The sequence below is a fragment of the Macrotis lagotis genome, chromosome 1 (assembly GCF_037893015.1).
Source record: "Macrotis lagotis isolate mMagLag1 chromosome 1, bilby.v1.9.chrom.fasta, whole genome shotgun sequence".
NCBI classification, from domain to species: domain Eukaryota; kingdom Metazoa; phylum Chordata; class Mammalia; order Peramelemorphia; family Peramelidae; genus Macrotis; species Macrotis lagotis.
The window spans coordinates 45,521,838-45,582,785 of record NC_133658.1 but is presented as its reverse complement, the minus strand read 5'-3'; the positions used below and the strand labels follow the sequence as shown (position 1 = coordinate 45,582,785).

Here is a 60,948-nt window from a genome sequence, read left to right as displayed (position 1 = left end):
CTCTCTCACACACACACACATAAACACCGGATATCATTTTAAAAACAAAGGACAGATAAGAAGCAACAAGGAGGGCAGCTGATATGTCAAATTAACATATTTATCATATGGCAAATTAACATCTTTATATCTTAGAAATTTAGAGATTATCAAGTCTAACTCTGTTCAACCAATGATTTTCTTTTTTTTTTTATATCCCCAAGCAGTAGTCATCCTATGCATTGATTTTGTTGGAAAAGTAAGCCACTATGGGTTTGGAATGTTTTACACACTGTTTTGTTGGTCAAAGTACTGGATGGTTTTACATAATCTTTATTTTCCCTTTGTTATAAAGGAAGAATCAGGAGGAGGAGAGGAGCACATTCAGAAAAAACTGATGTTAAAACAAAAAGCAACACTAAAACTTTATTTTTTTTTTTCATGGAGTCAGCTGAAGCAGGTGCTATGGAGCACTTAGAGCTTGGTTAGACATGGAAGATGCCAAGATCATCCACTGCATCTAGAGCCATCACCGGTTGTCTTAACTGTCTTGCTTTCCTGGATCATGATGGCTTTGGAAGAAAGAGTGAGATGGTTGATTTCGAACAGGTCTACTTCATTTACACATGCAACAAAAAACATCAAAAGACATTTTGCAAGCTTCTGAGTTTTTATTTTTCTCCTTCCCTTCCCTCCCTCCAACAGAAAGCAATCTAATAAAATAATAATCTAATATATAACTGCTAAACATAGATCCATAGCAATCATATTGTGAAAGAAGAATCAAATCCACATAGAGAAAAAAGATATTAGAAAAAAGATATAATATGTGACAACTTTTAAAAATTGAAGATAGTAAGCTTTGGTCTGCATTTAAACTCTCCAGTTCCTTCTCTGGATATCAATGGCATTTTCCATTACAAGCTTTTAGAGTAGTCTTTTTTTGTTTGTTTTTTGCAAAGGTTAAGTGACTTGCCCAAGTTCACACAGCTAGGTAATTACTAAGTGTCTGAAGTCACATTTGAACTCAGATCCTCCTGATTCCAGGGCTAGGACTTTATCCACTGGCCACCTAGCTATCTCTAGATTATAATCTGATTATTGGACTGTTGAAATAAACAAGTCCAACTTAATTGATCATCACCCAATGTTGCTGATAGTATATACAATGTTCTTCTGGTTCTGCTCACATTACTCTGCATCAGTTTATGCAGCCTTTCCAGGCTATTCTGAAGTCCTGTCCATGTTCCATCACATTCATATATCATGTTCATATACCAGTTGGTTCAGTCTTTCCCCAAATGACAGGCATCCCTTCAATTTCCAACTCCTTGCCACTACCAAAGGAGCTGCTAAAAACATTTTTGTACATGTGGTTTTTTTTACCCTTTTGGGGATCTCTTTGGGATACAGACCTGGTAGTGCTTAATAATAAAACTTTTAAAACAGATATACACCAAAGAAGTATAGATTGCAGGATTACTTAAAAATGAAACCTCATTTTTCAAAGGGATGGCACAAAGTTAAAAGAAGCCCCATGGAGATCTTAAATCCATATTGGGTCTCATCTTCTAATTAGCTGAATGACCCATGGCCAGTTTCTGGGCCTCAGTTTCTCCATTTAAAGGTGGGAGAGAATAGTTCACTTCCAGCTACAACAAGCCATAATTCTATTACAAGTCAAAAGATACTTCACACCAGGGGACCCAAATAATAGGTATTTTCCAGTGACTATAAAGTGACCTTTGACCCCCTCATTCCCTCTAATTCAGAGCCATCTGCCCAAATTTAAACAAAACAAAATCCCTTTCCTGTCTCCTGCTCCCTACATTCTCTCAACACCATCCAGATCAGGCCTTTCCACCTTCTGAGCCTAAGTTTCTATATCCCTCAAATCCTTTTAATGTGCCTATAAAAACTTCCCTTTAGATGACGCTTCATTCTAGTCTATGTTGCCCTGTCCACCTAACCTAGAGTTAAACAAATCACTGAACAGTTATTTGTTCTCCACCCTAGGATCCCTTCTTCTTGTCCACAAAATTAGGGGGTGACTATGGTAGTAAAGGCATTGTCTTAGGTGCTGAGGATTGGGGCTTAAAGGATGAAATCGTTCCATATAAAAATAGGCAAATATATGCAGACTGACTGTAAAGTTAATAAATACATACGTATTTATAAATACACACACAAGGTATTTAAATACAAAGTATATTTGGGAGGGATGCCTGTAGCCTATGCTGCCAATTCTCTGCTCTGATCATTCCCTTTCTCTGCCTCGGATCCAAAGCCCTTGAACACAGATGAAGGAAGAGTCAGGACCCCGGAACCTGGAGCCACTGTTTATTAATGTTCCCTTAGCTCCGCGGGGCCTCATCGCTGCACAGATCTTTCCTGATGAACTCTCCACCAAGCTTCCTTCTCTCAGCAGATGTTCCAAAGCTCTTCTCGTCTCAAAAGCCCTAACATCTCACTCTTGTCAGCTGAGGGCTGACCTCTATCATGAAGGCAACATAAGCCATCTGTCATCAACTTCTCTGTTCTCCACCTCAAAACCCCTCCTTGAATCCTGGCGGAATATAACAAAAAGAGTTATTAGGGCTGAAGTTAACCCGCTCTTTCCGTCCTCCTCTGAGCCTCGAAGCCATCCCGTGAGGTAGGCGATGTGATCCCCACTTTACAGAAAGCGGAGGCTCGCGCCCTGTTTTCATTTGTTTTACTGCCTTCCCAGCCCGGGAGAAAGCGGGGAGGCGTCGGTGGGAGCCGCTTAGGATTTTGGATACATTGTTACCATGCTGAGGCGCCGCGTCTTGTGGAAGCCGACTTGTCACTAAGTAGCCATCGGCCCGTTACAGAGCGGGGAACTTGGGGTGCAGCGCAGGAGGCCGGGGCTGCGTCTCCTTTTCTGCCCCCCGCGGCCAGGCTGTGAGGAGCCACTTGTGGGAGAGGGCACGGACTCGGGAGGCGGGAGGAAAGCGCGGCCTGGCGGACGCGGGCCAGGCGGGATCTGTTCTGCTCCGCAGAGTATTCATAACCGGGGACCCCCCCCCCCGTCGGTGAAGGAGGGAAGGATGGCGGAAAAGAAAGGGAGAGCGGCGCGGAGGGGGCAGGAGGGAACGGGGGGCGGTGGAAGTCAGGGCTTGAGCTTGTGGCCGCTAAGAAGGGGCGCAGCCCCGGGCAGCCCCGGCCGGCCCTGGCCACAAGGAAGCGCCGAGGCTCCCGGGCCCCGCTCTCACGGGCGGCTACGCGCGGGCCTCGGGGCTCTGTCCGTCCCGAGGGGCCGCCGGGGCTCAGGCCTAGGCCGCCGGGGGGGACGCGAGCCAAACCCCCAAGTGCAGAGTGCTCGGCAGCCCCCGCGGGCCCGGGCCGGGGGGGCCCTGGGAGGAGGCCGGGCGCGAGAGGGCTGCGGGGCGGGGGGCAGCGCGGCGGGAGCCCCGGGGGGCGGGCTCCGGGGAGGGGGAGGGGAGGGGAGGGGAGGGGGGAGGGAGGAGCCGGCTCCTGTGCGCGCCCCCGGCCGGCGGGTGCACGAGCGGCGCGCTCCCGCCGCTCGCGTCGCCATCTTTCCCCCCTCCGTCCGTCTGTCTGCCGCTGGCTTTGTCCGTCCGCGGCGCCGCCCGCGGGATCCCCGCGCACGGCCCGGCCACAGCCCGCTCGGGCCCGGCCCCGGCCCGGAGAGGCCCCGGCCCGGCTGGGCTCGAGCCGCGAACCTGGGCTCCATTGTCCGGCGGGCCGTCTGTCTGTCTGGCCGGCCGGAGGCGGGGCCCGGCGCGGGGCCCGGAGCACTCGGTACCGGGTAAAGACCCCCTCCCCCTCCCCCGGGCCCGGGTCGGGGCGCTGCGGGGGGGCCGCCCCCGGGCCCTTCTGTCCCTTTGTCTGTCCGCGCCGGGGTGGGGGAGGGGAGGGGAGGCCTCCCGGGGCGGCGGCGCCTGAGCCCCCCGCCCGCGCGGCGGCCCGTGTGTCCGCCCGCCGGTCCGTCCGTCCGTCCGTCCGCCCCCGACGCGGCCCCGGGGCCCTCTCGGCGCCCCCCTCCCCGCGGGGCGCCGGCCGGCCGGCTGACAAAGGGGCGGCCGCCCCGGCCCGGCCCAGCCCCCGGCCCCCCCCGGTGCCCCCGGCCCCCCCGGCCCGGCCCAGCCCCCGGCCCCCCCGGCCCCGACACCCCCAGCCCGGCTCCCGCGCCCCCGGCGCCCCCGGCCCGCGGCCACTTCCAGACTGCATTTCTGAGGGGCTTTGTCGCCCGGAGGTGGGGGCCGGGGGCGCGGGGGCCTGGGGTATCGGGGCCGGGGGCGCGGGGTATCGGGGCCTGGGGTACCGGGGCCGGGGGCGCGGGGCCCGGGGTATCGGGGCCTGGGGTACCGGGGCCGGGGCCCGGGGTATCGGGGCCTGGGGGTACCGGGGCCGGGGCCCGGGGTATCGGGGCCTGGGGGTACCGGGGCCGGGGGCGCGGGGCCTGGGGTATCGGGGCCGGGGCCCGGGGTATCGGGGCCTGGGGGTACCGGGGCCGGGGCCCGGGGTATCGGGGCCTGGGGGTACCGGGGCCGGGGGCGCGGGGCCTGGGGTACCGGGGCCGGGGCCCGGGCCCGTCCACAACCGGCCCCTCTCCCCCTCGCACAGGCCAGCCGCATCCCGAGTGACGGACGAGGCCCGGAGCCCAGGGGCGGCCGCCCGGGCCGGGGGCGCCGCGGGCCACAGCCCGGAGGCCTCGGGCCGGAGCAGGACGGCCGCCCCGGCCCAGCCGCCGCGCAGGTAAGGGGGCTGCCCGGCCCCACCTCGGCGCCCCCCCGCATCGCGGCGCTGACGGCCCCCGCCCCGGAGCGCCTCCGTGCCCCAGCAGGGATTCTGGTTGCTGGCGGAGGCGGGGGCGAGGCGAGGCCCCCCGAATGCCAGCCCGTGCGAAGGGCCGCGCCCGGGGCCGGCTGCGGACCTGGTCACCACGGTGCACGGCCGCTCCCGGTGCTGCCTTGGAGGGCCCGGGGCGACAAGGGGCTGCGCTGCTCGTCCTTCCGGGAGCCCCACAGGTTGCTGCACCCAAGCGATTTGGCCACTAGGGGGAATTGTGAGACAGTAGGGCCAATGTGCAGGGGCTCTGAATCTCCCTTTTTAACCAGCCCCAGTTCTGTAGCTGTATCATTAGATCTTTGCCTGACAAAGAGGAGCTCCAGAGAGGCCATTCCACCAGAACAGGCCTTTCCTCAAAATAAGTTCTTGAAAACGATATAATAATCATCGCTATTTTTGATTGATTAAAAAACTTCAGAGATGATCAAATTCAAACTTTCCATTCATTTTACAGTAAAGGGATATATCTCACTTTATCAACCCTGAGGTCTGAATAAAAGTGAGTAATGTTTTAAATGCTTTCGTTGGAAATCTCCAGAGAAAGTTACATCATATAATAATATTTAGAGGCCAACCTAGAGGAATTGAGTAGGAGAAAGAAAAAATTCCCAAGGGCGGCTAGGTGGCGCAGTGAACAGAGCACCAGCCTTGGGAGTCAGGAGTACCTGGGTTCAAATCCAACCTCAGACACTTGATAATTACCTAGCCGTGTGGCCTTGGGCAAGCCACTTAACCCCATTGCCTTGAAAAATCTAAAAAAAAAAAATCTCAATTCCTCCCTGTGGTAGCAGAATGTTCTAATTTTTACTATTGGAGGGGATAGGTTTTATTTTTTTTTGTTTAAGGATGCAGCAGAAGCCTGGTAAAAGCTCTACCCCTTGTCACTTCTCATGGAGACCCATCTTAGCTTTTTTGAGATTTGCTTTCTTTTTTTAATCTGATATAACAAATGATAGATGCTTCATAATTTCCAAACTGGTTACATATTTAGCTGAGTAAGTTATATTTACATATTAAAGGGATTGCCTTGTAGAGGAAGAACACTAGAAAGTCTTAGAGGGGATCAAACATGCTTCTCTGTCTTAGGTAGGATTGAGGCTTATGGTCTGTCATGCTATCTTCCTTCCAAAGTAAGACATTCTGAAGAACCTTCATGCTTCAGCTTTTTTTTTCTTCTTATAGCAGGAAAGGAGATGAGGGAAAAGGAGTTCTGCAGCCTTTGCTGGATAGGAAATGTTTCTCTTTTTAAACTTCCTTTTTTTCTAAATGAATCTTACAAATCCTGGAGGGTGGATTAAGGCTTATTGCAGAAGTCACTGGCATTGTTTACCCTATTGGTTCTGCAGGCACAGGGCCATATGGGTGCTCCCCTTTGGGGAATTAGCACCTTTGGTATCCATCCATCCATGCATCATTACACCTGGATCACTAGACAGAAGCAGTGTTTTCCCATACCATTTTCATTTACAGATGTCCAGGATTTGGGGACCTTTCCTAACTCACAGGGACTGATGCCTTTGTCACCTCTGGGTGAGATAACTACAATGTGGGCTTGACAACCACCGGGAAGCTCCAGTTTGTTGCAGTATGCAGTGCTTGACTTCCTGTGGGCATGTGAAATGTGAGCTCTGATCCCTCTCTGGGCTTCCTGCTTCCCTAAATACCATTCATGGGGTTAATTTCTTTGGGCCCCAAATCATCCTGGACTGGGGACCTGTATATCTTTCTTTCACTCTGTCCTGTGACTGCAGTTGAGGTCACCTCCCAAGATCCCACTCATCCTCTCAATGTAGTTACAGAGGACCTTTGATGTGGCCCCATCTTCCACTGAATACTCTGAGGACCTTGACCCTAGGCTGAAAAATGTGTTCATTTCTATTTTTTATGGGTCATTTCATTTCCTGATACATAGGCTCCTTTACAGTTGGGATATTTCATATATTTTCATGGGACTATTTTTAAGAATTTGTGTGATACCAGAGAAGAATGCCTAACAGTTATCCCTTTCTCTAGGTCAGTGGTGAAGCTGGACAAGACCAGAACTACGGGGCCAGGGAAACATGTCCCGCCGGAAACAGACCAATCCAAATAAAGTTCACTGTGAGTATGAGAAAAATAAAGAGATCTAGAGTAGATAAATTCTAACACCCTTTCTAGTTCTAAGGAGCATATTCTAGAATCTCTGAACCCTTGGGTCCTAAGGAGCAAAAGCAAACTGATTTGTTAGTAGGATAATTGTTAGTAGAATAGTGATTAGCATCAGATTGAATTAGTGGAGTGGGGGAAAACAGAGCTTGAATATTATAGAATGCTGAGCATTTATTACAAGGGGGCGCGGGGGCTGGGGCCTGGGGTATCAGGGCTGGGGGCGCGGGCTGGGGACTAGAGATACAAGAAGCAGATAAGTCGTCATCCTACCCTCAGGCAGCTTATGGTTTATTTGTAAAAGTAGGATACATCTCAACTTGGGCCTCAACTAACTGTTCAGAGGGAGTGTACAGACAGTAAGAACTGCAGGACTTCAGGGGATATGGGGCCAAAAGGAGATGCCACTAACATCTGTGGATAGCCTACTAGAGACCAAAGTGCTAAAGAATGAGGTGTGATTAGGTAAATGGATTTGAGTTCCTTGGGGGACAATGATGAGGCACTTAGCCTAGTGAAGGCCTGGAAGTCCTGGTTTGGGAGGGGGATGGCTCTGCTCACGGAGAGCTCCAGGGGCCATAGACAGAGAGCTGGTCCTACAGGCAATGAGCATTGTTTTAGGAAGGTGACTCTGTCCACAGAGAGAATACCTGTGGGTGCATTGATGGAAGGAGCTTTTGGGGAGGAAACTGCTTCAACCATGTATCTTAGATGGGGAGGATGGGGAAGGGAAGGCAGGAAGCCCAGGCACTGTGCTTTACCGGTTCCCTCACAAGTACCCCGAGAGGTAGGGTCTGTTATCCTCATTTTACAGTTGAGGAAACAGGCAGATAGCTCCAGGCCCAGGCTTCTTCCCCCAGTCCCTCCTACCTCAGGGGTGGGGTGGGGTGGGTCAGTGTCGGTGATTTTGTGTGTGTGTGTGTGTGTGTGTGTGTGTGTGTGTGCGCGTGTTTGTGTGCGCACACGCACGTGTGTGTGCACGCGCTTGTGCTCGATGACTTCTGGACTGACTCTCTTCTCTGTCCTGCTGCATTTCCCCCTTGGAGGTAGGTCTAGGCAACAAATGACAACTTTCTGTGGCTACTTCCCTGCTCTATATGTAGGGCATGGTCTGTTGATCATATTTGGCTGCAGAGCAAAGATTTTTAAAAGCAATTTTCTGGTGACTAACCCAGGGTTGTATGTACGTGGTAAATGCTCACTAGACACTGATTGAAAGAAAGGGAAGGTACAAGTACTGATTGGAGATCCTCACTCCAAAGATGTTATCATTTGAAATAGACTCTTTGAGAGGAGGAGGATGAGCAGAGCCCTGATATATGAGGACAGAGGATCCATGGGGTGAAGGTTGTTTAGGGATGAGGCTTTGGATGGAAACAGGTGAAAGAATGGGATTGGAGCATCCTTAGGAAGAGAGAACACTGATGGAGTCATTGAGGAGACAGCTTCTGGGGAAGAGATTGTGCAGTGATTGTAAATTTTGTATTGAGAAAGAGGAATTGTTGGCAAGGTTAGAAGAGTTGGAAATTCTCTGGAGCTGGATTTTTCTTGGGCATGGGTGGGTGTGACTGGCTGAATAAATGAAAAAGAAGAGGCAGATTCTAACAGAAGAAGGGAAAGCAATCGTGAAAGAATGAGAAGTGGGAGATGCAGCTACTTCTTGGAATATGACAAAGGAACTTTGACTGATGTGACCTGGCACAGACTATGAGGCAGAATCTGGCTAAGAGAAGGTTGCTGCTAAAGGATGCAGACAAGGCCTGGCAGAGTCAGACATGGTAGAGCATGGCCTCTTTGGGTAGATTAGTGGCCAGATCCTGAGTGCCTTGGGATTGGAGGCCAGATGCACAGACAGGACAAGGGGAGGGCATCAAAGTACTGAGTGCTCCAAAGAGCTGCTGTATCCATTGTGGGCCTCAAAGTCATGGAGATGGCCAGGGTGGGGTGGGGAGACAGCAAAACCCTTTCAGAGGGTGGAGTTTACTTGAGTTGATGAAAAGACCAGAGTTCCTGGAGATTGGCTTCCTCAGGCTGGTTCTTTAACATTAGTGGAATGGAGCTGGCCCTGGTCCCAATGCTGACAGATTGCAGGTGGTTCTGGTACTTCTTTTGGAGCCTGCTGAAAGGAATGGAAGGATGAGTAGTGGTCAAGATGGCTGTATTGAATTGGATCCTCGGTGTTTGCCTCAATCCTCTGACCAAGTGATTGGAGTAGACTCAGAATCCAAGAGATAGGAGAAGGTTGCGGAATTCATCAGCAGAGGAAAGCAGCGATGACTTGGTTTCATTGGATCTGTATTCCAGGAAAATAGAGTCTTGTGCCACATGGCCCAGAGCCCCCAAGGAACACCAGCGCCCCGCTCGTGGAGCCTGGCTACATTGGTTGGTGCCGACTCCTCAGAGCATGCTGGGCATCAGGGCCTGCCTGGCTAGGCCTCTTCTCACTCCTTCCTCCTCCTCCTCCTCCTCCTCCTCCTCCTCCTCCTCCTCCGAACAGATTCTCCAGAGAGATTCCTACACTACAGCTAGTTCTCTTTTAAAAGAGATGTAGAACTTTTGGAATGAAAACATGAAGGAAATCTTAGTGGTCTAGGGCTGAGCTGTTTGTCAGATCCCCACCTCCCCGTAGTCCTCAACAGCTGCACCTAGAAAGACAGCAGCAAAGACGTCATCTCTCTTGTGGCCCTTGAGTGAGTATCATTTTAGAGAGGCCTTGCTTCCTTCGGCAAACTCAACCAACCAACATTTATTGAGCATCAGGAACAAGTAGAGTCAGAAGAGAAAAGGGTTAAAACCTTGGCTCTGGAAGCACTCATCCTGCAATTTTCCTTCCATCAGAAGAGCACAGTATGCTTCACCTTCATTCATTTGCTAGGATCCCTGGGAGCTGGGGTCCATTGTTATCCACATTGTACAACAGGAAATAGGAAGGCAGAGAGGCCAATGTATGTGAGTATGTGGGGAGGGGCTGGATGTTACAGGACCAGTCAAGGGGGAAGAAGTCAGGATGAAACCCTGAACAGACAGCTGTGAGGGCGTTAGCATTTCATGGCTCACTGCTTTGCTTGGAATGTATTTTTACTGTCTTTTACAAAAGTCTAAAATGGCATTTCTTTAGTTGCAGTGACTGGTTTTGTATTACCTGGTCACAGGAAAAAGAAGTGGAATCCTAAAGTCTTCAACTTTATAAATAAAATACCTTCTGTCCCATACTTCTCAATTATTCTTTTCCTAACTTGCCAGCCTACCTTGGCCTTACTTGCCTTGTGTATCAGCCCATCTGCTAGTCCAGGACCACAGTATCTCCATTTTATCAGCAAGGTCAGATAGGGTTATGCTAGCTTGTCATGGTATCCAAATGTCTTTTTCTCAGGTGGTCTTGTGTTGTATAAAGGAGAAGAATCCATCTGTCCTTACTGTTTAAAATGAGGAAATTATCATACACAATTCTATAATTATTTATTCGTGTGTATTACTATGATATTAAGATTTCACCTGTAGTTGGACACACCTTTACCAAGTTCACCATTTACATATAGAATATGACTCCTTCCAGTAGGACTTAGTGTTTGAATAAATTATGCTTTCTTAAAGGTATTCAAAGGTTTTATCTTCCAACTGGAGATCTTTGTTTTCTATTTTAATTTTAAATGGTGAAAATTCTAAGTAGAGTCTACTTAGGTCTAGGTCAGGAAGACTGAGAGATAAAGGAATGAAAGCTTTTCCTGACACAATTGTTAAAGAAAAATAGCAGAATTCACTTGCTGAAGTCTAGAAGCTGAGGAGAGCAGTCAAAGAGACCTGAAGGAAGAGTTGTGTCCACTCTGAGAATGCCCTTGACTCCCATCTTGTTTCTGTTTAAGATTTGGCAATGAATGGAGACTTTTAATCCCCCTTGATAACTAGCTGAACTGTAAAGCTACATCTGTTATTAAGAAGCCCTGTAGTATCCACTATCTAAAAAGATAACCATGAAATGTTTATATATATATATATTCTTTGGGTATAGTGGTGAACAGCAGTGGTGAGCAGTAGGTTGCCATATTCTAATCATACAATTTCACAAGTCCTTATTACTTCCATTTGGGAACCAGCTGTTATTGTTCAGAATGCTACCAAGATTGTCACAGGTCAAGGCCCAGAATTTGACCTTCAGGGTCATGCCAGTCTGTTGCCACTATGCTCTATAGGCATTTTCTGTGGCCTGGTGAGGAGCCGAGGATGCTGTCTTGCGGCATCATAGAAAGAGCATTTCTTTGGGGATTTTCAACCTGATTCTTCCACTTCCTAGCTTGGTGACCTTGAGTTAGGTCCTTTATTTTGCTGGACCTTTGCTTCCACAGCTCTGAGGGAAGTGACTGGACTGGATGACCTTTGGACTCTAGCAGAACCACATGCGAGTCTGGGTCTTGGTCTCCTGTGTCAGGGACTCATGTGACCATTGAATGCTTCTTTCAGGAAAGGTTTCTAGATGTCCTGAGCACAAGGCCTGTGATTTTTGTCTTTGTGTCTAGAGGGCCTGATGCCAAGTTGGCATTCATCACTGCTTGGCTGATTGTGAGACCCAAGCCCCCTTCTTAGTAAGAAGTAGGGAAAGTGGTCAGTGATGGTGTCTGCCCAGAAGAGACTCTCCCCATCTGCTTTAGGATTGCTGATCTGCATAATAAAACAACAACAACAACAACAATAATAATAACAATGTTTAAGCGTCATTTAAACTCTCAGTCTGGCATGGCGGGAGGCAGGGACTGCTGTCTGCTGTGTGCTGTTACTGTTGTACAGGTAAGCAAGCTGAGGCAGGCTGAGAGCACCCAGTGACCATCCGAGGCTGGAGGTGACTCCTGGCCATGCTGCCCTCATTGTAGCAATGAATTTAAGCCTGTTTCCCTGGGGTAGGCAAGGCCAGGAGTTCACCTATCTCCTCCTATCTCTTGAGTCATCCACCTGCCACCATCTTCTCTCTCCAGGTAACATGACTTGGAACCTGAGCTCAGACTTTTTCTTCTTTCCTCAGACAGAGGAGGCTCCACCTATTGTGAGGTGTTTTGCTGGGGCATCTCATCTCCCCCTCTCCTTGGCTAGGGAATGAATGAGGTCTGTAGTTTCCATTCTGTCTGAGATCATGGAAACCTTCCCCTCCCTGCTGGACCATGTGGGATGAGGAGAAGAACACCCGGAAGTTAACTCCTGGAGTGCTGAACCTTGGTCTGACTAATTAGAAGTCAGTCCACAAGCCTTGACTGGGTGCCAGCCACAGAGCAGAAGCGTGACCCAGCATTTTGACAGATCAGTAAGAAAGAAAAGCCCCTAGGATATGTCCTGGCCAGCCCTTAGGGCCTGGGTCTTGGGCCTGTCTGTTCTCCTTTTAGTCCATTATTGAATCAGAAATTAATTGACTTTGTTCTGTATTCTTTGCATTTACAAGAAGTAGCACCAGAGGAAAATGGCTTGGGAGGTGGAAGGTCAAAATCTGGATTTGTCACTTGAGAATTGGAGAAGTTTTGATCTGTGGCTTAGAGAGGATGTGCTCAGCCAGAGTTGATTCTATCCTGCTTTCTGCCTGCACTTTGGATATTACATAATGTTTGCATTAGGATTCATTCTTCCCAGGTGGAATGTCTTGACTCTACCTGATTACTTCCTATGCCCTTGTCTTAATTCTTCCAGTCGTAACAAAGTTTGAATGAATTGAAAGCAGTTGGTGATTTTGCATTTTATTTCCTTTGAAATAACTCAAGGTCAGTAGGATATAAAAGGATTTGGTGATGTTTTCTAGAGATGTTGTCCACAGACAGCTCAGGGGGGATTTGTTCCTGCTCAGGAAGATTAGCTGCTCCCAGAAGCCTAGTGGAGGCAGTAACCTCACTTGGAGATGGAATGGTCAGATCTGGCCTTCCTTCCAGCCACTCTGGAGATGTGCTGCCCAGCTGGTAGCTTGACTACTTTTCCTTGTAACCACCAGGGGAACAGGTATTTGCTGGGCTGGAGGAGCAAGCCCGTCAGGCGATGATGAAAACTGATTTTCCTGGAGATCTTGGCAATCAGCATCCAACTGTCCAGCAACTGAGAGATCAGGCCTCCAGTAGCAGTGAGTTCTGCACCTTCTGGTAATGACTCAGGGCAATGGGGAGAGGAATATCAGCGTGTGTGTGTGGGGGGGGGGGGAGTGTGCGTGGGGCCACAGATGGAAGGAGTCAGGAAGCTAGGTTCACCAAAGGTGATGTAGACTGTAGGGACCCAGTGCTAGACACACTCAGACATATGGTGTAGGACAGATGTGTGCAGGAGAGTAACAAGTGTCCATCCGGGCTACTGGCCTCTGGGACTTCTCTTTATATTTTGTAATTAATGAAAAGCAAAAGAAATCTTTGAGGGGCATTGTGGCACATTGGCCAGAGAGACGACCTGGGCTCACACTGGGTCTGACACATCCTCGCTGTGTGGCCCTGACAAGTCACTTAAACTGCTGGGGTCAAACAAAGTCATTGCCATAGTTTCCCCCCAATGAAATCACAGGTCTGATCTTAAAACGGAGGATCCTCGCAGAATTTGGGGTGGGGGGAAATGTGATAGGAATTTCATTGTCTAGTGTGATAGAGGAGTTATCCTTAGTGAGATCAAATTTGACCTCTCCAAACACTAAAGCAGTCCCTGTTAAAATAGTTTTTACCTAACATAATCTAGAATGAGAAAACTGAAAGGATTAATTTTAAAGATACCTAACAGTGCCCCCAAACAGTGTCAGAGAATACTGAATATCTTTATCTCTAATAACAGACCTCACTTTGCATGACAGTGCCTAGAAAAATTTAATCATTTTGGTTTGAAAAATAGATACTTCATTCATATAGATAGTGAATTGGGAGGGGAGGAGAGGGAAGTGTTTTTAAAACGAGAACTCGATCCAGAAAGAAATATAGTTTCCCTTTTGGTAGACTTTTTTTTAAAAAGATTATTACAATCAGATGTATCAAACTTTTCATCTAATCATAGATGTAACTCACCACCTTTCTTCTCCCCCCCCCATCAAAAAAAGAGCTGGTTATAAAACACATGTCTATCAAATAAGTGCCAGTTTTTCCATTATCAAAGCATGAAGCTTTGGGCTTGAGAGAGATATAACTTGTGGTACCTTCAGTTCAGCATGTTTATACATAGACACACACACACATAAACATATATTAAATTAACCCCAGGATTCAGACCCTGCCCATCAGCCAATGAAAGGAGCCAATATTAACATGTATCTTTAGGCAAATAATCTTGAATCACTCCGTAAATCTTGAAGATGATCCACAGACCAGTGGATGAAAGTTAGACGGACTCAAATTTCAGCTCACGACAAAATTTTGTAATAGTGAGTTAGTTGTCTAGAAGAGGAAGGAGGAACACCTTCAGTTCCACCAGCTTTTATCCAGCACTTGCCCAGCTGGTGCAGAGCAGAAGCTGGCTGGCCGTCCTCCTGGCTACTTGCAGACAAATGGTATTGGGTGACTTTTGCGAAGATCCTCTAAGTCATAGTAATCCTTGGCTCTCTGGTGAACCAAAGAGGATTTGATGTCTAGGGGATGGAGGTAGAAGGCAAGTGGACCCAAGCAGAAACTTTCCTCTTCTCCGGAGCTGATGGTCAGGCCTAGGAATTAGCTGGTGGCTGGAGCTGGGAAGACCTGGAGTCTTACAGATTTTTTTTTCTGCTCAGCTTCCTTGAGTTGGAGGCTGGGGACCTTTTGGCTGTTTTGGTCTCATCTTTGGTTTAATCCATCTTCCTTACATAACTAAAAGCAAATCTAAACCAACTTTAGTTATGGAAACGGGGCCTATTTTTTTCCAGTCAGTTCTTCAGGGATTCACCTCCTTAATTAGGAAAATGATGGGTAGCAACCTAAACCTCCCACTAGTCCTAACTGGCAGTTGTGCTGTCATTATTGGAGAGCAATGAGCAGCCCCCTTCCCTAAAGGGACTTCATTATCATTGAATCATCCCTTCCTCTGGCCTGCTGGTGTCTCTGGGATGCCAGAGGGAGGGAGGAGTTTGGGGTCCTGGCCTTGGGCAGAGGAGGAATAACAAATTGGCCAGATACTCAGTATGTGGAAGATAGAGTCTATAGGGGATGTCAGGGGTTGAGGTGGTGAGAGAATGTATGTAGCCCTGGAGGTATTGTTGGGGAGAGGAAATAGTGTTGGACCCATGGGGGTTGTCTGCTTTCTGTGGCAGAGCTCTGAATGGTCACCAAACTGGGCTCCCTGTCCATTTGTGTACAGCCTCCTATGCTGCAGGGTACTTCCCGTGTTGTACGGATGTCACAGCTGTGCCTCACTTGTCTGCAGATGCAGCCAGGAATTTGGGGTGCAGGCAGCTCAGGGCTGACGCTTGCTGGAGTAGGACTAAGTGGCTGGTTTGTGTCTTCCAGGCGACAGTGAGGGGGACGAAGAGGAGACCACACAAGACGAAGTCTCTTCCCACACATCCGAGGAGGATGGCGGGATGGTGAAAGTGAAAAAGGAGTTAGAGAACGCAGAGCAGAGTGTTGGAGGGAATGAGGTGATAGGGGAGCATGAGGCAAGTGACAAGGTGCCCACACCTGCCCTTCACTTGGGTCAAATGCTCCCTCCCTCTATTCTTCCTTGGCCCCTAGCAAAATAACCAAACTATCTCTTTCCCAGACGCTGCCCACCAGCAGCCTGCTACTTCCCAGCTCTCCACTTCCTTCCTCCCATCCTCCCCTCCAGAGCAGGCTCTCTGACCTCTGTTTCACTCCCTAACAAGTATTTGTTACGCAAGGAATTCTCTTGGTTACCTCTTGAGAATTCCACCCAAAAAAACAGGCAAGGGAAGAGAGTTACACCCCTACTCCTTCCCCTAAAAACATCTTGGTAGGGAAAAGAGACAAGATACTATTTATGGAATTATCCTTGTTCCTCTGTCAGGAGATAGGAGGAGAATGGAAATGGAGACTCATTGGACTATCTTCTCCTAAACTATTTCTACAGAGAGGAGGATGAGATGTAGAGTCAATTTTTGTTCTTTTCATCGATGCCCTATGAAGGGGTGGGAAAAGAGGAGCAAATTAGTAGTGAGTACTCTGGGTTCAGGATCAGGTGGACTGAGCATCTCTTTCCTTGCCTTTTATATTTTAATGAACTTTTGCTTGTTTCTAGGTCACTGAACACTTGAATTCTGACCCCATGCTCGGCCTTTGTCAGTGTCCCCTTTGTCAGTTGGACTGTGGGAGCCGAGAACAGCTCATTGCTCATGTCTATCAGGTAGAGAGTCTTGAGAGAAGCACATGCTCTTGAAGGCTTGACTTCTTTCCAGCCCTTGATGTCATCTTAACTTTTCTCCTTGCCCTCCTTGGGACTCAGTTCCCTCTTCAGTAAAATGAGGTTAATTTCTGCTTCTTGCTCAATGCAGAGCACTTTGGAGAGAATGAATGGTATATATTGGATAACATTATTTGAGCCCCTATGTGGAGTCAGGAAATTATCATTATTTTTATTAAAATCATTTAATGAATGTTTCAAACAGGAAATAAAAACCAGTTAAATGTTAATGATGACTAAAGCTTCACTTTTAAAGAAAAAAAGTAAATTAAATGTTTCTGAAGTATAGGGGGGAAATTATAGACTAGGATTAAAGGATGGGGTAAGACATAGGAGGGTTATATGACAAGATATCATTCCTTTTTGGTAGCCTAGACTCTCCAGTGAAGGCTTTGCCAGAATGGATATATCTTGAGAATAAACTACTATACTCTTTTCAGAAGGAAAGACATTTAATTAAGTTCAGATATATCCTCTTTGCATCTCTCCTTCTTGTTGTCTCCTATATAGAGCTTGATTTCTCCATTACTTTTAACTTTCACTTGAGAGCCCTCCCTTGGTATTGCCAGAAATAGAGATCCTGAAAAGTGTTGCGGTTCAGACTCCATATAGTTATGCTGGTCATCTTCAGGACTGTCCCAAGCTCCCAGGGGACAATCCTCTGGAGGGCTTTGTGGACAGAGCACAGAGAGAACAGATCAGAGTCCTTTGCCCAGGGGTGGCTTCCATGGTGATGGCGCCGGCTTGGTGTGTGAGCATCCTGGGTGGAAACAAGGGCTCTCTTTTGCAGCACACTGCAGCAGTGGTGAGCGCCAAGAGCTACGTGTGTCCTGTGTGTGGCCGGGCCCTCAGCTCCCCAGGTTCACTGGGCCGCCATCTGCTCATCCATTCTGAAGACCAGCGGTCCAACTGCGCGGTATGTGGAGCTCGTTTCACCAGCCACGCCACCTTCAACAGGTCAGCTTCATGGTCAGCTTTTTGACAGGGGGGAACATGGGGCAGACTGCAGTCAAAGGTCACTGACCCCATGTACCTTTGGAAACAGAATAGGAGGAGCATAGAAATAACGTCATTCCTCAGAGTTTGAGGAGAAATGCTGTTCCAATTTCACTCTCCCATTGAGTGTGAGCAACTAGAGGAGGTCCGAAGTTAGAGTCATTCATGACAGTAGATGGAAAAGGAGTAGCCAGGCCTTTGGAAGATTGGCCAGTGCTTAGACCCTGGTCTTGTTGCTCCAGAAAAGCTTCTGAACTCCGTATGTGTCTTGACAGCCCAGGCCATGCCAAAGGGAAGTGGGGGGGGGGGGTGTAGGGCAGCCTGGCCTTCCCTCATGGCAGGGATACTTCCCAGGACTGCGATTCAGAATTCTTTTTTTTTTTTTTTTTTTGCAAGGCAGTGGGGTTACTTGGCTTGCCCAAGGCCACACAGCTAGGTAATTATTAAGTGTCTGAGGCCGGATTTGAACTCCTGATTCCAGGTACGCCATCTAGCCACCCACGATTCAGAATTCTAAGAGTGTCAGTCGAGAAGAGCTGAGGGGCTGTAGGGTTGCGTTGGTTTGGGCGGTCCCCCAGCCTGGGATGTTTAGCCCTAAGCCTGAATCTTTTCTAGACTGTTGGGTGCGCCCTAGTTTAGGAGACCACGGTCAGAGCCACGCTGGAGACTCACTCTCCCACACTTGCTTTTCAGTGAAAAGCTTCCAGAAGTTCTGAACATGGAATCTGTACCCCCCAGCCACAGTGAAGGCCCCTCCAGTGCAGAAGGGAAGGACATTGCCTTCAGTCCCCCAGTGTACCCTGCCGGGATCCTGCTGGTATGCAACAACTGTGCTGCCTACCGCAAGCTGCTAGAAGCCCAGGCACCTGGGGTCCGCAAGTGGGCCCTGCGGCGGCAGAATGAGCCTCTCGAGGTTCGGCTGCAGAGGCTGGAACGTGAGCGCACGGCTAAGAAGAGCAGGAGGGACAATGAGACTCCCGAAGAGCGGGAAGTGAGGCGCATGCGGGACCGTGAAGCCAAGCGCCTGCAGCGCCTGCAGGAGACTGATGAGCAGCGGGCACGCCGCCTTCAGCGGGACCGAGAGGCCATGAGACTCAAACGCGCCAATGAAACTCCGGAGAAGCGGCAGGCCCGGCTTATCCGGGAGCGTGAAGCCAAGCGGCTAAAGCGGCGGCTGGAAAAAATGGACATGATGTTGCGAGCTCAATTTGGTCAGGACCCCTCTGCTGTGGCAGCCCTGGCAGCTGAGATGAGCTTTTTTCAGCTGCCAGTGGGCAGTGTGGAGCTGGAGAGTCAGCTTCTGGGCAAGGTGGCCTTCGAGGAGCAGAATAGCGGCTCCCTGCATTGACCAGACTGGAGCCACTCTGGCCAACACGGACCAGTTCTCTGCCTGCCTGCAAGCCTCTCTCCCCACAGATGGGAAGGCTCCTGGGTTTGGACCCAGCTCAGCTCATGCCGTCACCTGTGCACCGAAGCTTCCCTCGCATGCTGGAGGAGAATGGGGGAAAAAGGCACTGGTTCCGGTGGCCTGCGGGGAGCAGGCACTCCAGACGATGAGATTCCCAAGCCATGGTTGCAGGACATGACTATGCTCTGCAAGCTAGGTCAAGCCCCGACCTTGGGAGGGCAAATAAATTAATTTTATCTTTACCAAGTCCCTTCATGCTTTTATGTCAGCTTAATTCTAGACTGACGTAAGCACACTGGTGTCTTAAGAGTCCCTGAAACAGGCCTGTTTTCTAGCCCTTGGGGTAGTGAAAATAAAATAGAACTGACCAGGATCTGCTGGTTAAGAGGAGGCCCTAATAAAAGTGGATAAGCTGTCCCCCTGAACCTGGAGAGCCACTGAATCTGGCCAATGCCTCCTTTTCAGGCAAAATACAGAGAGCCTTTTCTTGAGCTAATGGAAAATGTGGGTCAGGTCTGCTGCTGTGGGGCCTGGCGCCGGCAGCTACTCCCAGCCACTACTCAGCTGGCCAGTGGCTTGATATGTTCTCCCAAGCAGCAGGCTTGTTCGGGAATGTGTTTCTCCAAACAGTTGTATTGGGGTTGAGGCTCTGATCTGTCCCCTAAATAACTTAGCAGAGCTGGGACTGGAATACTAAAACCCATCTAGGAAAAGACAGTGAAATAGTTACTGGAGCACCCAAGGTTCCCTCAGTCTCTCCCTCCCCCATGGTCAGGGCTGTGGCCAAGATGATCCTAATGGAGCTGCCCAGCCAGGGTCTGAAGTTCATCCAGCAGTACAGCCCTGGAGGGAGTCTGCCATTGAGATAATTATAGTTTCTTAAGGAAGGTCCAAAAGGAAGTGGCCTAGTTCAGTTCTAGTTAGAAAATGAATTCTGCCAGGAACTAGACCACTATCTTAGTCATAACAAGGAAAATTGTTTCTTAAGATGGTCTTATTTTCTTCCCCCCACCAGCCCTTCCTGGACAAAGCCCTTACATAGAGGAACTCTGCCCAGGGTGGGCCCTCAGACACCTCCCCAGCCCAGCCCTCCCACCCAATCCTGTTTTTTTCTAGCTTTCACTTAGAAGATGAAGGAATCAAATATTTACCCTTCTGGTTGATGTTCTCTGTACTTCACTTGAATTCTCATTTTACAGATGTGAAAAGAGTGGTCAAACCATTAAAACTTTGTAGAATGAGGCAATGATAGAACAGACAGTAAACCTGGAGATCAGGGTGGCATACACCCACCCTTCACCCTGTCCACCTAAACACCTACCCAGGAGGCTACTTGCTTCACTATTCCTGGTTAACAAGAGTCCATGTTCAAGGCAGTACTGGTGACTGACTGACTGCCCTGAAAAAATTCCCTTCTGGAGCCAAGCAGAGGTATAGAGGAAAGGAAGACCAGCAAGTACAACCCTGGGTCTGTTCTCTAGGACTAGAACAAAGTTGTGGGGTCTTTGTTGGACCCCCCTTGGCAGTCAACACAGATTCCAGAACTCTGGGAACCCACAGACAAGATGGTATCCCCACCGCCTGGGGCCAAGACAGGAAGAAGGCGCAAACACCAAAGGAAAAGCTATTAGTTTATATAGAGATATATAGATATTGATATATACTGTGTTTACATAGTCCACAAGTTAAATGCAGGTATCCATAAGAAGAGCATTAACAATAAAAATACAATCTGTGTAGCCAAGTACAGACTTAAAATGGTAAAACAGCAAAAAGGATCTCACAAAAGGTACAAATATACAGTACAAATTGATTTATTTAAAACAGTTACAAAAAAGCACAACAAAATAGATTATCCTTAGAATTATTAATGCTTTGTTAAAGATCAGGTAGGATTAGAGGGTAAGAAACAGTGTTGGGGGGGGAGCACCTGACTAGTTCTAAGGCTTTAGATACAATGCAGTTGGTTACATGTTAATTCAGCCATTACATAATGGGGATTATAGTTGAGGGATGGGTAATTTATCTACAGGGAACTCCTAGCTAAAACAGATCCACCTGGTCCTCTCCAGGTGGGGCCTTCTCTCCATCCTGGATGACATTCCTTCCTTCCCCTCTCTCCCATCTTCATCCCCCCTTTGCCCCCCCACCCCCTTAAGGTGCTGTACAAGTGGAGACGGGTGCTCCCGTTGTAGCTGAGATGGACACTGGTATGGCTACAAGGGACCCTGTGTGATTGACTGGGAAGGTGGCTGGGGACTGGCCCTGTGAGAAAACTCTCCCCAACACAACACACATTCTCCTCAATGCCACACAGTGTTGAGAAGGCCGAGGGTCCCCTCACTCACGACCCATTCCTTCCACCTCACTGCAAACTCCCTGCCCTTCAGGTAGCTCCAGAACTACCTGGTCAGCTTGCACTGAAGAAATCTCAGTCCCTACGACAGCCAGAAAGATGCAAATGCTTGTGGGTTGGATACTGAGTAAAGGCACAAGGGCCCCAGCCAGACCTTGCCGGCGGGACCGACATGAGGCCAGTCACTGCTGGGGGTTACAGCTGACACGGCTTTGGGATTCATGAACTTGGAGTTCTCTATCTACCAGGGAGAATTTGGGTTTAAAGTGAGAAAAAAATTTAAAAAAAAAAACCTTTTAGTGTGAAAAGTGCATTAAATTACAACTGCTCCTGCTAGGGAAGCTCAGCAGGGCAAACTGCACCCTTGTTCCCTCCTGCTGCAGGACCCCTGCCTAGCCTGCAAGTGAGGAGGGCCCTGGCTCCAGGCTGTGCCCGCAGACTAAGCCTCTGGGCCCCAGGCCAGTTTGAGAGGCTATTAGAAAGAGCAGCTGCCAGCTACAGACCCAAACGCTCATTTTATTATTGCATAAGGAGAGAGGCCTGCCCAACCCAGGGAAATGGAGGGGTGCAGGCCTCCCTGCAAAGTCCCAGGGGGCATCTCATCCCCATTCAATCTGAGCAGGGGTCGGCCCTCCAGGTGTAGTGTTTGTTACTACAGTTTTTCTCATCTGGAAAGTATTGCAGCTTCAGTGTGAATAGGCACTCCCCTAGGGTGGCCAGAAGTCTCCCTAAAACTTTGGCCCTGGCTCTTGCCATTTTGAACCCATCCTTCAAGGCTCTCCAAGGTCAGTTAACTTAGTAGACTCTCCTCCAACGGCCTCGGGCACTTTTGAGCCCTCCGGCAGTCTCCCAACTCTTCTCAATCTGCCTGCTGTCTAGCATGGCTGGGCCACAGCATCCTGCACTCGTGGGTCCTGAAGGGTTTCTGCTCCCCTCAAAGTCCTCATGTGGACAGAAAGGTCACCAAACTGCCTTTGCGGCCTTGGGTGCTTCGGTCTCTCCCACCACTAGGCTGGTCTAGGGGTCTGGTAGGAGAGGCCACTGAGGACAGGGTGCAGGCCTTAGCTTCTGACTCCCCTTTAATACCTTCAAAATCAGGTCACTAAAAAAATCAGAAAGGTTAAGAAGTCAATAGAAGAGAACAAATCTGCAGATGCAGCCAACTTATTCCTCCTAAAGGCAAATAGGGAAGAGAAGCTGGGGGCTCATCCTGAAATTGGTCCTACCATTCCTGTTTTAATGGGATAAATGGTCAGCTGTTAAGTGACCTTGGCAAAACATGAGCACTGTTGTTTCCTCCACAGCCTAATTTTAAACTATTTGGCTAAAGGGACAGAAAAGCCTGGGGAGAAAGCAGCACAGCAGGAAGTTAGTAATGGGCTGGGCCAGACTGGTGGGCACACCGCCACAGTGACAAAGCAACACTCAGTGGCACTGGGCCTGGTAATGACTGGCCACATCGGCCCAGCGCCTTGTGTGCTTTAAAGTGGGATGGGTGGCTCTTAGCCCTGAAGTCTCAAAAAGAACCCTGGGCTCCCAAAGCTTGGGACTGTGCGGGATCTTCCTTTAGTTGGACATCCTTCTCACAAACTGAGAATGGCATCTCTACCCAGTGGAGAGGAGCACACCACCCATCGCAGCAGCATGTGGAACTTCCCCACCCCTGCCCCCCATACTGGCTTCCGTCACCAGGATCGAGGATGACTCCTCCCCCCACAAGTTACCCCAGGGCCTCTGGTTCTCCAGTCCTTCATAGATGGCCTCCTCCTTTTAAAACTTCCTTCAATTCCTACCATGGGTTGTCTTACTCAATGCTACGGTCAGAGAGGAAGAAGAGTGGCACCACAGCCCCCAGGGCTAGCCCCAGCAGCGCAGACCCAGGGGAGATCATTCTTCTCCAAGACACCCAATCGATTCACCAAGATCAAGTAATATGCAGGGTGTACACAGCACTGTGCGAGGCCCTGTAAGGTTAATGGGGTGCAGCTGGAAAACCCAGCTTTGGCCCAGAGCAGACTGAAGAACAGCAGATGCCCAGAAAGGGACCCCTTCTTCTGAGAGGAAGCAGAAGTACCTGTTCCAAGTCAAGCCCGGATGGCCATGCGGGGCACCTGCGGCTTGGGGGGGAGGGACGGATTTTCTTTGGGCCTTCCCAAAAGTGACTTCAGCAGCACCTCCTGCCCGCCTGATGTTGTGCGCTCCCAAGGAGCTTTCCAACAGAAAGCAACTGCTGAGAAACCTGTGCAAACGTATTCGCTGGACGCCACCTGCTCCCAACAACCAGACAAGGCTATGTCTTCCCAAGAGAGTTTGTGAGATAACTCGAGGCCCTGACTGAGGAAATGAATGAGGGAAAGCAGCACTTGGGGAGACTGGGGGAGAGGAAGGGAGGGAGGGAAAGAACTCCAGTCAGTACCAAGGTTCAGCCTTCACTCAGAGCCAAGGAACAAGGGTCCAGTCTGGCCGGTGGGCTTTTCAAAGGACCAGAGCACTATAGAAAAAATGGACCCTCTGGGGCACAAGACTGGCCTCCAACATCCGAGTTTCCATCCCTCTGCTCTCTGGTGTTCTCTCAGAACATCCCCAGGAGGTAGGTAATATTCTTCCCCATTTGGCAGTTGGGGAGAAAGAGACAGAGAGAGGTTACAGAACTTGCCTAATGGCCCTAAGAGAAGAGCTGAGTCAGCCCTTGGGAGTTCCCAGACCCTTGACCCTGAGCCATGCCATCTCCACCAAAGCCATGCTACCTCCTGGTCAGAGTCGGAACCTAGAACCAGGAGAAGCTGAAGCAGTTAGGGGACACTGCCCTGAGTTACCATGACCAAACTAAACACTCCCTCCACCTTCAGGAGGCTCATGGAAGAGCCTGGCTCTCAACATTCCAGAATCCCATAGGCTTGGCTGAAGCAAAAAGTTGTGGGAATAACAACCTGGGGCTTCCAAAATGGAAGGAAGCCAAGAAGAATACCTGTATTAAAAAGAATACCATTCTGTGAGGAACTTGGGCCCAAGGACATTAGGTTTTGGGATTATGTGGATCAAGACAATCACCCCTCCACCTTTAAACCCTTCCTCATTAGTGAGAGATGACAGATGAGACTATGGGGTCCTAATGGACAGTGTCAGTGAGCCTTGGCAATTCCAGCCTCATGTCGGTACCAGCCTAGGGGATGGTATCTATCTTGAATGCTCTGCAACAGAAAGAGCACAGACACGATACCCAGGGATTCCTAGGAGACTTTGAAAATGGAGAGAAAAATGACAGTCAGAGGGAAAACCCAGAGTCCCTGGAAAATTAGTGGACTTAGTAGGAACAGATAAAAATTGTAGAGACCACCAGTGAGGTCAGCAGAGCCTTAGGAAGAGGCCCAAATGGAGGAGCCCTGCTGAAGGATAGGAGAGATGGGGAAGTGCAGGCACTTGGGCACATCAGCAGAAAAAGGAGAGGGAGTGCAGGTCTAAGGAAAGTGATAGTACACAAATTTTTCAAGGACTCTCCGTTCAGATGACTTTGGGCTAGTCGTAAGTGACCTAAGCAGGGTGGACTTAGTGAAGATACATGCATTCCTTTCAGTCCCATCTAGTTCCCTAACAGCTCTTTCCTCCCATGTCCCCCAGCTGCCAGCTCTCTGCCAGTCTGGATTCTTAGCAATCCCTTCATTCTTGACGCCGGAGGTGCTTAAATTTCTCTCCAGCCCTGAAAGTCGCCATACGCCTTGTGAAAAACAAATGGGAGGAGGAGGAAAGGCAATGAAGCCTAAATGCAAGCCTGTAGAGGAAACTATGTTCCTTGTCCACAAACCCAAAGATGACTACCTGTAACAAAATTACCCTTTAAAGTGCACATCTCTCAAGTGAAGGGCTCTGGGGTAGGAGCCCCTTATTCCAAAGGGGGGGGGGTCTCCCCTTCCCCCAGCCCGAAAGAGAAAAGAAAAAACTCCAGACAGTTTAACTGCTGCTACTCTAAGCTGTGTGTGGATCATAGTTTTTGGCTCTTACTTTGTGGCCCTCCCTCTGCCCCCTGCTCCTGATTCTTAGACCTCTCAAATGCCAGGGTTAGGCAAGGGGAGAGGAGAATGGGGGTGGGAGTGGGATGCCAGTGCTTGGGATGCTCCATGTTCCTCCCAGGCCTAGGTCGGCATCTCCATCCTCCTTCTGCCCTTGCTCCACAACCTAAGCATTATCTGGAGCCATCCCAGAAGGATGCCAAGGGCTGCTTTACAAACCCTATGGCGTGAGGCTGATGTCTCCCTCCTCCCTCCCCAAATTCCCATGGCCAAGAGAGTGGATTAACTACTCAGCGTGTGCAAATTCTCCACCTGCTCACGGTGAGACTCAGCTCTGGACTAAAACTCTGGTCCTGGAATGGGGGAAGAGTTCATTTTCCTGCATTAGAACGCCCTTCAATGGAGAGTTTCACCTCCTGTGGAATGAAAGAGGGCCGGAGCAGAGTGGCCCGTGCTTCCTCCCCCTGCACGCCGTATCTTTGGAAGCCCGAGGCTGGCCAGCAGGACTGAGCGCCAGGCTCAGGCTGAGAGGGCTCCACTGGGTGGGAGCTCTGGGCCACTACCCCCTCTCCTGAAGGCTGGCTCTTCCTGTCACTGTCGGATGGCTCTCTGGATCCCAAGACTGTCCTCTCAGGCCTCTCCTGGTCTGGGGGAGGGAAGCCAGCCTGAGAAACCGAGTGACTGTTCAAGCTCTGTAAACTGATAGAGATGCAAACATCTCCCACCTGGAGCCGGTGGCAAGGCAGAGAGAAGAGTTGTGCTGTCCGCCCAGGGCTGCAGGAGGACCAGCCCTGACCATACACAAAGAAAGGGTGTTCAGGGGGCACATCGATGCTTACTTTGCTCTGTTGCTCCCCGACCACAAAATGCAGCATGACAAAGCCGGGCCACTGGCTCTCCTGAATGTCCACCACAGTGCTGGAATCAATCTTTAGTCCCCCACTCACCTCGGCGCTGCGGACAAAGTCTTGGGTCTGTAGATCCTCCACCCGCTTCAGCTCTCCTGTGGCCAACTGGATGATGGCACCTTTCATGAAATGAGAGGGCAAGTGGGAAGAGGTGCTGGGAGGGGGGGTTGGCTCCTTGCTTGGGAAAGTAGCTCGAACCTGCATGTCCAGATTGGAAGTCACCAGGATTTCGGAGCCCATGGACAGCAGGCCCTGTTCAGTACCAATAGGCACCAAATTGCCATTGGCTATAACCATTGCTTTGGGTAAAGGTCTGTGTTTTACCAGCTCTTGAGGAGACTGGGTATAGAGGCCCTGGACCTGGCTTTTCTCTGTCATTTCTCCTGGGTTCCGAGCCAACCCTCTCATCTCCCCCTGATGATCAGAGGCATGATGGGATAGATTAAGGGGGCTGGGCTCATCTTTCCTCTGAGCTGCCACCACTCGATAGTCCTGAGACACTAAAGTTCCGACCACTCTCTGGACCTCGAGGTCAGTATCTGGAGTCCCTCGGTGTGCCGGCACCACCACCTCCATCCGTGGCGTCTGAGAACCTGAAAACAACTGTCCGTCCACCACACATTCCACCACTGCTCCTAGGCCCTGGCTATCATCCTTGTTGCTGGGGGGGTCTGTTGCTTCACTTTCTCGTCTTACCATGTTTCGTTCCATCTGTCTCTGCCCTCCATTGGGAGTCGCTACATCTGGAACAGGTTGGACCTCATGGAGCACAGGGGCAGAATCTGGGCTTGCTCCTGTGGGAGGGATTTCATGTGTGGTATAGCCGGCAGGTAGCCGAGACATCTGATAGTAAATGGGCACTCGGCCTGGAGTGAGGTCCACTGGCTGAGTGCCTGAGTGATGCTGCAGCTGACCTGGCGGGGAAATGGCGGTAGGGACTTTGTTGAAAGTGTGGGCTGGAGATGTGGTCTGGGGGGGAGGGGTAGCCCCTTCTGCCAGGAGTGAGGCATATGGCACAAAGTGAGGAACATGAGAAGCTGTGAGGCTGGCAGAAGGAGAGAGCAGAGGGCTAGGGAGAAAATTGGGTGGCATGGCATAGGGCATAGTGTAAGGAGGTCCAATAAATTGCAGAGAAGTGGGAGGCAGCTGAGCATAATGGATGGGGGGATAGGGGATTCCTGGATGCTGAATCAGTGATGATGCTACATTAAAGGCGGAGGGCAGTGGGCTCATGTTCACCACAGGATGGAGGCCAGTTGGGGAAAACGTGGCCGGCGGCATGGCAACCTTGTACAACATCCCATATTGGTCCACCGTCAGACCAGCAATGGCCTCTACTCCATCGCTTCCAACACTCTGTCTTACTCCTGCCTGGGTCTGCCCGGCCACCACTCCTCCTCGACACCACTCCGAGGCATCACTCGAGGGTGTGTGGTTGCTTGAGCAGCTGGTGGTCCTCCCCATATCCTCGCTGGTCACAGGGAGGTCTCGTTTCTTTGGTGGAAGGCATTCCTGACTCCTCTCATGAACAGGTTTCATATTGCTTTGTAGTATTCCCAGAGCCCGAAGGGGGTCGGCTCACTTCTGGGGACATCAGAACAGACTTCTCTGTGATTTCCTTGTACCCCCTTCCACTGTTGACTGGGGCACCCACATCTGCTGGGGAACAAATCAGAGGCACAGAGAAATAACCTGGGGTAGGCTCCACATGCAAACAATGGGTTGGTTCACCCAGCAGGAGAAAGTAGCAGGGCTTGTGCCCAGAGAAGTCTGTGAGAAAGGAGAGAAGTAGGTGAAGGGAACAAAGAGCAAGGTCTAAACATAGCAAGGAAAAATGACAAAAGGACAAATAAACACCAAGAGGGATTGCCCCCACTGGCCAAGCCAGGACATAGAGAAAAACCACAAAGCAGAAAAAGCTAAGAGGAAAAAAAAATTAGTTGATACATCAATAACCTGTGGGCACCCCCTCCTCCGAGGAGACCAACAGCTTCCTTATAGTCATATCTCCAACGATGACCTTGATAGTCCACAGCTCTCAGATTCCCCTTCAGTGGGGATCGACACACACATTCTTTCCTTAAATTTTGCTCCTTTCTACTAATACAGACTAATGTGTCATCTCCCTCTCTCAATCCAATGATCTCATCCTCACTTCCTTTCCCATCTCGTATTTGGTTTATGACTTCACCTATCTCCACCCCAGCCTGGCTACACACTCTGGTTTTGTGTCATCACCCACTATCACCACTCCCTAGGTCTTCTAGTCTACTTGTCTCATTGTCACCCCCCCCCCCATTTGAAAGTTCCTGAGTTAATTTTCAAGTGCCATCAACTTGGGTCTAAAAAACTGTTGTTCCCCATTATGACTCAGAGCAACTCTACCCCCCATATTTGGTAATTAGCTTCATATATAACTTTTATTTGCTTCTCTTCATCCTCAAAAGGTGGCTTAGTCTGCCCTCTTGGCTAAAAAGACTCTCTCATTCCTGTTCAGGTAAGAGTAGTTTCTCTCCATTTGACTATTGCCCAGTTCTGAGTCAGCAATACCTTACCACCTGTTTTCTTGATTCTTTTTCCTTTCCTTTTTCTTCATGATACTGTCAAGGGTTCTTTATCCTTGGACTTTCAAAAGTGTTGTAATAGGCTCGCTTTGTAAAATACTTGTCCTCCTTTAGAAACATAGGCCTATTTTCTCATTTCATTGAACAGTATAGCTCCAAAAAGAAAAAGAACTTTCTCTTTCCCCCTTTTTCTTTAACACCTTTCACAAACACTTTTGGCCATCATTAATTAGAATTTTTTTAGGCCTAGAAGCCCTTATGAAATTTGCTATTAATTTCTTCTAATTAATCTTTGGCTTTCAGGATACATGCTTGAAGGATGAGGAAAGCTATAATATTGGGCTCATTTCAGTTTTCCTACTCTTCTACCGCAGATGCTATCTGCAAGGAACCCAAAGAGATGCCCATTTTTATTACCTGAGCTTCCGGCAATGCTTCTGGGAAATTGTAATATGAAGCAGTCTCCTCCCGACTGGCTTGGTAGTCTGGAAAAAGGAAACAGGATAGCAGAAAAGAATGAATAAGATACTTTCATTTCTGACCCTTCCAAGAACCATCAGAGAACAGGTAATAAGAGAGAGGGACAAAAAGGGAATTCTGCAGGTCTTTAAAGCAGAGTAGTAAGGCGACTAGACATGCAGCTTCACAATATTAAAAAAAAAGGTTTTTTTAATCTTATGTAACTTAAGGTTCCTAAAACAAAACAGGAGTCTAATTTCATTCTCTCCAATGTGACAGTCTTCTTGATTTCTTCCGCTCAGACCTTTCACTATCAGAGTTTCAATTTATATCCAGCATAAATATTCAGATGGGCCCAGAATTAAATACAAAAGCTTCTCCAGACTCACAAGCAAGTAAAAAGACAAGAAAGATCAATTTCATGACTTCACCTTTGCCCCCGAGGTGCTGAAAGCAAAGGCATGGAGGTCATTTGAATAAGAGAAGCACCTGGGGAAAGAGCTATTAATATTTCTGGGGCAGAAAAGGAGGTCAAGAGGGTGTCAAGTCACTCAAGGGGAAGCTGTATTAAGATTTCTAACAACAGAAAAATTGGACGCCAACCAGTCAGCCAATATCATTTACTGAAAGCCAGCTTTGTACAGAACACACTATCAGGTGCTAAAGAAACAAAACACAGTGCCAATCCTCAAGGAATTTACCATCTACGAACCGGAGAAAGCCCAGAAGCACACACCCAGGAGCCCAGAAACACACCCATGGTTAATGCCAAAGGACAGAAGGGCAAGGGTCCTGACAGAAAAGCAGGGCAGGGGCTGGGGGCAGCTGCTGGCCGACGCTACTTTTCAGTACCTCCAAGTCCATCGGCAGAAGAGGTCAAAAGGACGGGTCCCCCCGGGTGGGAACCGTCCTGGAAACCGGAGCTCCTGCGCTACACGCGCGGAGAAGCGGCCATAAAGGCGGCTCCTTGAGGGAAAGGGGCGGAAAGGGCGGCTGCGGGGCGGCGACCGGCCCCTGCCCCACCGCCTCCGAGGAGACCCGCTCCAGCCCACTCCCCGCGACGCCAGGGCACCGCGAAGGACCCCCGACCGCCGCCCCCCACGGGCCCAGCCGACCCAAGCGACTGCTTTCCGAACAGCTGGCCGGCGGAGCCCGGGGGCAGGAGGGGGCTCCCGGGGGGAAGTGCCTGCCGCCCCGGGCGGCGCCGGCGGCCTCGGCCCCGGGCACCCCGAAAGGCTCCCTGCCCGGGCGCGGGCTCGGAAAGGACGGGGGGGATGGGCTCAGATTTCCGGGGCAGGAGAGCCGCAAGAGGAACCTGGGAGGGAGGCCCCCGCTTCCTCGTCTGGGGGTCACAGAGCAGAGGCGGGAGGGGCTCAGCGGGGATGGGGGAGCCGGGGTCAAGCGGGGCGCAGCCGGAACCGGGGACCCCCCCCTCCCAGCCCCGGCCTGGGCCCGAGCGGAGCCCGCGGGGCCGCGGCCGCACTCACCGGCCCATCTCACGACGCTCTCTCGGCTCCTCCCGCCGGTGTCAGGGCCGCGGCCTGAGGAGCCGCCGCCGCCGCCGCCGCCATCCCCGGCCCCGGAGCCGCCCCACACCCAGAGCCCAGCGCCCAGCGCCCCCAGCCCGGCGCCCGGAGATGGCGTCACCGCATCCTGCCCCCGGCGCCCGGAGATGGCGTCACCGCGGCGGGAGGCGGGGGAGGGGCCGCGGGGCCGCGCGCCGGCCGGCCGATCCCGGGCCCGGCGCGAGGCTCGCGTCACGTGGCCCCGCGCCCGCCCCCTTCCCCCCAGCTGACCCCGACCTCGCTCTGACCCCTCCCCTTTGCCGGGGCAGGGCGGCCCGGGCCATCCCTGAGCCTTGGTGCGGGAGACCCCGGGGCGGCCCGGGGGGGTGGGGGGGGGCGGGGAGGCGGCCCGGGGGGGGGGCGGGGACGCGGCCCGGGGGGGGGGCGGGGAGGCGGCCCCGGGGGGGGGGGGGCGGGGAGGCGGCCCGGGGGGGGGGGCGGGGAGGCGGCCCGGGGGGGGGCGGGGACGCGGCCCGGGGGGGGCGGGGACGCGGCCGGGGGTGGGGGCGGGGAGGCGGCCCGGGGCCGGGCCCGAGGCGGCCGCCCGCCCCCCTGGGAGCTCCTTCCGGAGGGGCGGGGCCTCAGCCGGAGCGCACCTGGCCGCCCCGCCCCGCCCCGGGAGGACGGGCGCCTGCGCGAACGGACCCGGCTGCCAGGCCCCGCCCCGCCCGCTTCTCCAGGGCTGGGGGCCGGGGCGGCCGCGGCGCCTTCTGCTTCCCGATGAGCCGCTGACATCTTTAGCCTAGAAAAAGGAGCGCCCGGGCCGGAAGAGCCCTGGGCCGCCCCCAGTGTGCACGGAACCCCCAGGGAGGGGGCTCAGACTGAGACAAGCGGCGGCCCCCCATTCCCAAAGCAGACCCCGGCGCCTGGAGGTGACGCCGCGACCCCCGAGGCGGTGCCCCGACGAGCCCGGGGAGTGGAGTGCAGTGAGGCCGAGGGCCCGAGGCCCGGCCTGGCTTCTCCGGTGGCCAGAGATGGCCCTGGGCCCCTGGAGCTGGCCCTGGGCGCCTGGAGATGGCCCTGGGCCCCTGGAGGTGGCCCTGGGCTCCCGGAGGTGGCCCTGGGCCCCTGGAGCTGGCCCTGGGCGCCGCACAGTCAGGGCCACCCGGCTAGGAGTACCAACCTAGAGAATGGGGCAAAGGGTCCTACTGGCTTTTTCTCCTTTTGTGAAGCCCTCTTCACAGTCCCCTTGGGTCTAGCTTTTTCCTGCGCCCCAAGAATCACAGCCTTTCTAGGTCCAAGTTAACACTTCTATCTGCCATGCTAAATCCCGTTTCCTGATGATGATGCCATCCACAGTGACTTGTCTTTCCATTTCTGTCCGCAGCCATGTCCGTGGCTGTGGATCAATAATCCAATGACAAATGCTAATGACCTTCTACTACGGTCCTCCAGGTCTCCTGATCTTATAAGATCTTACACTTTTATTTCAGAATATTCATTTGCCCAAGATCAAGAAAGAATAAAGACCAAGAAATAGAGGAGGCCATGTGCCCACAGCTGCCATGCACAGATAAGACAAGCCTTCTCTTCTTCCACCTGTCTCTTGTGGCCACCTAGAAGTTTAAGTGATCCCTTGCAGCAGCAAATAAAAATGGAGAGATGACCATACTGAGTCATCTCCTCTTCTCCTCAATTAGCTAGATGGTCGACTAGATGATTTATCACCATCTCCTTACATAAGCTCCTCAGTCACGTATGACCAGAAAGGGGCTATGGTCACATGTATTGAAACCAGATGGGAAAAATCTGCATATATTCTTAGAACTGACCCTCATAAACCAGTTCACTCATGTTACAAATCAAAGGAAGTTTGCAATTTGTGCACTCATAAAATTTCAGGTCCCTAATGTACACTCAAGTTGCACAATACCTCACAGAATGTCATGCTTCTCTCCCCCGCCACCTTTGTTCTAATTCTTCTTTCACAACATGACTAATGTGTAAATATGTTCGACATAATTGTGCATGTATAATTTATATCAGATTACACACTGTCTTGGACAGAGGGAAAAGAACAGATAGAGGAAAAATGGAATCAAAATCTTACAAAAATGAATATTGAAAGCTATTTTTACATTTAACTGGGAAAAATAAAATACTATTAAATGACAAAAAATTTTTTAACCAAATGAAGAGTGAGAGCTGAGTAACAGTGTGAACATCCCTTTCAGGAACTGACTAGTAAAGGAAGTCAAGATGTTATATAAATAGGGGTAGCTAGGTAGTGCAGTGGATAGAGCAACCAGCCATGAAGTCAGGAGGACAGGGGTTTAAATCCTACCTCAGACACTTGGTAATAACCTAGCTGTGTGACCTTGGGCAAGTCACTTAACCCCACTGCCTTGCAAAAAAAGATTATATAAATATACATATGTATACATACTATAACAAGAATTTAACTTGAAGGGATAGCAGGCTTAAGGGAAGGATTTTGAAAGATGGGGGAGATGTGGACATATTTGCTGGTGGTAAGAAAGGAAAAGAATTATCCATTTCTTTTGCTTGTGTTCTCTGGAGCCAATAGGAGAAATCTATCCTTCCATAATCACAAGCTAAATATATCCAAAAACAGAATTTATTATCTCTTATCACCTCAGAACTTCCCTGTTTTTGTTGAAGGCAACACCATAAGAGTTAATGCAGGAGGATGAATAAAGCAAGTGTAAACCTCTTTGAAAGCTTTACAGTACTATTTGGCTTTTTTTTTTTTTTTTTGCAAGGCAGTGGGGTTAATTGACTTGCCCAAGGTCACACAGGCAGATATTGTCTTGAGGTCACATTTGAACTCAGGTCCTTCTGACTCCAGGGCCAGTGCTCTATCCACTGTGTCACCTAGCTACCCATAGCTTTTTTACTTATTTTTTCAGAGTTTATATAGTATTAGAATTAGTTGTCCTTTTATATTTGGTAGAATTCACTCATCTTAAAGCATCCTACCATTCTTATGGCCTGCTCACCAAGAGATACTCCTTCACAAGATCTACCCTCACTCTCCCATGGTGAGTTCTTTTTTAAGTTAAAAGGAAAAGAGATATACTATAACCATGAATATGAATGAAATGGATTCACCTGTAAAATGAGTCCATAAGGAACTCACCATGGGAGAGTGAGGGTAGACCTTGTGGAGGTTATCTCTTTTCCCGAACCCCTAAATTTTGTGAGGGGGTCCAGACTGTCCTGACTTCATTTTACAAATCCTATTTCTGCTTTCTGGATTTCAAAACCATGCCTTCATCCTTTCCCCTGATTTTCAATTTTCTTGTATTATAACCCAGAGCTTAGCACAGTATCAGGCACATAATAGAAATTTAATAAATGTTTATTGACTGACTGACTGACTGAAAGGAAAAAAGAATTTATTAAGCCAGGCGCTGTGCTAAGCTGGGGTTACTAAGAAAAAAAAAAAGATAAAAGAGTCCCTGCCTTCAAGGAGCTTACAGTCTAATGGGGGAAACAATATGAAAATAAATGTATATAAGGTAAACTACAGGATAAATAAAAAATAATTAAAGTAGAGGAAGCCTTCCTTCCTTTCCTCCTTCCTCTTTTCCTTCCCCTTCCTGCCACCTTCCATTCTTCTTCCCTTCTTCTCCTTACCCTTCTTTTTTGTCTCCCTTTCTTTCTTCCCTTCCTTTCTCCTTCCCTTTTCCATCCTTCCTTTGTCCTTGTCCCTTTCTTCCTTCTTTCCTTCCTTCTTTCCCTTCTTTGTCCCTTTCTTCCTTTCTTTCTCCCTTTCTTTCCCTTTCTTCCTCCCTCTCCATCTCTTCCTCTCTCCCTCCTTGTACCTCTTTTCTTTCCTCCCTTCCACTTCCATCCTCCCTCTCTTCTTATCTTCCTTCCATTCTCCTTTCCTCTCTTCCTCCCTCCTTCCCTTCCTTTATCTATATTAGGTGTCTCTACTTCCTTCTCTTTTGATTTCTTCATTGTCATATATTGTGATCTTTTCTCAAACCTCCTCCTTTGTGACTTCAGCATTTGGCATGGCTGATGGACCTTCTTTCCCTAGATATTCTCTGTCTGGATTGTTGTGGTCCTGCTCTTGCCTTGTTCTCCTCCTGTCTTTATGACCACTCCACCTTAGTCTCCTTTACTGGTTCTTCATCTATATCATGCTCTCTTAAATGTTAGTACCTTCAATACTCTGTCCTGAACCCTCTTTTCTTCTTCCTCTAAATCTATTACTATTTTACTTGGTGATCCCATTATCTGGCACAGATTCAATGATCATACAAAGGATTCCCAGATCTTTATATCCAACCCTAGTCCCTCCCCTGGTCTACAGTGCAATATCACCAACTATCTTTCGGGAATTTTGATTTGGATATACAGTAGACATCTCAAAAATTCAATATGTTCTAAAAGGGAACTTATTTTCTTTCCCCCCTAAAATCTTCCTTTCTTCCAAAATTTCTTCCAAACTTCCCCATTACCATCTACGGTACTGTTATCTTTCTTGTTTTTATTTACCTAATTATTAACAAGTTGTGTCTCCCCTACAGCTGTGGACCATTTTCACCTTTCCTTCTATGGGGTAATATTTAGCCAAGTTCCTAACATAGTAAGAACTAATAAATGCTTTTTGACTGTTTTACTAGTTGACTTCGTCTTCTACCATTTGTCCTTGTTTTGACATCTAGGGCTGAGTAGAACCTTACATGATAGCCCTTAAATAGAACCCTTTAAGTACTGGATGGACTTGTCAATATCCCCTAGAAAATATGGCAGAACTGAACCCAATAAGGTAGCTAGGTGGCGTATGGTGCACGCTGGACCTGAAGTTAGATCCTACCTCAGACACTACCTATGTGACCTTATCAGAGAGGATTTATCCTCCTTTCAGTTTCCTGATCTTTAAAATGGGAACTCTCATAGAAACTAACTTACAAGGATGTCATGAGAATCACAGTTAATCACACCCACACACCCGCACACAGAGCTTTGCAAATCTTCCCGTTACGTAACCACTAGCTATTGTTATTATTCTTGTTATTAGTACTATATCTTATATATAATTTATCCATCCTAGTGAAACCTAAGATTGATTAATTTTTTTTAGCATGTCACTCTTTTGGTTAATATTCTCTTTTTTTTTTTTAAGGTTTTTGCAAGGCAAACGGGGTTAAATGTCTTGCCCAAGGCCACACAGCTAGGGAATAATTAAGTATCTGATACCAGATTTGAACCCAGGTACTCCTGACTCCAAGGCCAGTGCTTTATCCACTACACCACCTAGCCGCCCCGTCTCTTGGTTAATATTAAGCTTCCACTGTATTAACAGACTGAACTCCAATCTTTTTTTATAAAAACTATTGTGTAGCTAGTTTTGAAATTCAAAGTTCAAGTACTAATTCACTAGCCTATTACCTATGTGACACTGGGTAAGTCATTTACCTTATCTTCTTATACCTCAGTTTTCTCACCTGTCACATGAGGTACTCAAGCTAGATAACCTCAAATAAAATTTCCAACTTTAAATTTTATATCTAGTGACTAAGCTAAAGAAAATTATGAGAAAGCAAAGATTTTAACCCCTATGTAGTCTTCATGGAAAACCAGGAAAAGGATGAGGATTAATAGTTCCAAAGGAAGAAGATATATTGATATCTTAAACACTGGTTTTTATTTTTCAGAAAATCCATCCTTGAAAAATAAAGTAAAAACATGTGATTAGAAGCAAAAGCAAGAAAAAGAGATGTAGTATAACCATGAATATGAATGAAATAGATTCACCTGTAAAATGAAAGAATCCAATGATATGTTACAAGCAAAAGACTTGAAACATAAAAATTCATGCAGTTAAAATAGTGAGATGAATCAAAATCTATTTGCTTTACCTGAATTAAAAATAAATAAATAAAGCAGAGGGTAGAAATCATGATTTCAGATGAGGCAATAGTAAAAATAGGTATAATGAAAACATAAAAAGATAAATCTACACTATATTCAAATGATGAATCATTATTAATTTACTATATATGTGTATGTATATATATCACTCATATCTAAATATGTAAGTTCATCTAATTTCTAGTAGAAATACATAATTACATTATAATAGTGAAGAACCTCTATATATCTCTTTCAGGCCAAGACACATGTGACAAAAGGATAGACAAAAAAGAACTTTAAGACCAGAATGTAATTTTAGAAAAGTAAGATATAAGATATCTCATATGAGGTGATTACTAAATGATAATCAAAAGGACTATACATATTTCCCAGTTGTGAATGGGAGACTGATCATGTATTAAGGGATTAAAAACAAAACTGATCGTGTATTAGGGGATTAAAAACAAGTACAAGAAAACAGTATTGAAAATAGTCTTTATTGACCACAAATATTATGAAATTAGTTAATAAATCACCTGTGAATAAAGGAAGAAAAATAAAAGATGAAATAGTTTAATCCTAAAGAACTATGTCAAAGAATAAATCTTGGAAACAATAGAAAAGTTCATTTTGCAAAAGTTTTTGCAAGGCAATGGGGTTAAGTGACTTGCCCAATGTCATACAGCTAGGCAATTATTAAGTGTCTGAGGTCCAATTTGAACTCAGGTCCTCCTGACTCCAGGGTGGTGTTCTATCTACTGCACCACCTAGTTGCCCCAAAAAGTTCATTTTAAAAAATGACAACAATAAGATAACATATCAAAACTTTTGACATGCAATCAAAATAGTCCTTAGATAAAATTTATATCTCCAAAAGCTTTCATCAGCAAAAGATGGAATAAAATAATATCTTGGACATGCAACTAAAAAAAAACAACTAGAAAAGCAGTGAGTCAAAAAACCCCAACTGAACACAAAATTAGAAATACTGAAAATATAAAAAAATTGAAATCACAATAATCCCCCCATCAAATTGCTACAGAAAACCTGAAGTTTTTTTTTAAAAAAACAAATAAACTAGATAATTAGCTAGCTCAATCTTTAAAAAAGAGAAAAGCCAAATTGTTGGTACAAAATTTTTTAAAGAGAAAATAAAATTGAAGATGAAATAAATGGAAATATCAGAAACTATTAAACTCAATTTTATGTCAGCAAAACTTATAACTTATAAACTTATAAAAAGTAAAGCATGAAAAGATTAATAGAATAAGAGATAGGTTATTTAAATTGGAAAATTAATTGAATAAACCATTAATGAATTCCCAGTGAGAAAAAAAAGATTAAAGAGATTTGTAAGTGAATTCTTTCAAACATTCAAATAATTAATTCCAATACTATATAAACTGTTTCAGAAATCAAAAAGGAAGGGATACTACCAAACTCTTTCTATGATTCAAATGTGGCCTTGATACCTGATACATGTCTCACCATGACTGCTTGGAAAGTTACAAAGATGGGGGGGGGGGGGGATGATAGACCAATATCCTCAATAAATATTTAAGAAAAGTATTAAATAAAATATTAGCAAAGAGGTTTCAGCAGTATATTAAGATGATTGTACATCATTTATGTAATGAATGCAGAGTTGGTCCAATATAAAGAAAATCATGACCAATTTAGACCAATTTAGACCAAAATAGACCAATTGAATGATAAAAATAGCAACTATAAGTTGTATTATAAAATGTGAAAAAAGTTTTGAAAAAATTCAGGACCCATTACCATTAAACATTTAAAATCATAGGAATAAATGTATCTCTCCTTAATATGGTAAGAAATATATATATATATATATATATATATATATATATATATATATATATGGAAAAGACAATATTATATGTAATAAAGAATACAGGTCTTTTCAATCAGGAGTAAAGATGTCTTTTCATTACTATTATTTAGTTCTAGAAATGCCAACTGTAACAATAAGATGAGAAAAAGAAATTGAGAGAATAAATATAGGCAAAGAGGAAACAAAAATCACTTTTTCCAGATCCCAGTCTGTCTAAATATCTCTAAAAAATCAACTAATAAATTAATTAAAATAAAACTTTAGCAAAGTTTCAGGACATAAAATAAATGTAATCATTTTGATATATTACAACAAAATTCATCAGTAAAGGATAGAAAGAGAAATTTCATTTAAATAACAATTGAATGTATAAAATACTTAGAAGTCTATCTACCAAGACATACATAAGGACTATATAAATATAGCTAAAAAAATTATAAAAATAAGGATTGAACTAAGTAGTTGGAAAATATTGCTTTTTGTTAGATCAAAGTAATATAAAATATTATCAAATTAACTTAATATAGAGATAGTTGCTCTAGTGAATTATTTTATAGAACAGCAAAATAAACTTGAAATTAATCTGAAAGGAAGAAAGGTAAAAAAGTTCAAGGGAAATAAAATCAAGAAGGAAGGAAACTTTGCAGTGCCTTTTATCAAACCATACTTCAAAATAGAAGGAAGGAAGGAAAAAGGGAAAAGGAAAAAAGAAAGAAAAGGAAAGGAAAACTATTAGAGACCTTAACTTAAAAAGACAAAAGTCTTCCACTGCATCCAGGGCCATCTCCAGTCATCCTGATTAATATCTGGTCACTGGACCCAGAGTCCTCCTGAGTAGAAAGTGAATCTGGTGACTTTGCACAGCACCCCCCTCCCCACTTAAATCCAATTCACTTGCATGTCCTAGCATCACCTCCCTGATGTCATGGCCTTCTTGGGAAAAAAGGACAAATAATAACCTCTGTGATAAGTCAAGATAAACTCCAAATGAATAGGTATAATAGATCACATCAAAACAACTTAGAGGGGGTAGCTAGGTGGTGCAGTGGATAAAGCACTGGCCTTGGAGTCAGTCTCAGACACTTAATGATTGCCTAGCCGTGTGGCCTTGGGAAAGCCACTTAATCCCATTTGCCTTGCAAAAAAAAAAAAAAAAGAACTTAGAGGAGCTTGGAAAGGAATAACTTTCATGAAAAAGAGATAGAAAGGATTATGGAAGATAAAATGCACAATTCCAATTTCATAAAATTAAAAAGAAAAGAATTCATATGTACAAAAATATTTATCACATTTCTGCTTACTATGGTGAAGAACTATAAACTTGTGAAGATTTATATGAACAGGTTCAGAGTGAAGGGAGCAGAACCAGGAGAATAAGTTATATAATAACAATTTTATAAAGATAAATTTGAAGAGAGTTAATAAATCCATGATTTACACAATGACCAACCACAATTGCCACATGATAAAATATTCTGCCCATAAAAAACTGATGAATTCAAAGTAGATTGAGAGATATTTTTTTTAATATGACCAATGTGGGAATTTGTTTGCTTGTCTATACATATTTATTTCTAAAAGGGTTTTTTATTTCTTTTCTCAATGGGGGGCAGGGTCATTGAAAAGAAAAGAAAATTTACTTTTTAAAAGTTACATATTAAACTTATTATACTTGAGATGAAAAACAAACGGTATATAATAGAGGTTGGCAATTTCATTTTCTATTTTGTATATGAAAATGTTCATTTTATGGAAGATACACAAGAAGATATCTTTAGGCCTGATGTCAGGACAAACCTCTCTGGAAGAGTCCTTCAAAAATGGGGGCAGCTAGGTGGTGCAGTAGATAGAGCATCATCCCTGGAGTCAGGAGGACCTGAGTTCGAAGCCAGCCTCATTCACTTAATTGCCTCACTGTGTGACCTTGGGCAAGTCACTTAACCCTACTGCCTTAAATAAATAAAAAAAAAAATTTTTTAAAATGAAGAGGGGTCCTCCCAACAATTTGAACTATGCAAAAGAAGAATGGGTTGCCTTGGAAGAGGTGGGTTTCTTCTCTCTTGAGGACTTAAGGCAGAATCTAGATAACCAATTATTGAAGATGTGTAGGGGGATTTCTTGTTAAGGACTGTGTTGGATTAAAGGGACTATGAGATCCTTTCTAGTGCTAAGATTCTGTGGTTCTCCCTTCTCTATATATGATTATTCTTTTATGACTATAGAAATGCTCATTTTGTTTTGTTCTTGTAAATAAAAAGACAAAAATATTTCTTTGGGGGCAGCTAGGTTGGCACAGTGGATAGAGCACTGGCCCTGGAGTCAGAAATACCTGAGTTCAAATCCAACCTCAGACAATTAATAATTACTTAGCTGTGTGACCTTGAGCAAAACATTTAACCCCATTACCTTGCAAAAAATATATATATTTCTTCGTAGATATCTCATAAGATTCCAAATTTAGAACTCAAAAGGACTGTAGAAGTTCCCTAATTAAACCTTTTTATTTTACAAATGAGGATGCTGAGACCTCCCAAGGATGTATGGCTTATTCACAGAGGTAATAGTTGACAAAAAGGATTGGAACTCAGGTCATCTGAATCCAAAGTTAGCATTCTGAACATTGTACCAAAATGTCTTTTCCTAATTGGACAGAAAGAGTGAAGCCAATTTATCCCCAAACTATCGAACAAATCCTTAAAAGAATATTTTCAAATGTATTAGACATTTCTGTCACACTTTTATACACAGAATCAGAACATTTACACTGGGTGGTACCTCACAGCTCATCTGATCCTGTCTCCTTATTTCACTGATGAGGTAATGGTAACCTAGAAAGATCAAGTAATTTGTTACTTTAAATTGCATAACTTATAGGAAGCCCAACAAAGATTCAAATTCAGCTTTTCTCTTCCAACTCCAGGACACTCTCCTACTCTAACTCACTGCCTTTCTTTAGTTCCCAAGTTTGAAGTTTTCCCACTAATCCAGGATACAGGTCCTTTTAGCTTATTTTCAGACAAATCCAAAGGGAGACAAGTGGAGGCCAGTAAAGGAAGGTTTTTGGCCCAGTTTCCTCTTGTGTAATGCTTAAAATGTGGAATGTGACCAGTATCAAAAATGAAAAGGGTGCATAATTACCAATAAGGAGGAAATTAAAGAGATAATTCAGAGTTACTTTGCCAAAACCGCATGCCAATAAATTTGATAACCTGAATGAAATGAATGAATATTTACAAAAATACAAATTGCCCAGATTAACAGAAGAGGAAATAACATACTTAAATAACCCCATTTCAGAAAAAAAAAAAATTGAAGAAATCATCAATAAACTCCCTAAGAAAAAGTCTCCAGATCTAGATGGATTTATAAGTGAATTCTACCAAACATTTAAGGAACAATTAATTCATTTTCTACATAAAAATATTTTTAAAAATAGGAGAAGGAGTTCTGCCAAATTCCTTTTATGTCACCAACATGGTGCTGATACCTAAATCATGAAGAACCAAAGCAGGCAAAGAAAATTATAGGCCAATCTCACTAATGAACATTGATGCAAAAATCTTAAATAAAATTTTAGCAATGAGATTACAGCAACTTACTACTAGGATAATTCATCATGATCAAGTAGGATTTATACCAGGTAGGCAGGGATCATTCAGTATAAGGAAAACATTCAGCATAAGTGAAGATAGTAATAACAAAACCAACAGAAATCATATAATTATCTCAATAGATGCTAAAAAGCCTTTGATAAAATTCATTAAAACACTAGAAAGTTTAGGAATAAATGGAGTTTTCCTTAAAATAATGAGTAGTATCTATCTAAAACCATCAACAAATATTATAGAGAATGGGGATAAACTAGAAGCATCTCCAACAAGATCAGGGGTGAAACAAGGATGCCCATCATCACCATTACTATTCAATATAGTTTTAGAAATGTTAGCTTTAGAAGTAAGAGAAGAAAAAAAAACTGAAGAAATTAGAACTGGCAATGAGAAAGCAAAGCTTTCTCTCTTTGCAGATGATATGATGGTATTCTTAGAGAACCCAAGGTAAACATCTTAAGAACTTCTTGAAACAATTAACAAATTCAGCAAAGTAGCAGGATTTAAATGAACAACAAAGCACAAGAGCAAGAGATAAATTCCATTTAAAGTAACTGCAGACAACATCAAATACTTGGTAATCTACCTCCCAAGACAAACCCAGAAACTATATGAATACAATTATAATAATAAAGTCAGATCTAAATAACTGGAAAAATGTCAATTACTCATGGTTAGGTTGAGCTAATAAAAATGACAATGCCACCCAAATTAAATTACTTATTCAGTACCATACCAATTAAACTACCAAATAATTACAATTACCAAGCTAGAAAAATAGTAACAAAATTCATCTGGAGCAACAAAAGATCAAAAATAACAAGGGGACTGATGAAAAAAAAATGTAAAGGAGGGTGGCCCAGCTCTACCAGATCTAAGACTACTATAAAGCAGCAGTCATCAAAACTGCCTGGATAAGAAATAGAAGTAATGGATCGGTGGATTAAGATAGGTTCAAAAGAAACTGCAGTAAATGACTATATTAATCTACTGTTTGACAAACCCAAAGACATTAGCTTCTGGGATAAGAACTCACCATTTGACAAAAATTGTTGGGAAAACTGGAAAATAGTCTGGTAAAAACTAGACATAGACCCACATCTTATATGCTATACCAAAATAAAGTCAAAATGGGTACAAGATTTAGCTATAAAGGGCAACACCATAGATAAATTAATAGACCAAAAAAATTATCTATCTGATCTATGAAAAAGGGACAAATTTATAACCAAACAAGAAATAGAGTATATTATAAACTGCAAAATGAATGATTCTGACTATATTAAATTTAAAAATTTTTGCACTAATAAATCAATACTGCTAAAATTAGAAGGAAAGCAAAAAGCTGGGAAACAATCTTCACAACTAAGAGTTCTGATAAAGGACTCATTTCTAAAATACATAGAGAATTGCATCAAATTTATAAGGTTTCATTTACGGCCATACCACTCTGAACACGCCCGATCTCGTCTGATCTCGGAAGCTAAGCAGGGCTGGGCTTGGTTAGTACTTGGATGGGAGACTGCCTGGGAATACCAGGTGCTGTAGGCTTAAAACAAAAAAAGAAAAAGAAATTTATAAGGTTTCAAGTCATTCCCCAATTGATAAATGGTCAAAGGATATGAAAAGACAGTTTTCAAATGAAAAAATTAAAGCTATATATAAACATATGAAAAAATCATTATTGATTAGAGAAATGCAAATTAAAACAACTCTGAGGTATCACTTCACAACTATCAGATTGGCTAAGATGAGAAAAAGGGAAAATGATCAATGTTGGAGAGGTTGTGGGAAGCTTGGGATATTGATACATTGCTGGTAGAGTTGTGAGCTGATTCAACCATTCTAGAGAGCAATATGGAACTCTGCCCAAAGAGTAATAAAACTGTTCATACCCTTTGACCAGCAATACTAATTCTGGGCTGATATCCAGAAGGAATCATAAAAAAATAGGAAAAGTCCCACATGTTCCAAAACATTCATAGCAGCTCTTTATGTAGTGGAAACAAATTGGAAATTGAAGGGATGCCCATCAATTGGGGAATGGTTGAACAAGTTATGGTACATGAATACTGTGAAATATTATTATTCTATAAGAAACCATAAATGGTCAGATTTTTAGAGAAGCATGGAATGAATTACAGGATCTGATGCTGAGTGAAGGGAGATGACCCAAGAGAATAATGTACACATTAACAGCATTGTGAGATGATTAACCATGATGGAAGCAGCTCCTCTCACCAGTTCAGAGAACTAGGACAACCCTATTTGACCGTCTATGGACAAAGCTATCCCCATCCAGAGGAAGAAAAACAAAACAAAATCCTTCAGAATCTGATTAATACTACATTCACTTTAAAAAAAATATCTCAAGTATTTCTTTCCCCTAATTCTAATTTCTCATACTTGAAAATGCCTAATCTGTAAACATGCTTAACACAAATTTGCATGGATAATATTAACCTGACTTTTTTGCTGATGAGGGGAGTAGGGTGGGAAGGGAGGGTGGAAGGAAATTTTGTAACTTAAAAATATTCATAAGTATATGGATGAATGTTGAAAAACTTTAATAACATGTATTTGGAAAAATAAAATATCAATAAAAATAAATTAAAACAAAACACAAAAATGTGGAGTGTGCTTCAGTACAGGGTGCCCCTATAGATAAGAAGGAGATAATTTCCTTATTTTCTGGTGTATTTTTTGAAGATTGGTCATAACATAGCTAGCCTGTCACACAACCCTTTCCTCCAGGCTCTCCTCATTTCTTTTGGCCCTTTGGCTAAACCTTTGTAGTAGGAAGCTTTATTGTAGTGCAGGTGGTGTTCATTAATATGACTATTTAAGCATAAAAGCAAGGAGAATAACTAACCAGAACTATCTGGTCTTCTTGACTTTGGAGGGCAGAATTCGAATGAATCAGTGGAAGATGTACCAGGAAAATACCTTTTGGCTTAATGAGAGGAAAAATCTTTCAACAATTAGAACTATCCAAAAGTGGAATGAGCTGCCTTTAAGAGGCTTAGGGGACTTCTCTCTTGAAGTATTAATTCAGAGAATGGACAACCAACTACTCTGAAGATGTACAAGGAAGATTGTTGTTAAGAAGTAAGTTGGAAGAATTGCTTTGGCTGCATTCCAAATATTATGTATCTTTTTCTTACAATTGTCATGGGAATTATCTGCTTTTTAGTTACTCTTTAATCAACTCATCCATTTTAGATGCTATGTTTCTAATTTTAATTTTTCTTTCACTACTCATTTTAAAAATAGGATTATTATCCATTGTGGGTCATAAAGTTTTTCATATATATATATATATTTAACTTTATACTTTGCTTTGTACTTTCATTTATGACCTGTGCTATGTATAATGAGAAATATGTAGTCAACGTTCTAGTTCTATAATCACTAGAGATAAATCATGACTATTGAAAAATTATATTGATGTCCTAAATCTCTCTCTCTCTCCTCTCTCTCAATTTAATTTCTCTCCCTGTACCTCATTTAAGTCTTGCTTTAAATATTTAGATGCTATGCCATTTAGTGCATGTTTCTTATTCATATTATCATAACATCAATGGTGTCTTTTAGCAAAATGTTGTTTTCTTTATCTCGTAATAAAATTTATTTTCACTGTTTTAAAAAAAGTAACTTGGACAATGAGACCTCTTCCAGCTGTGAGATTCTATGGGTCTCCCTAGGATTATTCTTTCATGACTATTTAAAAACCTTCCAACTAAGCAGATATGTTGTTTCTCTTGCCCTTCTTCTTAAAACCCAAATAGAGTTCATGCAAATGTATTTGCAACAAAATACATTTTATTGTATTAAAACAACAACAGGGGCTGCTAGGTGGCACAGTGGATAGAGCACTGGCCTAGGAGTCAGAAGGACCTGAGTTCAAATCTGCCCTCAGACATTTAATAATTACCTAGCTGATCTGAGGCAAATCATTTAACCCCATTGCCTTGCAAAAAAAACTACAAAAAGGTTATCAAAACAACAACAAACCATTTCCACCTTGAGGAAATCCCTATCTGTCCTATTTTATCCTCTTTGTCTTTCATTCTCCTGTCCTTATTTCCATCCCAATCCTTTTCTCATCTTTGCATCATACATTTTCACTTTCTCTGTGATTTCTTTTTTTTTTAAACACCTCTCTTAGTGAATTTTCAGAATCAATAAAGTGAAAGGAAGTTTGAAGGGAATGTGGGATATCTGGGAACTAAAAATGCAATTAGATCTGTCTTCTCGTCTTCTCCCCTTCCCCTTGATTCCTGAACCTCTTGACTGTGTTAGAGGATTTGATTGGCCAGCTTCTTGGAAACAAAACTGGTCTTACTTGTTCTTCTCCTCTTCAGGTAAACAAGCTTTCATACCAGTTCAGCTTGTTGTATCATATCCTGCCCCAGGGAATGGGGCTGGGACAAGCGGTAAGCCTGGAGTGACTGGGTTTATTCTGCCTTTCTAGCACTAGCGATAGTAGTCTAGACAACAGCTTTGGCTCTTTTCAAGATTTTTCCAGGTTCCAAAGCTGGAGAGCAACCCTGGAGACAAGACCCCATTATCTGGGAAATGCTCTGTTTGGTAAAATTGAAGGAACATGCCTATGGTAGAATTTCAGTGTTTTTTGCTTTATTGCTCTTGGTGTTTCAGCATTTAAGAATGTGAAGAATGTATTTAATTCAGCATTTTAGTAAAGGGATTTGCTTTGGAAGTTAATGGCAGAAAGGGTGACTGACCTCAAGCAGCAAGAGGAGGAAGTTACTTGAAAGAAAAAACAAAAAAACCTCAATTTTACTTTCTTAAGAAACACCTTCACACCCATGATCACAGAGAATTCAAGAGGTGCATTTTATGTTTTATTCTGGACACTTCTGTCATCCATCATTCTTTTGCCCTTCTTTATTTCAATAAGGTTTCAATTTCTAATTCAGTCACTAATGATTGTTTCACTTGGAAGGAGGAATTCCATTGGTAACTAATATATGTCTCTTCATGGGACAATTCCCCAGTGGCAACCTATTTTCCATTCTTCCTCCATGATTAGCTAAGATTCTCACTGATGAAAACAAACAAGAAAACCTTCCTTCCCAATTCTGAAAAGTTGTAATAAAAAAGTTGTCAATTAGTTAATGGAGTTAAACCCCAGTCTGCTTCTGGTTTCAAGATGCAGATTTTGGCTACTGGTTCACAGTGAGTCATATCCATTTAGTTCAGTCTTGAGTATCTAAGAGATGTTCAATAAATACAGAATGAATGAATGAATGGTGAAAAGAATGAACAAAACAATAATGAGAAGAAATTGAAGCCTTCTCTGATACTGTCCCATGGGTAACTCAGAAAATGATCACATGGTCACATTATTTGTGTTAGAATCAACCTAAAAATCTTTCCAGTCTTTTCATTTACAGGACACATCATGCTTGACCAAGGATTCAAGCAGAGCTTCAACCTTTGAATTAACTTGAAGCTAGACAGTAGTCACTTTAAACTACTGGAGAAGAAGAAAAGTAAGTATTTTAGGGAGAGACTATAAGTTAATACTTAGGGATATGTTGATAAATATTCAGTAACCTCGTTCTCTGGGGGAATAAATGTATGAACATATACTTTTTTGTTTAATCTGAATTATTAACACTTTCTTAAATCAAGATAATAAACAAAACAATAAATCAAGTCCCTTTGTTGGTGCTGCTTTTTTTTACAAGCGGTTGAGTGACTTGTCCAAGGTCACACAGTAGGTTGCTGATTTCTGATGTGATTTCACAATGAATAGATCCATTAGCAGGTTAAAACTGGCTCCAGCATACCCCTGATGACACTTGTCATTTTTCTTATCCTCCCCTTCCCTGAGTTTATCACTAGATAATAGTTGACCACTGGGTAATTTGGAAGATGGCCGATCTCCCCAGAGCTTGGTTTACAGGCACTTGTATTTATTCTGGCAAGTGGTAATATGATGATAATTGACAGAATATTAGAATTTGAGTTTCCAAAGCATAGAAATAATATTCAGTTCAATCCATTTGCAATGGAGACAATTATCTGATATAGTTCAGGTTTCTGGTTTGCCAGCACAAGAAGATATTGTCCATGAACTCTCCTATTTATATAGTTCATGCTTATTTATGCTTATGTCCAGTGGCATTGTTATAAAAGTTATGCTTTCAAACAAAGATTTCTGAAAAGGTTGCTTTATCTCTAGTCAGTTGTCTCCCTCTCCAAAGACTTACCTTCATGTTATAGTTGGCATTTATATGAGCAAAGGAAAAAACAACCAAGAGATAGCTTGTTATATTGCTCTTTCCCTTCTCTAATTCTAGTTCAAGTTATAGTGAAAAGGGCATTAGACCCTTGAGCCAGAAAACCTGGGATAAAGTAGGAGGGAGAGAAAAATAGATTTTTTGTTAAATGAAATTTTAAAAATTAATTTAATAAAAAAGAAAACATCAATTAAAATGACACTTTCTAAACTTATTAGCTATCTGATTGTGGACAAGTTGATGAGCATCAGGTATTATATTTCTACTACCTCTCTTATACCACTTCTAGAGGAAAAACACTTTTTAAATCTTTCAAAGCTATACGAATGTGAACGAATTATTGTTATCATATTACTGCTATAGTAATATGCCCTCTCCCCACTAACACAGATTCCAGTTTTTTCAAGCTTAGTCACCCAAGGTAATTTCTGCCTTTATCTACCTCAGATCCTTATTAAAGACCTTCTTCTGTTTTGTTTTTAGTATCTCTGGAGTACCAGCTTACCACTTAGGCTATCTGTTTATTGTCTTTTGAACTCCTTTTACTCTTCAATGTTTCAAATATTCATGGTTTCCCCAGTCTAAGGACTATTTGATGCATACCATATTCTCACTACAAATTAATGAATGGTTTTCAAAAATGGTTATGCCACCTTGCAACGAAACTTACAGATGACCAGGTTCTCTGAATGCTACCAGTCTAGTCCTTCAGTGATAGGCATACAACCTTTTTGATTTGATAAAGCTGAAATTTTTGCTCCTAGAACACCTTTGCACCTAGAAACCTTTGCTTACAAGGTTTTTCTTTCATACTTTCAAGAGCTTAGGGTCTTGGAAATTCTATGGGAACAGGGATACTTCCTGGGTAAGGACCAGAGTGCAGACCAGTTGAGAAATGACTACACCTCTCCTCAGATTACACCACCTGGGAATCACTGAAAACTTTCAACTCCCCCAAACTAGTTCTGAAAAGAGATTGAAAAAGTCTGAAACTTGAGACAGAAACCCAACTCTCCTCCCACACTGAGATAAAATACCCATATTAAGAAAGTTCCAGATCCAAAAATTGGGTGGGAAATACATAAACAACAACAAAAAAGAAACTGACCATAATAATCTCCTTTGATGATAGGGTAGATCAAAAGGCAAACTCAGAAGAAAATGATACTAAAATAGTTTCATATACAACCTCAAAGTAAAATATTAATCAGACACAAGTCCAATAAGAATTCCTGGAAGAACTTAAAAATACTTTTCAGAATCATAGTAGTAAAGGAAAAAATTTAGGTAATTAAATGAAAACATAAGAAGAAAATTATGAAAAGACAATAATAGATCAGTAAAAGAGATACAACAAAATACAGAAAAAACCCTTTAAAAATAGAATTGACTAAATGGTAAAAGAGGTATAAAAATCCAAAGATGGAAATAACTCCTAAAAAAAGTAAAATTGGGTCAAATCGAAAAAAAAAGTACAAAAGCTCACTGAAAAAAATAATTCCTTAAAACTTAGAATTGACCAAGTGGAAGTTAATGACTCTATGAGATAACAAGAAACAATGAAACAAAGTCAAAATAATTTTAAAGAAAGAATAAAATGAGAAACATCTTGTAGGAAAAAAAGCTGACCTGAAATAGATAGAGAAGAAATGATTTATGAATTATGAGATTACCTGAAAACTTGAGAAAGAGCCAAGACAATGTTTTTTCCCAAGAAATTATTTAGGAACTCTCTCTTTGATAAAAACTGCAGGGAAAATTGGAATTTAGTATGGAAGAAACTTAAATTAGACCAACACCTCACACCCTATACCAAGATAAGATACAAATGGATACAGAATTAGACATAAAAAAATAATACTATATGCAAACTAGAAGATCAAGGACTAGTTTACCTGTCAGTTCTATGGAAAGGGAAGCAGTTTATGACTAAGGAAGAGATGGAGAACATCACTAAAAACAAACTAGATGATTTTGATTACATTAAATTAAAAAGCTTTTGCACAGACAAATCCACTGTAACTAAGATCAAAAGAAATGTAGTAAACTGGGAAACAATCTTTATAGCTAATGTTTCTTACAAAGGACTCATTTCTAATCTATACAGAGAACTGAGTCATATTTTTTTAAAAAAAAGTCATTCCCCAATTGACAAATGATCAAAGGATATGCAAAGGCAATTTACAGATGAGGAGATCAAAGCAATCCATAATCATATGAAAAATTGCTCTGAATCATTACTTATTAGAGAAATGCAAATTAAAGCATCTCTGAGGTACCACCTCACCTCTCAGACTGGCAAATATGACCATTGGTGGAAGTGTTGTGGGAGATCTGGGACATTATTACATTGTTGGTGGAGCTGTGAACTCATCCAACCTTTCTGGAGAGAAATTTGGAACTACGCCCAAAGGGCAGTAAAAATGTGTATACCCTTTGATCCAGCAATACCACTACTGGGTCTATACCCTGAAGAGATGATGAAAAAGGATAAAAAAATCACTTGTACAAAAATGTTCATAGCAGCCCAGTTTGTGGTAGCAAAGAATTGGAAATCAAGTAAATGTCCTTCAATCGGGCAATGGCTTAGCAAACTGTGGTAGACGTAAGTCATGGAACACTACTGTTCTATTAGAAACCAGGAGGGATGGAAATTCAGGGAAGACTGGAGGGATTTGCATGAACTGATGCTGAGTGAGATGAACACAACTAGAAAAACACTGTACACCCTAACAGCAACATGGGGGCAATGATCAACCTTGATAGACTCGCTCATTCCATCAGTGCAACAATCAGGGACAATTTGGGGCTGTCTACAGTGGAGAATACCATCTGTATCCGGATAAAGAACTGTGGAGTTTGAACAAAAAACAAGGACTATTACCTTTGATTTAGAAAAAAACCTTATATTTTATTGTCTGATCTTGCCATCTCTTATACTTTTTGTTTCTTCCTTAAGGATATGATTTTTCTCTCTCATCACATTCAGTTTGAATCAATGTATACCATGGAAACAATGTAAAGACTGGCAAATTGCCTTCTGTGGGGGGTGGGGGGAGGGAAGTAAGATTAGGGGAAAAATTGTAAAACCCCAAATAAAAAAAATATCTAAATTAAAAAAGAAAGAAATACATTGCCTTCAAAAAAATAAAGTCTGGATAGAGATTATGTTAAAAAAAAATTAAAAACTGCCTGGAAAAAAAAAAACCTGCCCTGATATCCTAGAACTGGAGGGTAAAATAGAAATTGAAAGGATTCATTGATCACCATCTGAAAGAGATTCTAAAATAAAAATTCTCAACCAAATTCCAGAGTTTCCAGGTTAAAGAGAAAATATATCAAGTAGCAAAGAAAGAGACAAAAAAACTATGGAGCCACAGTTAGGGTCACAGATTTAACAGCTTCTTCACTAAAGGAACCGAAGAAGGCTTGGAATTTGATTTTCTGGAAGACAGAAGAGTGGGGATTATTAACAAGAATAACTCAATCAGCAAAACTAAGTATAATCCTTCAAGAGAAAAATGGATATTTAATGAAATAGAAGACTTTCAAGTATTCTTGAAATAAATTAGAAAATTTGACTTAGAAGAGGAATAATTTAGGGTTTTTCCATGTAAGAAGAATTAGAGAGCTAGAATGAAAGAGAGAAATTAGAAGTATAGATAGCTAGAAAGATCAATATAATAGACATATATGAAAACTTTATAGTTATAGACAGATGATAGATTGAGAAAGCACTTATAAAGTGCTTACTATGTGCCAGATACAATACTAAACACTAGGAATAAGAATACTAGCAGAAGGAAAGTCTTTGCCTTCAAGGAGTTTATCTTCTAACATGGGAAAACTAGACATAGAAGGGAAAGTTTAAAAAACCAGAAGGATAAGGTATAAAAGTAATCCAGGGTGTCAAAGACTGAACTTGGGGTTGAAGTAAGCATGACTTCAGTAGAGGTTCCAGGAAGGAATTCACCTCCAGTTTATGAGAAAACTCACCTCTCTCCCCTGTAGAAAGAGACCACAGAAGACATTGCCAGCATGAGACAACCAATATGGAGGTAAAGGAGTAGTTGGAGATGTCATAGGCTTAGACAGGTTCAAAATGACCATAGTATCAGAATAGAGCTTTTGTTAAAGTACCCCTATTTCATAATATCACATTCTAATTTGTATATGGGTGTTCTTATCTCATAACATTTATAGATTATCGATTCCTTGAAAGTTGGAAATATGTCTAATTTAACTTTGTGTCTATCTCATTGTACAGTGGCAATGCAAAGAGATCATGGAGACCTAGATTTAGATCTAAAGGGGAGGTCTTCCAATCAAATGCTGCTCCTTGTGTTATGGATGAGAAAACTAAATCTCAGGAAGGTTAAAAATATCTGCCATTTATATAGGGCTTTGACATTTGACACTTTACATACATATTCTGACTTCTCACAACAATCTTGTGAAATAGAAGTGCAGGCATAATTTTAGAGAAGAATAAACCAAAGATTAGAGAGGCTAAGTGACTTGCTCACGGTCACAAAATTATAGTCAGAGAGAGGATTTGAATCAAAGTCTCTCCTGACAACAAGTTCTAAACTCATTCTTTTATACTGGTAAGTACAGAGCCAGGATTCAAACCCAGGTCTTCAGACTCCAAATATAGCACTCTAGACATTGAATCATGCAATAAACACCCATCAAGCATTTGTTGAATGAATTCATCAATAAATAAAATATATTAATTTATTTGATTACCTCAGTCCTTCAGGAGGTCGACATTATTCCTGATTCTTACAAATGGGCAGCTAGGTGGTACAGTGGATAGAATATTGAGCCTGGAGTCAGGAAGACTCATTTTTGAGTTCAAATCTGATCTCGAACCCTTTCTAAGTTGTATGACCCTTGGCAAATCACTGAACCCTGTTTTCCTCAGTTTCCTCATTTGTAAAATGAAGGAAATTCCAATTTCTTTACCAGGAAAATCTCAAATGGGGTTCATGACTAAAAAACAACAGTTCTTACAAAATGAGGAAATTGAAGTTATGACTTTTTAGTTGATTGAGATTTAAGGATAAACAGTTGTTTGTCCTTATAAATTATATATATATATATATAGTGCTTTGCAAAGCATTTTAAATGTCATCTCATTTCAACCTCATAATAATTATATTAAGTAGTGCTATTACTCTCCCTATTTTATAGATAAGGATCTGTATGTCTGTAAGAGATTAGTAAACATTTAAGTAGGATTTGAATTTAAGTCCAGCCTCTATCTACTATGTCACCTACTTTTTAGGTAGGTGCATACCTAGGATTAGGACCCTGTTCTGCTGACTCTTAGTCTACCATAGACTTGTAAACATAATAAATGTTTCTTGATAATGATGATGTGGAAGCATGTTCTTTATTTTTCTGAAAGAAGTCCCATGATTACTTGTCTCATGACATAAATGTTCTGCCTGTTGACATTTCTTTCTTTTTTTTTTAATTACAGGAAAGAAATTATAGCTTGGACTAGACAAATTCAACTGAATTTTTTCTTTGCCTAGTAGTAATGATGTGAGTTCCTTCAGGGCAGGTTCCATTTTTTTACGTTTCTATCTCCAAATCTCAGCATAGCCCTTAGTAAGAGTTTAATAAATGTGTGTTGACTGGTTGAAAGTTCAGATAGTTGTGATTTTAAGATAGAAATATATGGTGACCTCCATGGACAGGTGACTGGGTGGAAGTCTACTTCCTGACTGCAAAGTGTCTAGGTCAACAGATTCATTATGCATGAGGCAACCCCAGGCAATAGTTGAGCCAAAGGACTTCAGGATATTCTCAAGTTCATGACATTGCCTTTATCCTCCTGTCCTCAGCCATTACTTAAAACCAGACCCATACCCTCCAAAGGATGTAGCCTGATTCCAAAGTCACCTGTTATACTCCTTGCAAAACCATACTAACATATTCTCTCTATTGCTACTGAAGTCTGGGAGCCAACAAGGGTATTATCTATCATCTGATTTTGGGGAAATAGGAAAGGAATAGAATCCAGATGTATAGATCTCCAGGGAAAATTATCTTGTGGATACCCTGGAGGTCCTGAAGCTCTCCTGTGATCTATTCTTGCTAATGACCCTGTTCACAAAATAAAACTGTTTGCCTCATTTCTGGAGCACTGAGAATTCAATCTGATTGTGTGTGAGACATTGTGTTACACACTCAAACAACAATTAAGAGACTCATATTCTACATATGGAATCAAATACATATACAGATAGATATGAGGCCATTTTCCCAACAGTATCTCCACTGCACAGGTCAAATCCCTGCAACATGCAACACATGGAGTAAGCCAATTCAGAGAAGGGATTCTGTGAATAGAAAGTAATGTTATAGGTTGCCTCCTGCTCTGCTAAATGGAAGGACTCTTTTCTTTATGGAGGTTTACTTCATCATTTTAATCACATCCAACTCTTTCAAAGACCTCATTTGGATTTTCTTGACAAAGACAGTGGAGTGTTTTGCCATTTCTTTCTTGAGTTCATTTGACAGATGAGGGAACTGAGACAAGCAAGGTGAAGTGACTTGCCCAAAGTCACACAGCTTACTAGTGTTTGAAGTCTGATTTGAACTCAGAAAGATGAATCTTACTGACTACAGTTCTGGCACCCCATCCACTGTGCCTGCTTTGACTTGGCAGTAGTCGCTGATTGGGCTGTCCCTGAGTCCCATAAAGACTGAAACTCAGAGCATTTAGATTTATTATTTTGAATTTTCCTTAGGAAATTTGCTTCTGTTCTGAGTCAATTTGTGTCCACTCTGATCTGGGCTGTTCCTCAATTCCAGTCCGAAGTGGTTGAATTAAGTGTTGTCAGTCCCAAAAATCTGAACATCAATGGATTGGGATGGTAAATGAATTCCCACAATTTTATTTGCTTGGAATCATAACTTCTCAGGAAGGGTTTCTGGGGCCTGTTTTTTTTTTTTAGGAAAACACAAGAAGGGTTGTTTTCTGGACTTTGGGGTATGTTTTGTTTTCAATGAAATAGTAGTAGTAGAAAATAGCTTTGAGGAAGACAGACTTTTTCTTATAGGACTGGTGAGACATAATTTTGTAATATATTTTAAAATCAAGAGATGAGTGATAATTGGAAATACAGAAAATATACTCAAATAGATGAATGTTAGAGAATGTAATTAGTATATTGAAGACTATTGTATGCCTTAGAAACATTTCCTCTTCCATTTGTATTCATTAATTTAAAGAAAACTGCTATGGTGATATACTTTTTCATTTGCAAATATTTATTTTTCAGTTATCAAGCATTTATTTTTCCTTATTCTTTACTCTACAACTAGTAAAAGATATATTTATATGTATGTAAGTTTATGCGTGTCCTTTGTAACAAACAAGCATAGTCATTTTTTTTTTTTTAGTTTTTTTGCAAGGCAATGGGGTTAAGCGGCTTGCCCAAGGCCACACAGCTAGGTAATTATTAAGTGTCTGAGGCTGGATTTGAACCCAGGTACTCCTGACTCCAAGGCCAGTGCTCTATCCACTGCACCACCTAACTGCTCCAAGCATAGTCATTTTTAATAAATTTCCACATTGCCATGTCCAGAAACATGAGTCTCATTCTGCATATTAGTCCATCACCTCTTTCCCAAGAGGGGGGTAGAATTCTTCATCATCAGTTCTTTGAAATCATGGTTGATCATTGTGTTGGTCAGAGTTTTTAATTTATTCTTTTAGAATTGTTCATTTTTACAATATTGATGTATGAATTATTCTCCTGGTTCTGCTCACTTCCATCTGCATCAGTTGACCGTTTTCTCAGGTTTCTTTGAAAATCTCTTTCTTGCAAAACAATGGTATTTCAATATATTTATATACCATTGTTTGTTTAGCTTTGATAGATCTATTCTTTTTAGTAATTTTTGTGACATAACTCCAGATTATTTTCCAGAATGGTTGCTCAGTAGTACATCAAAATGCCTATTTTCCTGAAAACTTCAACATGCATATTTTCTTTTCTTTTTTTGCCAACCTTGTCTATGTGATGGATAAGAGGTAGGACCTTAGAATTGTTTTTATTTACATTTCTCTTAATTATTAGTGATTTAGATTATTTTTCCATATGGTTATAGACAGCTTAGATTACTTTCCTTGGGAAATTCCTTCTCATATTCTTTGACCATGGAATGTCTCTTAGTCTCATAAATCCTGAAGGACACATGATGGAAAATGTTCTCTACGTTCAGAGAAAAAAATAATGGAGTTTGAATGCAGATCAAAGCATACTTTTTAAAAAATTTATTTTTCTTCAGGATTTTTTGGGAGTCTTTTGGTCTGTTTTCTTTCATAACATAACTAATACAGAAATATGATTTGCATGCCTGCATATGTATAACTAATAAAATTTCTTGCCTTCTCAATGAGGAATAAGGGGGGTGGAGAAGAGAATATGGAACTCAAAAACTTTTTTAAAACTATTAAAATTTTACATGAAATTGAAAAAATAAAACATTTTTAAAAGAAAAAAACAAAGAAAATCCTCAAATTGTCCAGTTCATTTTCTGTGTAATCTTGTTTAAAATGAACTCTTTCTGTAATTGTAACTCAGACAGATAATTTCTTCCTTATTCCTTTAAGTGTTTGTGATATGACTTTTTATATCTAGATCTTGATATTCTTTTTTCACCCACATTAGTTATTTTGTGAAAGAAGAATCAGAACAAAAGGGAAAAACCATGAGGAAGGGGAAAAAATAAGATTTAAGAAAGTGAAATAGTTAGCTTTGATCTGCATTCAGACTCCATAGTTCTTTTTCTGGATGTAGATAGCATTTTTCATCACAAGTCTTTTAGAATTATCTTTGATCACTGTATTGCTGTGAAGAGCCAAGTCTATCATAGTTGATCATCACTATGATGTTGTTACTCTGTACAATGTTCTCCTGGTTCTGCTCGCTTCACTCAGTATCAGTTCATGTAATGTAAGTCTTTCCAGGTTTTTCATCATTACTTATAGACTATAACAATAGTATTCTATTACATTCTAGGCCTTGATTTTTTTTTCTTTGTTCTCCTTTTCCTCCTTTATGGTGACTCATTGCAAGTATCTAATCGGTTGAGTGCAAAAGAGTCAAGAGTAAGTGTGACTCATCCAGAGAAAGAACTATAGCACCTGAATGCAGTCCAAATGTATACCATTTTCACTTTTTTAAAATTTGTCTTATTTTTTCTTTTTCATGATTCCCCCCCTTTGTTTCTGATTCTTTTTCTACAACATGACTAATATGGAAATATGTTTAATATGGTCATACATTTGTAATCCATATTAGATGATTTGCTGTCAAGAGGAGGGGGAAAAGGGAGGTAGAAAAATGTGGAACTCAAAATCTGAGAAATAAATGAATGTTGAAAACTATCTTTGCATGTAACTGGAAAATATTTAATTAAATTAAAAAAGAACATGGGTGACTGTGAAGAAACAATGAGACTGAAACTGTCTGTCCTAATGAAATATACATAATACAAATATATTATAATACATAATACAAAATATACATAAATAAAATGAAAAAAAAAGTGCTAGGGGTTGGCTAAGTGTGTCCAGAACAAACAATTCTATGTAGGAAGACTTCATTTCCATGTGAGTGATCTATTAAAGCAAAAAGACAGAATTAAAAGTATGGGAATTATTAACTCCCTAGTTAAATATAGCTTTAGGAAAAGGATTCTTAATCTTTTTTTTGTGTGTGTGTGTCCTGGACCCCTTTTTGCAGTCTGGTAAAACCTATAGACTCCTTTTTAGAATCAAATATATAAGATATATTTTCAAATGTGTAAAATAAAACAAACAGGACTACAAAGAAAACAAATTATATTGAAATACAGTTATCAAAGTATCTTAAAATTTAGATATTACCATATCTAGCAGTGAATCTAATAATATAACTATTTAAAGTAGCAATTGGCATAATTTTTTCCAAGATATTTGCAATAATTTCAACTCAAATTATTTATCGATGACAAAATAATAAATACTATTAATGGGACTGCCTCTATTCGTCATTGAAAAAAAATGCTCAGTTTCTGTTAGAGGAGAGTAAAAACAGATTTTTTTTCCCAATCAATTTAAGGCCCCTTCTCTTGCCAAAATCTATGAATTTCTTGTCTGTGGACCTCAAATCAAGAAACTTTGCTGTAAAGTATTTTCAGTCCAAGGGAATGGAAAATTTCATTATTGTGTAGCAAGAGAGCTTCAGCTGATAAGTTGTCTTTTGGTTGTGTTAGGAGGGGTGGCTTTTTTTTTTAAACAAATCACCATTTTCCTCAAATTCTATTAGTTGTTATATGAAAGAAGGTAATTAAGTTGAGAAGTTTCCCTTGGTGAACATCCAGTACCAGGACCTATTCAGATAGAATCCTAGAAACAAAACATTTATTAAAAGCCAAACTAACTAAACAACAAATAACTTCTCATAGCATGACTCTGTTGGAGAGAGATCTGGCCTTGGCAACAGAATGACCTGGGTTCAGGTATGATCTCTGATATTTCCTGGCTCTGTGACTCTGGGCAAGTTGTTTAACTTCTCGTTGCCTTAGGAATCTAAGATTGCAAGTTGCAGAGAAACTTTTACCAATACTGAAAGTGGGAACCTCTCTCATCAGGAATTCCCAAGATCAATAAAATTACAAATGTGGTCCCTTCCCCCCCCCAAAAAAAAAGATATTCTCTTTGGTTTTTTGTGCTTTAGGCTTCTTGAAATTAGAGTCATTGTCCTCTCATGGTATGAGTGATGAATATATGTGAAGCACATAATATTATAGCCAAGATTTAAATTATGAATATGTGTAGTTGCTGAGGTGGATCCATCCAAAGTTAGAGATTTCAAATAAATGGATTGGAATCTCAGAGTGAGAAGTGGCCTGAATCTTTCTTTTGATTCAGGTTGTCTGAGCTTGGATAAATCTGCTGTGTTCCTGATTTTTAGCTCATTTTACAAGCTGAATGTGGATGCTCTGCCCCAAAACTTCTTAGAACAATACCTGGCTCAGACTGCCAAGTACAGTGTGTTCCATAAACCTAAGTCTATGGTCTTGTGGAGAGCTATAAATAAGCCAGGCAGAACTGACTCTCTGTCAGGAGCAGTAACTAGACTGGAGTGTCTGGGGCTTTGCTCCAGCAGCAAAATTCAGAATAGTTAGTTAATCAACATCTAATATGAACTAGAGATTATGCTGGACATATGAGAACAAGGACATCTCAGCCTAGAAGCTTACAATCTAATTGGGAAAGACAAGCACAAAAGGAAGTTGAAAAGGAAGGGGAAAGGAAGGTACCGGTCATAGGAGCACGACAGAGAAATACAGAGAAACCCAAGGGAGAGCATTCATTTGGAAAATAAGACTGGCTTGAACCCCCTTTTTAAATGGCCATTTTGGAGTTCATGGCTCTGCCTTCCACTGATAAGAGTTCCAAAAAGGATTGGATCTTGCAAGATGATGACATTTCCCAAGGACAGGACGGTGGGTCTGGGAGGGAGAAATCTAAGGAGAAGTACAACCAGGAGCAGAAATAAACCATTGGACTACTTGGGATTAGCTAAAATAAAAACCATCAGACGATGAGCTTCCTCCTCCAGTGGTCACAACTTGTCATGTACCAGTCTTGTGGTTTACTGCAGTTCCTACCCCTAGAGACCCATGTCCCAGGACTTCTATTTTCCTCTAATGGGACTTACTCCTGTGGTCTCTTTCACTTAGCTATGCCTGAATTTGTACTTAAAAAATACAAAAAAAGTTGATTTGATGAAACTACTGCTTGCATTTAGGCTTGCCTTTCTTTCCTTGCTCCAGATTCCAAAACCATTAACTACAGTTCAATTAAAATTCCTATTATAGATATGATCAGTGACTCAGGATAGACCTTAGGCAGGGTTTAAATCCATTCTAGGTACCTGACTAGGTACCAGACTTGGTTAAATCTGCTATGTTCCTGTCTTTTAGCTCATTTTACAAACTAAATGGATGCTCTGCCCTAAAACTTATAGAATAATACCTAAGACTGCTAAGTACAGTGTGTTCATCTTACAGATTTTGAGTAACCTTACCCCAAAATACAAGAGAACACTTCATTTTTCCTTCTTATACATGAACATTATTACTCCCCTAATGGTCATTACTCAGATGAGCTCTTTTGTGGCCTGCCCCCAAGTAGAACCTTGTAGTTTCTCTAATGTTTTCTCTTTTATTTTTCAAAGAAGACCACAATATCAGGGAGGGGATGCCATGACAAGCACATGAATTGGATTTGAATGAGGGGGAGCTGTGCTAAGTCAACAGCCTCACTTTCTCCAAGCCATCTGGATCCAGTGGCCAGATATGAATCAGGCCAACTGGAGATGGCTTCAGATGTGAGGCTATCGGGGTTAAGTGACTTACCCAAGGACACAGAGCAAATAATAATCAAGTGTCTGAGTCTGGATTCAAACTCCTGTCCTCTTGACTCCAAGACCAGTGCTCTAGTCATGCACCACCTATTTGACCTGCCCTGAGGTCTCTGCCCCTACAGAAACCAATGTCTTAGGGTCTGTATCTCCCTCTCAAAGGGCTGGGTTCTGTGTTTTTTTCTCTCTTATCAGACAGAAACTAGATGATAATGAGAACTAGAATTGGAATCCTACCTCAAACACTTATTAGCTCGGGCAAGTCATTTAAGCTTTCTCATCTGTAAAACAGTGACAATAGCATCTACCTCTTAGAGTTATTGGTGAGGATCACATGGGATAACATGCAAAATGCCTTTCAAACCTTAAAACACTTTAAAATGCAAGCTATTATGTATATTTGATT

At 43.3% G+C, this 60,948-nt stretch overlaps 3 protein-coding genes and 1 non-coding gene across 10 annotated transcripts; 2 read left to right on the top strand and 2 right to left on the bottom strand.

Moving 5' to 3' along the window:
• Positions 1-557: 557 nt before the first annotated feature.
• Positions 558-5,144, bottom strand: LOC141506015 (uncharacterized). The gene is made up of 3 exons (XM_074212442.1): positions 5,116-5,144; positions 2,768-5,017; positions 558-2,545 (listed from the first exon to the last, which is right to left on the bottom strand). Exons 1-3 carry the CDS (start codon positions 5,142-5,144, stop codon positions 2,401-2,403), a joined length of 2,424 nt encoding a protein of 807 aa, XP_074068543.1. The 3' UTR covers positions 558-2,400.
• ZNF821 (zinc finger protein 821) lies at positions 3,562-19,762 on the top strand. 3 transcript variants are annotated; one of them, XM_074199931.1, is made up of 8 exons: positions 3,562-3,769; positions 6,283-6,433; positions 6,826-6,912; positions 12,920-13,045; positions 15,369-15,517; positions 16,117-16,221; positions 17,069-17,235; positions 17,968-19,752. In XM_074199931.1, the coding sequence occupies exons 3-8, from the start codon at positions 6,873-6,875 to the stop codon at positions 18,620-18,622; spliced, it is 1,242 nt and encodes a 413-aa protein (XP_074056032.1). In that variant the 5' UTR covers positions 3,562-3,769; positions 6,283-6,433; positions 6,826-6,872; the 3' UTR covers positions 18,623-19,752. The 3 variants fall into 3 exon arrangements, with proteins under 3 accessions (XP_074056032.1, XP_074056039.1, XP_074056044.1); XM_074199938.1 differs by lacking the exons at positions 3,562-3,769; positions 6,283-6,433; positions 6,826-6,912 and having other exon boundaries at positions 12,952-13,064; positions 17,968-19,758; XM_074199943.1 differs by lacking the exons at positions 3,562-3,769; positions 6,283-6,433; positions 6,826-6,912; positions 12,920-13,045; positions 15,369-15,517 and adding an exon at positions 15,524-16,031 and having other exon boundaries at positions 17,968-19,762.
• A 1,548-nt stretch (positions 19,763-21,310) lies between these two features.
• Positions 21,311-30,830, bottom strand: ATXN1L (ataxin 1 like). 5 transcript variants are annotated; one of them, XM_074199905.1, is made up of 5 exons: positions 30,464-30,830; positions 28,935-29,002; positions 23,113-27,609; positions 22,763-23,002; positions 21,311-22,140 (listed from the first exon to the last, which is right to left on the bottom strand). In XM_074199905.1, the coding sequence occupies exon 3, from the start codon at positions 27,490-27,492 to the stop codon at positions 25,417-25,419; it is 2,076 nt and encodes a 691-aa protein (XP_074056006.1). In that variant the 5' UTR covers positions 27,493-27,609; positions 28,935-29,002; positions 30,464-30,830; the 3' UTR covers positions 21,311-22,140; positions 22,763-23,002; positions 23,113-25,416. The 5 variants fall into 5 exon arrangements, with proteins under 5 accessions (XP_074056006.1, XP_074055999.1, XP_074055996.1 ...); XM_074199898.1 differs by having other exon boundaries at positions 22,763-27,612; XM_074199895.1 differs by having other exon boundaries at positions 22,763-27,609.
• A 12,438-nt stretch (positions 30,831-43,268) lies between these two features.
• LOC141510284 (5S ribosomal RNA) lies at positions 43,269-43,387 on the top strand. Its single transcript, XR_012474795.1, has one exon. It is a non-coding gene; the product is annotated as a 5S ribosomal RNA (ribosomal RNA).
• The last annotated feature ends 17,561 nt before the right edge of the window (positions 43,388-60,948 follow it).

What these genes read in the sequence shown, in the direction of transcription:
- LOC141506015 (XM_074212442.1), bottom strand. Translation starts at nt 5,144, where the DNA reads ATGGCCTCTCTGGAGCTCCTCTTTGTCAG. An exon ending in CTGGAGCTCCTCTTTGTCAG is followed by an intron (nt 5,018 to 5,115) that starts GCAAAGATCTAA and finishes AATTCCCCCTAG; the next exon opens with TGGCCAAATCGCTTGGGTGC. An exon ending in AGACGCGGCGCCTCAGCATG is followed by an intron (nt 2,546 to 2,767) that starts GTAACAATGTAT and finishes ATATTCCGCCAG; the next exon opens with GATTCAAGGAGGGGTTTTGA.
- ZNF821 (XM_074199931.1), top strand. Translation starts at nt 6,873, where the DNA reads ATGTCCCGCCGGAAACAGACCAATCCAAATAAAGTTCACT. An exon ending in AGATCAGGCCTCCAGTAGCA is followed by an intron (nt 13,046 to 15,368) that starts GTGAGTTCTGCA and finishes TGTGTCTTCCAG; the next exon opens with GCGACAGTGAGGGGGACGAA. An exon ending in AGCCACGCCACCTTCAACAG is followed by an intron (nt 17,236 to 17,967) that starts GTCAGCTTCATG and finishes CTTGCTTTTCAG; the next exon opens with TGAAAAGCTTCCAGAAGTTC.
- ATXN1L (XM_074199898.1), bottom strand. Translation starts at nt 27,492, where the DNA reads ATGAAACCTGTTCATGAGAGGAGTCAGGAATGCCTTCCACCAAAGAAA.